The following is a 54,093-nucleotide window of genomic DNA, read 5'->3' as shown; positions in this document are numbered from 1 at the left end:
TGGAATGATGTAAAAACGAGCGTTCTTGCTCATTTTGCTTCCGAGAAACATGCAAAACGGGAAGGAAAACATGAAATTTTGCAATAATCTTGCGCTACCCTTGCAGAAAACGACGATCATTTTTCTAATGTCATAGACAACAGAAGACTGTATTTTTTCTACATCTGATTCTGGATCCGCCCCTGCACAAGATACAGGTAAACAAGGGCTGCAAGACCCATTGGCTCGATAGGCTTTTGCATTAAAAATGAAGATTGTTGATATATCTTACTAAATTTAGGGACGTTGATATCTACGCATTAGCGACATTTTTAATTCCGATTTTTAATTTTTAAGTTAATAAGAGTAATTGCGCAAATATAAATTTATAGAACAAAAACAAAAACGGCCTCTTTTTTTAAGTGTAACTGGAAATCCGAGAATTCGCTGATCAACTGAGATTAAACATTCGTAAAGCTTCTTCTTGGATATTGCAAAACCTTAATTGCCCCTGGAATTGAACAGAATTGGTTCGAATTAACCAACAAACGCAATATGTGTATACTAGAATACTAGAAATCTCCTTAGGGCATGTTATATCTTCACTACTAATTAAACGGGCTATTTGCAATTGACAGGGCATCTTGATGCCAAAGCATTTTCAATTTCCCATTATTAATTCCGCAAAGATTTCTACACCAGCTGATACAAACAAATGCCGCTTGCAAATCCATGCACGGCTCTACACTAAATAACGCAAACAGACCGAATGCCGTGTCCAAAGGGCTTCCACAAAGGGTCTTTAAAATCCCAACATGATTCGCCTGATTGCATTTCGTGGCTCCGCCTAGTAGGGCACGCCCTTTTCACCCCCGCCTGCCATATTGAAAGGGCATGTATAGGGCTGCATTGGTCGATTTTTTTTAAATGCATGAACTGTATTTGTTTTAACTTATCGAAAGGTTTTGCCATTGTGAGATTCTTCGGATTGTGAAAATATTTGTTGCCAGTTGCATCTATATTCATATAATAAATGTAGTGTTTTAGCCACATGAGTCCTTTTTTTTTAATGCACAATTGTCGATTTTTTACTAGAGTTTTCGCAGTTGTACATGTTTCTGAGCGAATTTTGGATTTTTTTTCAGATCTTAATACTAACCAGCTGATTAATTCTGATTTCCTAATTATCAATGAGAATTGCTCTGCTCCCTGTACCCAGTGTAAGTGAGCTACTTATTGAAATTAGTTTCAGCTCTACCGGGTGGGCCAAGGAAAAGTTACGTATCAAAATTTCCTGGTTTTAATGGGTTTTAATGGGTGAATTAGGTCGCATAGTTTTTACTTTATATTTAAAAAAAGTGACGGGAAATATGGATAGCAGCTACTCAAAGAGAAAATAATAGAGTCAATTATTTCGAGATATGAAAGACAAACATTTAGTTTAGTTTGATTGTTGTTATGCGGTAATTGTTAGATATTGTGATCTAATTTTACTCGACCTACCTAGTTGATTTCTAAAATCAAAGTATAAACTAGATAAACAAATCTAAACGTACCTCAAATCAGTTCTTTGAACACGCACTATACAGGGTGTTCCACCGGAAACCACCGCGATCTATACACTGTGTCCAAGATAAGAAGGGCCAGTATGGGGATAACGAAAACCGTAAATGATACGAAGTTGGTTAAATGGGAAAAATGTTGGCCAATTAAAAGAGTAATAAAATGGCACTTCCAGATCTTTGATAGGAATTTTCCTTTCTCACTTATTTGGAAAATACTGTCATTTTCGAATTTCAATATTATTTTTTTCTGGCTTTAAAATCAAAGCTGGAACAAAACAAACTATACCTACTTTCTCATGGCAACATTAAGTCTCGACTTTTCGTTCTCAAGAAACCGTCATCAACTTCATTTTTTTTAAATTGGCTCCTGTATTTTTATTAGCAAATTCTGAAAGCTTTTTTATTTTGATTTCAACGATGTACATATTGCCATTCGTTGTTTTGATCGACAATAAATTTTCGAAAAATTGTAATCACGGACCTGATTTTCAACGCTGGTAGTCACAGTATAGGATTTGTATTGAAATTCACTTGAAAATGTATTTAGAAACAAATTCAACATTTAATTTAATTTTAAATTAATTATTAAATCAAAGGTCAAAAATATTGCCCTCGTTTTCTAATCACAAATTGAAGCTTCTGTCGACAGACACAATCTTATGGTCACAGAGCAGGGGCGTATAGAGCACCTCAGAAAACTAACTCAAATGACTAATAAGATACAGGGTGTTAAAGTTTCAAAAAAAGTTTGGTATTTTATCTTTAACTCCTACAGTTTAGGAGATATTTTGCTCAAATTTTTAACGTTGGCTAATATTTAGACCCGTTACCCTTAGGTAAGGCGACTAGTTGTGAAAATCTACAGGGTGTTCTTTTTTCTAGAGGCATACCCTCTTACCCCTCCGAACTTTATGTGGTGCGCCACTGACTTCGACTGAACACATTTTTGCATTTTCTGTTCAATTTAAGAATTTTCTGATCTCTTGCAGTTTTTTCCTATCTGTCTTCGTTTTCGAGTTATTTACACAAATATAAGTCCATGTAAGGTTTCTGGGTGATTTTCTATGAATTTGTTTATATATTTTTTTGCGTTTTTTTGTTCACATTTTTGTGTGAAAGCTTCAAGTGCCAGTTGAAGTTTAAATAGAGATGGCTGATGAGTTAACTTTAACATTATTTTTTTTACTTTAATTTAATTTACAATAATTGAGGTTTATCGGCTGTAAGCTAATCCAAACAAAAGTGGAGAAAAATGGAACGATTATTTCAATTTCACAAAAAAATGTGAACAAAAGGACGCAAAAAAATGATAAGAAAATTCATGGAAAATCACTCAGAAACCCTACATGGACTTATATTTGTGCAAATAACTCGAAAACGAAGACAGATACGAAAAAACTGCAAGAGATCAGAAAATTCTTAAATCGAACAACAAATCCAAAAGAGTGTTCGGTCGAAGTCAGTGGCGGCGCACCACAAAAATGTTCGGGGGGTTGTATGCCTCTAGAAAAAAGAACACCCTGTAGACTTTCACAACCAGTTGCCTGACCTGCGGGTAAATTGTCTAAACATTAACCTACGTTCAAAATTTTGAGCAAAATATCTCACTGTAGGAGTTGAAGAGAAAATACCAACAATTTTTTTGAAAATTTAACACCCTGTATCTCGTTAACCATGGGCCTGAGAAAAAAACTTAAATGGAAACTCGACTTGTTTTGAGGTCCTCTACGCGCCCCTGCTCTGTGTCCATAAGGTTGTGAATCACCCTGTATATACAAAAATAAATCAAGTGGAGTGAAATCGGGTGACCGTGCTGGTCAGGGCGACTAATAAGTGCTTAATGTCTATATTGGAATCGAGCCCATAGATTATCTCTAATAACCTTTCTTGGATTGTCGTTAATAATAACCATCCTGGTGAATCCAACAATCGCCTACTTTCTGTTCTCAAATTCTGATTGTAAGAGCAGATGCTCATTATCCTTGTTCCCTAAATTCCAGCCCAGATATTAAATCTAAATATAAATAGTCTTGACTCATTGTTTAAATGAGAATTTTGATTTTGACCAAAAATGTAACTACATTCCGCCTGTTGACTGCACCATTATTGGAAATAAAGCTTTCATCAGACCGTATTATTTGCTAAGGAAAATGTTCGTCCCCTATATACCATTCGCAAAATGTTAGACGTCTGTTTAGATCACCTTCTTGTACCCAAGCCCTTGACAAATTCTGTATTTAAACCAATGAATTATTTGTTGTTTTTTTTAATGAAATGCGTTGTTCAGTTTTTCGAGTTAAAACACCAGGGTTTTCGGTAATTGTCAATAAAACTTTGTTTAATTTTTTTGCACCGCTGTTTTTTTTTTCGAGAAAACACTAGCTGTTTAAAAACATTGGACTATCTGCGATTAGTTACTGACTTGCCGAATGTTCGTTTGTTTAATTGTCTCCTTTCCGGATACTTGTCAAGTACAGTCGCTCCTCCACACAGGGGTTTCTCTGACTCAAAATAAAACATGATAACAGCAAACTTTTCTGTATTTGAAAATCTTCCCTCCATTCTTTACAGACAAAGTTTTTTTCGCATAAGAAATCTTGTAGGTTTTTAATGTTTTCTACTAATTTCGTCTGCTAGATGGTTGTCTCTAATCTCAAAAATGTTCACAGTTTTCACAATAATAATTTAAAAAATAACCAAATTATAATTAAATCTTAACATAGCTGAATTCAGAATAGAAGAGGTTTTAGAACATGTTGTTAAACAGACAGATCCGTATGTGAAAAAACGAAGTTGATGATGCCTTCTGAAGGCCACACGTCGGAGCATAACACTGATAATGTGTTTTTCTCGTGGATTTAAAGTTGCTGTGAGAACATTTAGTGGGTTTTGCTCCAGCCTTCATTTAACACTAGAGAAGAATAATATTGAAATTCAGAAATTTTGGGGTTTTCCAATCAAACCAGAATCCGAAATTTTAATTAAAAATTTTAAAGCGTCATGTTCTAATTGCCAAACTTTTTCCCATTTAACCAACTCTGTATAAATTACTGTTCTTGGACACAGTATATAGAATATTGCAAATGTTGTCTACTGATGCTTCGATATTTTGCCCCATTTTTATGCCCTGATTTTTTTCGAGCCTTGTTTTGTAGAAAGTAAAGTGAACCAAATTACGAGTAAAGCATTGACGATCCACTTTCACCGCTTGTCCGATATTTCAATGCAGAAGGTTGCAACCAAAGCGAAGAGTCGAGCACTATAAGGATAAAACACAAAATGCAAAGTAATTTTCAATAGATTAGTATGAAACCAGGCCATTGGTCGACCTTTACTTGGATAAAACTGAATAATAAAAACTTGGCTAAAAACCTATTATAAGTACATGAACATGGTTGAGATCCCGATGATTACTTTTATTTTGTTATTCATTACGTTCATTTATTAAGGATTTTTATTTCACGGGAATTTGTAGAATCAAGTGACTAGATAACCACCAGAATTAACTGTTTCTTCCAGCATAGTCGGTAGCAATCAAGATTATCACTTTTAAATTCGGTTCCCACTAAAATCGTGTCAGGAAATACACGCTTATTCGCGATTAGAGGTTTGTTCTCGCAGTCTAATTCACAGTTCGGTACTGTATAATTCCTTTAAGACAGTTAAATCACAATCTTTTGGTTACATTTTATCCACACGGTGAAGTTGTTTGCAGGTCTCCATAAATCTTACAGTTAAAAAGTAGTCATTGTTCTGACCGTTACAACTTATAACAAAAACTGTAAAAGCACAATTTATTCATCCAGAAATGTTGACTTAACATGCTTCACACCTAATTTGGTAATAAAAATGGTACAGAAATCGCCGATGTATTTACATGTTTAAAAGATTAGCAAAATAAAGAATATAATGAAATGATCCACTTAGAGTAGAAAGACAATTAAAACGTATATAATTTAATCCGCATTTTTCGTCCAATCCGAAATCATCAGACTGAATTTCAATCATCTAGTGCTCCACTAAAAACCAGCTCGATAGCAGCTTGAAGATCGCCACCCGCTGCCATCAGAGCTCTTAAATTGAGCACTTCATTGTTTAATCCCAGTTCCCTCATCTGGCTTAAATATGCTCCATACCTAACAAGATAAAAATTGTGTGTGACCAAATAAATAACAAAGATTATAAAGTTATGGCTGCTCATTCACCGAGTGTGCACAAGTTTTTAGTTGACTGTTTTAGACTAGAAAGTATTTATCTTTCATTTTCTTTGAAAGTTTACTATGTAAGACAAACATTTCTCAACTGTGGTAGATAATAACTTTTCAAACTGGGGCGATATTCATAAATTCTGCAAATATTTTCTTATCGATTTAAATGTATTTTGCTTACCCGATTGTTGGTGTGAAAGCTTGTTGCAACATTTCATTAGTAATGCGTGCCGCACTGGATGACTCTGCTGCTGCTCCAGATGGTGCAGCTGTGACAGGAGCCGATGAGCCTGCAGATCTGGCAGCCGCAGCTGATGCAGCTTGAGCTAAAGCCGCAGCTAAATGAGCGGTAGTCGTGGGAGCCGATCGTGTAGCTGTAGTAGAAGCTGCAGCTTCAGCCGTTGCTTCAGCTAGAGCAGCCGCTAGATGAGCAGCCGTAATAGTTGCACCATCTGATGAAGGTCCGTCACCTTCCATTTCTTCATCATCATCGGATAGGGCGTCTAATGAATAAGAATGTCCAGTAGATGGTGGCGGTTGAAGAGTTGAAGTGGATGTCAGGGTAGTGCTTTTATGAAACTCGGTGACTATGTAACGTGCTGCCGCCAAAATGCATGGATGCCTTTCCCCTATCTAAGAACCATAGTCACATGTAGTAAGAACAAGTGTTTGATCTTAGGCTCCTTTACCTGTCGACATGTCTTTGGATCATCCATTTGCGTAAATAAATCGGGCTTTGAGATGAAGGCAATTGCAATTTCGTCTGATTCCAAACCAGGCACTGCAGCTATAACTTTATCCAATTCCGATGGATTTTCCAATCTCTAGATATAAACATTTCAGATATAAATACAGCTCATAAACACTACTAAATACGCACGTACATGAAGTGTACTCCTGTAGGAAGGCAGTGATTTAAAGTTCCGATAGCTGCTGACAAGTTCTTGAATATCGGACTCGGTAATTTTTGTCGGTTCTGAAATGTTGGCTTGCTTTACGTGTAGTTTTTCTGTGACATGAATAGTCACACCCGGGGTAATTCCATATGTTGATATTGGCTTGCCATCTTCCAAGTGCAAGCCGCAAAAGGTCAGTTCTATTAAGTTGAATAAAACAGGAAATGTATAAAGTTTGTTACATATAATTGCACTGGATATATACGCAGGTAGAAGAAAATTTTTGTACATGTGTGATTATTTTCTACATTGGCTTATTATACAGAATGTAATCTTAGTCTTAAATAGTTCTTCTGGGCTCTAAAAACGTATTTGCTGTGTATTTGAAAGGGACACTTTATACAGCGGGAATTTAAGATTCATTAAAATACAAGGCACGATATTTTTTAAAGCAAACTCCAAATGTTTCAGCTTAAAGTTAAATTTTGTAAAAATCCACCATTAGTGTTACATGCAAAGTATATCAACTTCTTATAAAAATTACGCTTTTATGGCATGTTCTTTACGTGTTTTGTGAGTAATCCCAACGAATCAGGACAAAAATGTATATCTACAAGCACACGTGAATAAAGAATAGGAAGTTCTATATTTGCGCAAATCTCAACCACTTTCTTTGTGTGCTAACTTAGGTAACCTTGAAACGACTAAAAGGAAAACTTGTTCCTTTCAGTAAAGCTAGGAACAAAAATCACAGAAAGAACCGAATTGTAATAAATCGCATACCACATGGACTATTCCCAAGTTCTTTGACTAAATGGAGCTTCAAGACTTCAACATTTGAATCTACATCCAAGTCATCCACTCTAATTCGGCGTAATTTGTCTTCGCTCCAAATGCCCAAGTACACATTTAAAGCCATGTTGTTGATTTCAGTATCACTTAAACAGTAGTATTTCGTTTTTAATACAAATATAGAGCTTTGCAGCTAGTATGACTGATTAATATATTGTTTACTTTGGAAATATTTGAGGTTAACTTAAATACCAACGTTGAAAGATGTTGACATTACAATATTATGAATACCGAGAAATAGAACCGAAGTTATTGCCTAATTTCTGTGACGTCATTGAATTTAAAAACCCATATAATGAAATCTAACGAAAAATTAACGAGGCTAAAAAAATGTTAATGACTACTGCTAAAGAAACAAAAAGGCCCGATTAAATAAACTATCCCTTGTGGGCAAAGAATTAAATTGTTAATTCAAATGAATACCACTAAATGGGAACATGCATGTAGGACATCGATAAATAAGAAAAACTCGAACTTGAGAAAATGATCAATTTAATAATTATACTTTATCGGAAATTTCATGTTAAAAACTGCCGTACAAAACACTTATGGAAATATTACAGCTGTATGTTAATTTTGCGCTGATGTTCACACAAAATTCCACAATAATTCTAAAAAAATAAAATACTTTTATTCATTGTTTACGCTTAAGCCTTAGATCAAATTTAATGCTTCTTGATAAAATACGACCTGCCATTAGGATTCATTATAGCGGTTCTATACGGAGATTCGAGACACCATTCATACCATACTTTCTCTACGGTTTCTTCGCGCCAGAACGACACTCTCACTATATCGCCGGCTTTTAAGTGCACTGGTGCTGACAGAGGAAAAAATATTGGAAACCACGATATCTGGAAAAAAAGTACATTTTCGCAAATCTCTTTGAATTAACTACACACTAGAAAAACGTCCCAATGATGAACTTTAAGTAATAAAACATATTAGCAACGTTAAACTTACCATATCTTGCGTATGTGTTTCTGGATTAGTGGACAACGTTACATCCCCATGAAGTACTGTCTCAAAGAAACCCGAAAATCCGGTCAAAACTGCCGCTTTCTTCACAGGAGGAAACTTAATTGATTTATATCTCTTATTGTCGGGATTTTCACCGCTTGTCGGAAAATTTGGATGGTCGAAAACAAACAGGGGTTCCGTTGGTGCAAGCTGATAAAAGTTAGCTAAATGCACCTAAAAATAATTAGAAATAAATAACGCTAGATTAATTGAATGGGGAAATAAATACATACCACATAGGGACATTCGTAGGACTGCTTTAAAGTTTTGTCTGGCATTCTATTATTTTTAATTTCATTGAAAATCTTTAAAGACTGCACGGGTGCAATAAACGATGTATATTGACATGGTATGGATATTCCCGTGTCTTTTTTCAAAAACCGTTGGGCACCGTCGAGGCATTCGGGCGATAGTTCATTATCTCCAAAAGATCCTAAAATTTAATAAAGTTTTACATAGGTAGTTTAATCAATTATTTGAGTCATCATACAATGCAAAGCTTTAATAAATATAACGTTTTCCTTTAAATTAATGAAACAGTCTATATTATTTACTTGCTTTTGAAAATTGTAAAAATAAACTCAAAGTTCAGTCTATAGAATACAATTCTTTATGAGCGTAAACAATTATAATAAGAAATTATGATCAATAAATGTTTAAATAGGAATTGAAAAAAGCTAAAACCCGGTAACAATTTTTGTACAGGGTGTCTCACTAAGACCGCTGTCAGTATTTGCGCTGTTCATATAGCAAAATGTATTAAAATACTTTGAAAAAAAGATTAATATGCCTTAAATAGCTTGCCATTGTTCAGGCTGTACCTTTTTTCAACATTTGAATAGAACATTCTCCATTTAATTAATTTCGCAAATTACTTTTATAATTTAAATGCACAATAGTCAGATTTTTGTGCAGTTTCAGTTTTGCTTGATACTTCTGACAACATCTTTTATACGTTCACTAGTCAATATTACTATCTACAAACTCAACAGATTGTACAAAAATTGCTATTAAGCAATAAGTCTTACCGAGTAGCTCAGATATTAAAACATCGGCAAGTTCTGGAGCCTGCCAGTTTCGCATATCTTGATTCACCAAAGTTACTTGCGAATTCCATTCAAATTTATTTCGATGTGCCAATGTATTCATTGCATACGGATTTTTTTCCACCGCGTATACTTTCACCTGAGAACATCCAATTATTGGTTCAATAAACTTTGGAGTTGTTATCGTAAAAACAAATTTTAGTCAAAGATATACTGTGAACTAAAACTTTGATTCTAAGAGATTTAAGTACCTTTTTCGACAAAATATTTGATACATTCAGGACCGCTTGCACCAAAGGACCTCTTCCAGCCCCAACCACCATTACCACTGGAATTCTGTTTTCCGACCATTGTTCTAAGACATTATGAAAAGCCTTTTGATACGTATCATACTTAGTTTGATCCTTTTCAAATACCTGGATAATTAAAGTAAATGTGATCAGTTGGTTTTGCAAGTCTTGATTAAATTGTTTACAACGACTCACCTCATATACCGGCGCCTCCAAATGCTCCGCAAGTGGCTGCAAGGGATTTTGCAAATAGTCTTCACATCTAAAATGTTATTTAAATATTAAGGCAATATGAATTTGAGCTTCGACTGAGTGTTTTAGAATGGTGACAAAAGTTTTCCGTCCATTTTTTTTATGAAATATCATATAAGCATTCCGTATTAATAATAATATAATTTCTAACCCTTGCACAAACTGGCTCATGGTATCGCACATATACAATTTCTTTCCTAAAAAGTTCATATACTTTACATAGAGACTGTGATCTCCAGCTTCCACATCTAAGTGAATGATGTATTGAACGTCTATCGACATGAATCTCTGCACAATATCTTGATGAACTTTCGGTAGAACCGGTTTTCCATATTGATTTATTAAGAAGAAAGATGCTTTCAATACTAAAGCTTTAATTGGTTCGCCAATCTAAACAACAAAATAAATTACTAATGAAGTTAAGTTTGAAGTGCAATGCATTACCCATCTATCCAATTCTTCAGAACTTGGAGCATTTTTAACATCAGGAATTTCAAGTACAAGTCCTATGCGTTTGTCATAATCGCAAAACGAACGAAAATCGTTCCACCAGTCCCAAGTATCATGCTCGATTTCACCTATTGGATCGGCTCGAGACGCATGTACCATCGGAATCTATAAATATAATATGAAAAGCATTCAAAACTGCGCCGATAAGGGCAGAAAAACAACGTACCTGAATCCACACTGAGTAGGTATAACCAGATACTAATTTATCATTAACGATTCTTGCTAACTGAGTATTTTTTGGTTTAGTGAGATACAATAGAATTGCGGGGACACCTAAATGCGAAGCAAAACCCAATTCTTTTTCTAAAATCGCTTTGTTGCTTCGCCTTACATCATCCACATCACTGTCGACATCAATATTGCGCGATAATTCAGCTGCAACAAAATATATCCGTGCTATCAGTACAGAGGATTGAAAGAAATGCTCTGTTGGTTCAATTAAAAAATACATGCTTAAAAGCACCATTTCGTTGTTTGCAATACCATTGCATTCGAATGTTACAATTGACTGCACACGAAATAATAATTAAATAGGGGAGAAGCTTGTATCTTGATTCATTCACATAATTTCAAATTTACCGTATAAACTGTAAGCAAACTGAGGTTGTTAGTTGATACGCCCTGTGGCCATATGTGAGTCGTCATACTTTTACGCACCCCCAAAAGTAAATATGTTAATGTGATTTAATTAATTTCTATTTTTTATGCAGTTTCTCTTTACAATGTTCGCATGTCTTGTGTAAAAATTGAGGATATAAACAGTAAAGTAATTAGTTTTTGCTTTAATAGTTTTGTACCATGAACCGAATAGGAAGTTTTGCCTTTCCTATTCGTATGTTTCAATTTTATAAATACGGATAATGCTGTTGAAAACACGTTTTCGGAAGCTGAAGAAAAAGTCTACTCTTCTCCTCAGTCAGATCTTTGCATTCGATTTTGGAGTAGGCCAAGGCAAAGGCAAATAATAAAAGTATTCCTGCCTCTTCAGAAAATAAATGTCTGCGTGGAAACCGGTGATAATTGGATTTTGTAAAACGCAGACACCAGCCTCAATAAGCGGAATGTTTCCAGATTTTCCGAGAAGGTTAAGCAGTTGTTAGAAAAATAGTGTTCACTGCTGATGAAATCTACAACTTAGATGTGATAGAAGAAAATATTGTGGTCTCTGATGGCGATTTTGGATTAGCGCCTGAATATAATTAGTAATAATTAATTACATTGAACACCATAGAAGGATACCAGTCCATACCCATAAAAGTAAAAGTATCCGATTCAACAATCAAAACAGGCAGGAAAAATTAATTCATTTCCATTCAGCCGAAAAACTCGTCCAAAATCCTTGTATGGTGTATCCAATACCCGAAGAGCTCTCAAAAGCAATAGTTTTGCCACTAGCAACAACATTGATATTGAACACTTAATGTTCAAGCTAGCACCCACAGACCGGCTGGGTTCTAGGAATGGCAAAAATGATACAAATCTTAGAGATTAATTTAGATCTCAAAAAGCACAATGTGGAAAAGCAGTTTTGATTTACAAATTATGCCTCAAATTACACTATTACTTGGTCCATAGGTGTATACTACGAGTTTGCACCTTGGACAAAATGCAAGTAATATAAAAAATTTGAACGAAAAATGAGCTACAAGTCAGCCAAGCGATCTTATCTTGAAACTTGAAAATGTGCAAAAACTAAGGTCTTAAAAACATCCGGATCAAAGTACAAGCTGCGCCCCTATTTGGTCATATGTGGAAAGTTTGTCCGCACTTTTTATTAAAACTGTATACTGCGAAAGAATAACCTAAAGTAAATGCTTATAATCACTTACCCACAATTAGCCTGCCCCATTCATTGGAAGTTAGCATTCTATCGGTCCATCCAATAACGTGTTGAGCGTCAGGACCACCAAACAGCTTAACAAAAGTTGGACATGTTAACTGTGTAACAATAAAATGAAACCCATACTCAAACGATTCTTGAATGGCGCCCTTAAGTGACTCTGGCCAGTTAGTGTACAGTCCACAGGACATACGCTTCCGTTTTTCTTCAGTTTGTTCTTGACCCTCCATTTCTGTATTAAGATTAGCATTATTTATGATGAGTTTACACTCATTTTGGCTTCTAAATATTGGCTTGCTTTAGTAATATTAAGTTTCTGAACTGAATGAGACAAAAACCTCAATAATGACAGATAGATTTTAGGTTCGTTATGCTGAGAATCGTTAATGTTTTCTTGTAATTTGTTAACTTTGCAATTGGCCTTTGTTTTCTCGAAATATACTTTGTAATCATCAGTCACAATGCACAAGTAACATCCACAACATTCTTCGAATTCAGAAGTGTGTTTTGAGAGAGTTTGAGTGTCTTTATTTTATTCATTTCTTACGCCCAAAGGGCATGTAGCTGCCAACGTTAGCACTAAGGTAACTTGGATTAAACGATCATATTTGCACATCAGAAATCCAACAAAACAGTTTGTTTTGCACCTTGTATCTGAAGGATGTACTTGAGTCACTTAGTTATATTACCATAAGTAAATATAACGATTAAATGAATATCGCAAATCCAATGAATTGAACTTCTATTACTATCATGTGAACAGCACCAATGTGTTTCACATGCAAAGCATAAATCTTCGTAAAGTATGCCTAGAAACAACTACTGACTATGATTTTATAGTAAAAAATTGGTACTTACTTGCCTAAGGGGATTCAAATCTCAGACTCAAGTGGTTGTGAATGAAAACTGCAATACTAGTTAATACCAAGAAACGGTTTTAGGCCTTAAATAAGTGAGTATCTCTGAACATTCACAGAACTATAAAACGATTAAAATCGAGCTCTAAATGAACTATTTTGCGAATAATCGTATAAATAAATATTCAAACCACAACATGCAGTTCCGGTTTAATTTAAGGTTAACACCACAAAATATCGAATGGAATAATAGGTCTATTAAGTTAGCCGCAGTTTGCTTAAGAGGAGGAGGAGGCTTGAGGAGTCTTGAAACTAATTTAATAAAAATAATAAACATTATATAAGGACTTTATCCCATAATGCCCATAACAATGTTATGATGTAATTTATTGAAGACTTATTCACAGACACTACAATTTAAAAATCTGCGGGCTAGAAGCAACCTAGCTTTGAGAAAATGTATATTCTATAAAAAGCACAACGGCAACCACGCATCCATGCAGACATTTCAACGTTACAACGTAGTTGTGGTTAATTTTTAAGTTGTGCTCCTCAAAACTTTAAATGTATAGCGGCGAATGCATCAAGTTTATCTTCCTTGGAGAGACTCTAAATTGGTCGTATCTTTAAACGTAATAGACGATTTGGAAAGTGATTGCTGCACTTATGTCTGGAATAGCAGTTACCAGTATCACAGAATCAGAAGGTATTGCTTTTAGATAAAATGTTCTATATCTTACTGAATGAGTAAGACTAATTAAATGCAGGTATTTATTTATTTCGGAATGAAACTGAAAACAATATCACATAAAACTCACATGTCGTCGAACCTAACCGATTAAAAATTGACAAAAAAAAATTTCCTTAATGAAAAGATAAAGAAAGCCAGAACAATCAAGTGTTGCGTCACATAATAAATCAAACAACTCAGGTTTCAAAAACCGTAATTTTATTTTGAACCTTTGTTAATTAATTTGCAAATTTTTTTTGCACAAACACTTGCATCAGAAACACAATTGTTCAGCAATTTATTACTACTGAACAGTAAAAAACGTAAATAATATACACTAAAAATAATCAATACCATTGTAGTTTATATATTTTGTACATGTAAAAATTCACAAGTAGCTTTTGCCTAAAAAGTATCAGAATATTTAATATAGGTGGTACTTCATTGCAACTCTAATTATACCAATAAAACACAAAAACTGCCTTCTAATTATATGTTATGTACATAAATAATATGAAAGTTAAACCATAAAAGAGTTGTTAAAAGATTGAAACGAAAGGTAATAGGTGCTCGAAACAAATCATACTGAGTTCCTTCCATTAAAACCAACTAATGTCCTACATTACTGCATATGTTGAAGTGCATGTCGCTCTGGGCCCAACTTTGATGGCTGTAGTTTGTTGTATTTGTACTTCGTAAAAAATAAATATATAGTACTTTATAAATTTTGCAAATGTTGAGGAATGCTCGATAAGTCCAATCCAGTTACACATATTTACAAGTACAAATCACCAGAATCAACATTTACTAAACAATTTTCATTTATCGTAAGTGTCCTCAGAAGTAGGAATAGTTCCAGTGTAAATGAAGGGCGCCTGCTGGTGACTGTATTTATTTTCTCTTCTGGAAGAAAAATAAATTCTATAAAAATACAGGTTCAAGTGGTACAATCACTAACAACTAATTGAACTGTATTTAAAAAATAACCGATTCTGATCATTTTAATTCTCGTTCACAAAATACACTTTAATAAATTATAGCGACCCAAACGACGCCCCACAGGTTATTACAGCTAGTGGATATTTAAGGGGTCCAAAGGGATTTGAAACTTTCATTTTGAATAAAAATTTCAAAATAAGCGTATTACAGATTAACCGAATAAAATAATTAAAAAATGAAACTGTAGTTAAAATTAGTTCCATTGTGAGTAGGCAACCCATTTGATAATACTTTGAAATAATCACATTCACTTTTTTCATGTAGCTACAAATTATCTTCTTCAAGCCTTTGCCTGTTTTCTAATATTGCCTTCGTCAAGCCTTATTTACGTTACAAAACTAGCGAGTCACAGCTTTTCCAAAAAACAAACTTTTTCCGAACTTATACGACAGTTTAGTACGATTTCCTGTGCATGTTTGACCTACATTTAATTACAAGGTGTTTTCAAATCAAATGTGAAATAGTTCAGGAGGAAGTTCTTGCGAGAAGGGAGTTTGGTATAAAGGGTTAGGTCGCAAGTGAATTTTAAAGGTGATCTGAGGTCAGATGATTTTTTTTAAACGAAAAAGTATAATTTTGGGGAAATGTTACTGTTTCTGATTGAACCTTTGAAAGCATGTTGATTCACTTTAGTGCTGCACTTCACTGCACACCAGATGAATCCAGATTTGCTTTGAATGTTGATATAAACTTAAACCAACATATTTTTTAATCTTTACCTGACTGCCCCAACCCTGCTGTTGACCGTACGGACCATAATTCCAGTTTTGTTGTCCATATCCCTGCTGACCTCCATAATTTCCTTGAGAGCCGTATCCGCCTTGGTTTGATCCATAACCAATTTGCGCGCCATATCCTTGATGGCTTCCTTGGTAGCCTGCAGATTTATTTATGCAAACATTAGCTAGGTTTATAATCAGAAAATTGTTTTTATACCTTGGTAATTTCCGTAGTTCGCTTGATTGCCGTATCGGCCACTATTATTATACCCGGATTGATTGCCCCCATATTTCCAAGCGGATTGTTGATTCGCAGTATTTGCATCGTTCCAAGCAGAATTGAAGCCCTGATACATCGAAGAATTCCAACCTATTGCAAGAAATATTTATTATTTACTTATGCACATAAGATGCAGTTTATAAATTTAAAGTTACCTCCTTGATGGCCGGAGCCCCAGTTATTGGAACCTCCAGCACTGTTTTGCCAGACACCCGCGTTGCGTGCGCCTTGATTACGAAGAGCCGATTGATTACGAACACCACCAAAACCAGAGTTGCGATTTTCCCGGTTTCGAGTTGCGTCTGGCAGCCTTGGGCCTGCAATATATACACAGTCGCATCAACGCCAAGGAAGTATTAATAGGAAAATTAATCATAAAAGAAATTGATTTAACGTAATTGATAAAATAGAGCTACCGTAGATACTAAACTCAATTCGGTTTTTTATCATTAAACACAAGAATTTCATCGGTATTATCCGAGTAAGAAATCCCTGTCCTTATTTAATTTTTTAATAATACAAGTCATAAATTGCATTACCTCTTGGATGGTGTCTCCATGGATTAATATGCGTTGGACGACTTGGTCTCAAATCCCTCCTGCCAGGATATGGGGCAGGCCTGTTAAAGCCGCCTCTTCCAGGTGGGTATCTTTCAAATCGACTTCCAGGAAAACCGCCTCTCCTATCACCAAGTCTAAAGCTTCTTTGTTGCGGCCCTTAAAAAATAACATTCATGTAATAAGAAGAGTATTTAATCGTTGGTATTGGATTACTTCTATTGTTTTGCCATCTTCGGAAATATCCCTTTTTACTGGCTTCCTCATTATAAGCCTTCACTTTTTTCCTTGCTTCTTCCTCGTCCAAATCCGTGAATATCATTTCATCAATCCACTCACATGTTTGGGGAATTTCCATTTGAGCTAAAAATTTTGAAAAATAAAATACGGCAACAGTCTCCATTTCAACGAAAGTATTGGGAAATAAGTTCAGTAATTACGTGGGTATTTTTGCATCAAAAACAAACGGCAATGCAAGTTTTTATGGATGGAGTTTTGCTTCAAAGCAAAACGTCGGGATGAAAAGGAAATTTGATTAGCCACGAAAAATAATCAAAAGACGACTCATTAATCACATAGAAACAGTTTAATAATTCAGTTAAATGATAAAAGTCAAAGTAAGTAAGAACGATGAATCTTTGATTAAAAGTTCCAAAGAAAAAAGTGATTTTGACCAGAAGACAACTACACAATCCCATTAGTTCCAAGGAAATTCTATAATGAAATCCACATTAGAAAAGAAATTAAATTCATCAATAATAAATTATATGAGAGTTTACGAGAATCTTAATTAGTACCAATAGACAATTTCTATATTGCATATTGCAAATGGTGTAATGAAAAATTGAACCAAACCAGAAATCCAGAGCTTTTCCAATAGAACGACATTATCAAGTCGCTAAACAATCTACTTGTCAATATTATAATTTTAGAACACGTAATATACAGAGTGATTCTTTATCAATGGGAAATTATAATTCTAACCGACAACAGTATCCGTCCAGTACGAAATAAAGGCAAATTTTCCGTAGATTGGCGTATACGGGTACGGGTAATATGTTTTGTTCGAAATTCGACAATATACTGGGAGATTCAACAATATAATTCAACGATAAAGGCGATTATTAAAGCGATATATTTTTTTTCATTTTTGTTATTTGTTACAAGAGAGAAGAAACTGCTCTCACCGAAGAGAAAAATCTAAAGGATCAAAGACCCTGTTTCTGAATGGCCAAGTATTCAATGATTAATTCACCAATTCTGACAAAACTTCCTCCACACGTAGGGCGATTACAATATAGTGGAACTCCACTGTGGATAAAAAAACATCTTCATTTTTAAATAAAGTGGGACTTCTTCCTGCAATTCGAGTAATTTGGGTTGTAAAAACGTAAGTGCAGTACGAACGTATAATGTACGATGTAAAAACGATCGAAAACAATTGGCTTTTATGCATCATCAAAGAATCGTGTTGAAAGTATCTTAGTTTCATTCCTTGTGGAGTCTCAAACTACCACAAATTATTATTTCACCAGCTGAACACTTTACGACGAATAAAAAATCGCCACGAATCGATAACTTTTAGTTTGCTATTTTACAGAAAATGGGCCAAATGTATACGCACCGAAAGACCTGAAGCAACAAATGTTGCACACGATTAAATTAAAAGATCCCGTTTCTCCTTGCCTCAAAATATTCTTATCGTAGAAAAAAATACGTGTATTGCAGGTCTTGAAAGATATCCAAGTTTTCGGTCACCCTAGGCTAAGTTTCTGCTGAAGCTAAATATTTTTTGAGATCGCTCTTTCACATTTTGAAGGAAGTGTTTCAAATTGAAAATCATGTTTCGTCTGAACGCTTCTTCAACTTTATAGTTTCTTATTAGTTTTCGGTCCGGGTATGTCTTTGCAAGGCCGCATATTATTTTTTTCGTAAATAAGTATCACATGTAGAACTTTACGAAATCGGTATTTTTTTTAACCGTAGTCATCATCATTAATTGGTTTAAGAGGCATAGTCGAGGTGCAGATTATTGCTTTTTTATTTCCTCGTAATATCAATAAATTGTTCTTTAAGGTGATGTTTTTCGACCACAAATCGAAATGCCGAAAAAGAACAAAAATTCTTAACTAATGAGAACATTATCGCATATTCTGATTCAGAATGAAATTATTTCGCGTTATTTACAGTAAAGTTATTAATCTCCCAGCCAGAATAAAAGGTATTTCTTCCCAACAATTGTACAAAACGGAAATTAAAAATTTGGTAATAGGTTTGGAACTCTATAGTTTAAGAGAGTTTTGTCCCGATGTGTGAAACTGTGAGCCCTTTTTGATGTCATTTCATTTTGTGTTTGCCCATGATTTGAAAAAAAGCAATATTATTATTATTTTTATTATTAATTGTAAATAGTGTTAAAGTCGGTCGTAACTGCCGCGTGTAAATAAAGTTAAGTAAGATTCGCAACGCAAGTATGCCGATTGACCATCGCATTTTCAAGAGCTAATATCTTCGAGAAATAAACTGATTTTTTAGTTCCGTACTCTCCAGATTTGAATCACTCTATATATAACAAGAGATGCGTACTTTAAGTGCGATTCTGTTCATTCAAAGTCAACATGCGAAATTTTTTTAAAGTTAGCAACATTATTTTCCCATGAATTGGTTTGAATAGTCGGGGCAATTTGAATAAATTGATGATCCAAGTTCTCCAACTCAAAACGCCTAATAATGCAAAACTATGACTTTTTAACCACAAATAGGAATCGTTGCAAACCCTGAGAATTCTTTCACTGATAAGACTGGAATTTGCTTTTAAGAAAAAGTTAACTTTTAAATGAGACAATACACATCCATTCAAAATTCAGTTTAGGATCGGACAATAAAAAATGGTTATGATCAACATAAAAACAAAATAAAATACGAACAGAGCTAAACACAGATAATAGAAAATATAGTCACTCAATTAGTTCAGAATTATTGCCATGGATTTACTTATATTAGTTGAATCGAGCCGTCAGCCACCAATCAATCGTAAGCAATCTCTAAAAAAGAAAAAAAAAACTTGGCATAATGTAAAATAGGCTATGAAAGTAAGCACTCATTTAAATTGACAAAATATAGTCAAAAATTTGACATGGCAATAATTTTGAAGATTAAACTTTATCGGTTAGATACCTTTAAGATCATACATGGTGCTTTCGGGTACTATTTTACCAAAGTCGTTCTGCTGGTCCTTTTGTCTACGGGCGTGCTCATCGTCCTCGCAAACTACTATAACAGCCTTTCTCTTGAAACCCTCGAAGGAGCGCAGTTTGCGCCGCTGTGCGTTCGGGAACAAGTTCGTCTGCCACAAGACGCTCAGAATTTAATTATCGCCGACACAACGCGTCTTTTATTAAAGTACTTTGAGTGCATCAGATGAAAGTAATGTTGAGAGCGGGCGCATTGCAGTTTTAAAGCGAGTTCGACACGGTTATGGGAATAATTAGTTTCTATACATAAAATCTGCCACATCCGTTTAAAATATTAAGTTATATATATATTGAAAGGTCTCTACCCTCCATATTAAAAACCACAATTTTGCGGAGAAAGTCAATGTGTACAACCTACAGCTAAAATTATGTCATACTTACGACTTCATATGCATTTTTACTTGACGAACATCGTCAGTAGATATCTTTTAAAGCAACTAATGGTTAATACCTACAATGACTGCTCTTTTTTTGTATGGTAAGACTGATCCCGAATTATATACAGTTGTGGTCAACCCCTGCAGGGCTATATGAGGACTCCTACAAAAATACTAACAAAAAAGTCAATATATTTATTTGTAATGGAAAACACGACCTATTTAATGACTAGAAAATATCCGTAGACTTCAGCTTCATATAAGATGTTCACGACTGTTTTAGATATAACGCGAAAATAATCGTGCAACGTTCTAGTTCGTAAACATTGCGTTGTTTTATTTTATATTATGCGATTTTATATATTAGTGGACTGTATTTTCATTTATCTGATCCTCTCAATGCTGACGCTATAATTCAGTCTGTTTTTCTATGATCAATTTGGATTTTATAATAAAAAAGAATGACAGAAATATTATTGGGAGCGTTACGCACAATGTTCTTTATCGCACTAGCTGCCGAATGGTTCCTTCCCGCCATCCAAGCATACTGTCACACGTTCAAGTATATTTACCAAAACCGAATAGTATTATTTATTTTATCGTTAAAGTATTGTGCATTGATTCACAGTGTCTGCGAATTTCGTATCATTTTTCAATATTTCCAGTGACTTCTTGAATTTCAGATGCTCTACTGTTTTTATGAGCAAGAGCAAAACATTAATAATTCATTCACTTCGTTTTGTCACTAATACGCGAAGTCAAATGACTTCTGTTGTTTTACTGAATATTTTACTGTTCACATTAGATATGAATTTTTGGTCAACTTCATCATAAATGAATTAATCGACAATATCAAGTAAATCATATGTGATTTATTTTCAATTGGATCGCTCATCAAGAAATCGTAAAACTATAGCTGTGAGCCAACAGAATATCTAGTAAATTAAATAGTCATGTAATCCAAAAAACCTTTCGCCACGTGATGAAGCTATAAAAGCTCAGGATTAAACTTTCCACTGGAAACAGCTAATAAAGGAGATTCTTCTAACTCCAAATTTCATTTGTCATGACTACGTAACATTCATTTTTTTATTTAAAAAAATATCGAACATTTAAAATGTATGTTTCGAATAGCCAAATACTAATGCACGACTCGTGCGGAGTCATTACCTAAATTAAATAGATGATCATCTTTCTTAATGCATCACCGGGACTATCTCCAAGACTACTGCGTAGCCATAATTACCTAAATAAACAAAATCAAGTCATGATCAAAATATACATGTTAGTAACCGGTCTTATCTCATCAACTCAACTGCAATGCTACCGCCAAAACATTTTCCATCCGACACGAATGTGGCAGATCTACCCTTACAGACTAACGCACACTTCTATGTGCTTAAATAGAATTCAAAGTGTAACTTGGCAGTATGAATAACATGGTCTTATAAATTAGCTGCAAATCCTTGCAAATGTCTTCATTAAAACTAGTAGTTTTTTGTATGGTACAACCTTTGCTCGTTGGCTTGTATGTGCGACTTCATTTTTGTACCGTACAATAGTTTGAAGGTGATCAGCTCCACTGGCTTGATCAGGTGGGACGTAAAATATGGTTACTTAAATTTTAGTACCCATGTTAACTGCCACAACAAAATTTTGAAAACCTACCTGTTTTCACTTAAAGTTTACGAATTCCTAGCAAGCATCAAGTTCACTATTAGACTGATGACGAACTATAGTGAAAGTCATGAAGTAAGGACGAAGTTCTTGTACTCGCTTATCATAGAAAGCAATATGCAATTGCCGGTTTTGGCGTCAATTTAAGACCAATGTCGCCTAACTAATACTATAATACTATATAATACGTAATACTATCAGCGGACACCCAATCAATGAAAATCTGGAGGATTGTGGTCGGACCCGACAGACTATAAATATGGTCTGTCCGACGTAATTTCTTCCAAACGAACCTGATATTGCTAAATTCATATTCAAATTGACCAGTCCGCTTTTTTACCGCGATTAAAATACATGGTTGAATAATTTTCTTATGAAACATCAACGAACACTCACCCGTTTGCGATTATGTTCACAATATTTATAGCCCGACTGAAATCTGGATAATTGTGATCCCGTGAGAATCTGGTCCAATTGTGGGCCAAGTTTCAACTTTATCTTGAAAATTGCCGTCAGAATCTTGTTCACACTGGCACAGAATTTCTTAAATCCTAAATCGATTGGTTTCGATAGAACATTTTGTTATCGAGATCCGGTACTGCTTCTTGCATTGATGCCTTTCGTAATATAACAAAAGGGTACTTGGAACGACTTAATCCTGATATTTCCCATAAGAACAAAGTTACATGTGCACATTTTTTTCGATATTTAGCCTTCTCAAGTAGGTTCTAGGATTTTAAATCGTCTCGTATAAGTAAAAATTCACGTTTTAAATATGTTGAACTATCTCTTGTAAAACGTGCAGTTTCTTCTTATAACACTCGTAAATTGTTTTATTGAATGCTTAATTTTAAATTCTATTAATTTGTTCAAACTACGCGCTAGCCGGTTAATAGGATAAGCGCCTTTTTAGTTTTCTAGGACAGTATAAATGTGCCATTTATAATATGATGCACATTACATTCAGATTTGCTTGTATAGTTGTTTGCCAGTGCGTATTTTCCTAAAAAATATTTTTTTTAATGTCCCCGAACAATTGAACGAGCGCATTGCAGTAAGCCGTGGGAAAATCAACACATTCTCAATTTTTTCACCTACAAATTGCCATGTTGTACGTTGAAAATTATTTGCAATGTCAATGTTTTCTAATAATTATTTGATGTCTTTCATATCATTTTTTAACATAAAATTTGATACGCTTTCGAACGCCATAAGATGTAAATGAAACAAGTAATGAACATTCAAGTCTTAAAATTGTAAAAAATGATGCTTACTAGGAATTGAATCCCTCGACGTTCTCGCAACGACTAAAATTAAAACTATACCTTAAAATAAGCACCGCTTTCTCGTCCTGTACAGCTGAAAATGTTGATACTCACCAGAACTATTGGTTTGAAATACTTAGCATTAAACCTAAAGACTAGACTTACCATTACCCAAGTTGTAATGCTATAAAAGGTTACCTGATCTATAATATAGTTCCGTCGTCGCAGAGATCCTTTGTCAGTTAGCAGATTTAGACATTTTTGCGCCCGATCTACCAGTATCTTCCAGGAACCGTTAAAACGCGATTTTAGCGTCTGACCATCCACCTTCGAAAAGGAAACGATAATTTAATTACGTTGGATTACCTAATTGGCACTTGTATATTTACCGTCATTCTATCAAACAATGCATTATTTCCAATTATTGTGTATTTTTTATCCGGATTTGACTCAAGATAATTTTTCACCCAATGCGTTTTTCCAGATCCAGGCAATCCAATCATAAGAATAACCTAATAAACACAATGAATATTTTAGACAGCGAAATATTACAGAAAATAAATAGTTTGCTTTTTTCAATGTACACATTATGAGCGTACTTCTAATATCTTTATTTTACGAATTGCTGCGCGGATCAGATGGTAAGAACACTAAAAGTGGGAAAAAAATATAAATACCTCACACTCTTCCCGTTTGTCAGGCCTTTTTGGTCCAGACACTTTATCCTGCACATCTTGTAGAAATTCATAATCCTTTAATTCCTCCGGATGTGGAAACCATGGTGTCTCATTAGCTCCGAAATTAAGCTCATATGCGTAATTTCTACATAGAACATGCGGAAATAAAGCCAAGTCTTCCGGAAATTCTGACCTAGGGACCGTGATAGCGGTGGGTTGTGCGATACCATTGACAGTAAATGTGATAATTGCGTTCTCGTTATCAATACTCTGAAATAAAACTCAATCAGAATCGATTAAAATATTGATAGAAATTGGCATACCAAGTAAGCGCCGACCACGTCGCCAATTCCAAAGGTGCTTCCGTATTCTTGATAATCATTGTTAGTGACAAATCTTCCAGTGGATTCATATGCGAATGAATGTGGCGCTTCGCCCAATTGCAAAGATGTGCCGGCCAAAGAAAATCCGACACGAAAGTAATGGGACGGTATGGGTTCGAATTTAGTGACTTCGGAGGCTGCCTGCTCTACCTGTGCTACTTCGTCTTTACTTTCTTCTGTCTAAATTGCCATTGCAGATATTAGAAATTACATAAATGGAAAAATATCATTATGCTTGAACTGAATTATTTTATTATCAAAAAGTTACCTTTTCAGCATCTTTTGAAACTTCGTCAGATGGTTCCGCAGTTTCCGACTTCAGATCGTTATTGGACGTTTCTTCTTTAGTCTCGTTGCAGTCCCCGTTTTGCTCCTTTTCATCCTTGCTCTAGAAATAATCAAGATACACAATTACTAAATATATATTGAAAGAGTGAATGAAATTAATGTTAAATATCCAAAAATATCTAAAATTCTTACCAGTTCCTCTGTTTGTGTATCATCGGGAACATCTTCTTTTGGCTTGTCTTCTTCTTGTTTTTCTGTGTCATTTTTAGTATCCGTTAATTTTGGTTGGTCCTTGTCCTTGCGGCGATCGATCTTATATTTATCCTTAACTACTGACTTATCAAGCATTTTCTCGGTCATGTCATCCCACTTAAGTTCTTCGGTAATTTTAACCTCGAAGCAAATCTGTAAAGTAAGTTTAGTTATAAATGTTTATATGCTACAAATAACATGCAAAATTAACTGCCTCTAATGCGTTAAAACTCGTAAAATTAGGAGGCAATCAAAGAAATTTAGTTAAGTAACTAGTTATTATTATTTCCTAACCTTTCCTGAAGAAATCCCGTGAGTGGCTCGGGCCCCAGCCCAAATGTATCCAAAGCAACCGTCATTCAACGGTTTGGCTGACAAGAATGTCTCTTTGTCAATGTTAAGATGCAAGTCAGAGTCAACTGAAATTAAAGGCCCATTAAGGAAATATTTTTTTTACATGAAATTAGTACTTTTCACTTACACCAACTTAACTGAGGCTTTTCATAATCAATTTCCGGTTCATCTTCTTTGATGGGTATCTTCAAAGCTTCCACAATTGGAGGTGATTTTACTTCTGGTTTTGACGAAGATTGATCAAGGGGTTTCTCCGGAGATTTGACTGGGGAATCCTCCCTACGCTTCTTCTCAATGGACTCAACATCTTCATCATCGTCTTCGCGTTTTCTCTTTTCACCTCTTGTCTCAGTTTCCATCGCCACGCTCTCTTCCACAACCTCCTGATCATCAACCTTATCAAAATTAATCTGATTATTAAGAATAGATGCAGGTGAAAATAACTTCTAATATTAGAGAGATGTGAACAAATGCAAAGTGGAATTAACAAGCTTACATTTTCCGGTTGCTGATCTGTCGAAGTTTCAACCTGTATAGCCGTTGCAAGTGGTGCAGGTGTTTGGGGTTCCAACTATTAAGCAATGTGATGTATCAATATGTTATTCAAATTCGGAGTTTTTTATTTGTTCCAACAACAGTTTCGTACCGACCAATGATGTTTAATCGGGTTGAATTCCGGTTGAAACCACGCTTCAACCGGATTATAGTTTTCTCATCGAATTGAAAGCGTACGTTGAGTACAAATTTTATATTAGTGATACAGATTGCCCTGTAACCTACCTTGACAACTTTTTCTGGAGTTTTGCTAACTTCTTTGACATTTTGTGTAATTGGCAAGGGAGTCTGCAGTTCCACCTAATAAGTAAGTTATTCGTCACAATCGGCATACGATCTAATTCAAAGAAGTTTTGAGGTATTGTGTTTGTTGTTAATATTACTGCCAGTAACTGTTTAAATATTTCAGAAGTAGTTTCAAATTCTTCATACAATGTGTTAATTAATGTTCTTATACAGAATTCGATGCAAATAAAATCTACCAACCTACCTTTATATCCTTCTCTGGAGTTATAAGTTCTTCACTTTTAATGACTGGTTCAATTACAGATTTTTCCGGAGTTGCTACTGGTGTTTTCACAGTTGTCGTGGGAGTATCTTTAAGGGGTGTCTTTTTTGGAGTTTTGGGATCTTTTAACGGTTCTACTTTAACCGTCAGCTCATGTTGAATACTATCAGTAATTTCTGACGGATCCGTTTTTATGGGTTTACCTGGAAATTTACATTCGACAATTTACGCACAAACCTATGTGGTTTCTAAGATTTCTAATTAGCTCAGTTAATATAATCCGAAACATAGGAATTCAAACAGAGCCACAGTTCAAACCGAGAAGGCCACTTTGGTTTGCATTATAGATTTGATGCAAAAACTGCATTTCCCGGATGGTTAATAATTGGATAAATGTTCGCCTGTGGTGGACAGTTATCGAGTCCTATATCGGTTTTTAAATTTATCAAACCACGTAGCACTCGCTTTAAAATTTATGTGATCGTAAGTTTGATCTTAAATTGATGATTGATGAAAAATTGATTTGCACGTTAAAATCTGCAGGATTTGCGTTGTGGTAACCCACTTCAAACTTGTAATTTTCGCGCGTGATTTAAGGCAAGAAAATAAACACAATACGAATTATAAATAAATAATTATAAATGAAGATGTATTGTATTAAATACAGTGAAAATATACCTACTTCGTATTAATCTTGAAACTTTTACTTTTTGTAGGTTGTTGTTTTTAACTTATGCTGTAAACATTTTGGTGTCTTTATTTCACATTTTATCTCTACTATTTGAGTAATTTATTTTGCTAATAATTGGGTTTGAGATACCTGGAATTATAAGGTTTCCATTTATTCAAGTTGAGTGACGATAATCTTTCCTATTTTAGAATAATTGAACAAAATGATTTGTGAGACAAAATCCAACAAAATTTTGAATGTTTCACAGTCCATAAGAAGATAATTTTTAATTTAGTGCATGCGCATAATTATTTGTACTTGCACTTTGCGAGAAGGGAAATTCCCTTTAAGTATTGGATTAGTTTAGTTAGAATTCAACGCATCTTAAAATTTAAGCGTCCAAATCGCGAGTTCAACTACCGTTGGTTGCGCTGCGAAACGTCAAATTACTCGTTGTCGAGTGACAGTTGAGACTTGTTTATTTATTGGAGTTCGTGACATTTATAATGATGTTATCAACTCCAATAAATAAACAAGTCTCAACTGTCACGCGACGATTAATTTGACGTTGCGCAGCGCCACCATAGGTAGTTGAACTCGCGAATACTATTCCATTTACATGTAACGTTCTATGTAGTCTGGCAATGCTGCACAAAGTTTAGCATAAATATGGATCTTATTAGTTTATAAATATTTTCTAGCATGATTCTATGGTCGGTCCGCATTTTTTTCACACTGAAACTACTTTACTTTAAGTGTACTTTAAGGGAAAATGAAAAGGAACGCGAAACATGGCTGCATGTGAAATAATAAAAGCAGGGAACTAAAATAGAGAGCAATTACTATTTACGGTATACCATATTTACTTATTGTAAATATTGCGTAATTGCTACAAATAAATAGGAAAAGTTTGTGGGTGATTGTTGACAATGCTGTTTGTATTAATGTATCACAATGCCAATTTTAATTGTGTCGATGATTCTCCAAACCGGCATGAGGTAACAACAGATAATCAACATTTAACCGTCAATAAAACACTGTATCTAGTAAATTACGGGAGCTTAATAACATAGAAAGTGTATACGGCGCTAGAACCAACCTTTCCCAGCTTCAGCATCCAAAGCCTCTTTCAAGCGTTTTACAAGCACCGCCTTATTTCCTTTCGTATCCAAACATCTTTGCTGCAATTCTTTGCGTAAATCAACAACCTTGAGTTTCTCCGGATCCATGATTTCGACAATTCACACAAAAACACAAACTTTTCTGATAAATTCACTTACAAAACAAAAATAGCTGTCAAGCCACGCGCAATTAGCAACTTTTACAAATGGCGTCTCCAGAAAATATCCCCCGTTAGAATGGTAAATAAATTGGGCTAAGTTGATGTGCTCCTTGGACGCGGGGCACCGCTAGATGGGGCATCTGTTGTATCTGACCGAGTGAAGGTGAACACTGCGTGTCGAGATTTTTTCCTGTCTGCTAAATGTGATTAAATATAGCTTATTTAGTCTTTGTCACATTTAATTATTTTTTTATAAAACTTCGTTATAATTATTACAAAATGTTTTTCAGCAGGTTTTAAACTTGAAAATGAGAAGTAACAAAAAATTATTTACTTTGTAGAATAGCATAGTTGCCGGATGTGCAATAAAGTATGGCGTTTGATTTTGGCAAGTACCACAAAAGTTCGAATCGCAAATTCCTCTCATAATCATCATTTTTGAAATGCTGAGAGCATATGCTGGCGGAGGCAACATTAATGGTGTCCGCACGACAACAAGCATTCTCCCATAGCTTGCTTAAAATACAGTCTTTTGAAAATCTATGAAACTTTATTTCCAGAAATTTAGCTCTCGTATTACTATTGCAACCGTAAACTGCACACCGCATTTTTTATTTTTCTGAACCTACACTTAAAAGTAGCAAGCATTCTACATTACACTTTCCAACTACCAAACGCAAAATGATCAGTTGTTGGTCTACAAAATTCCCAAACACTCCCAAAACTCATTCACCCTTAGCTGGGATTGCTTTGGCTCTACCCGATTTTACGAATGACACTCTGGCAACACAGCAAGCTAAAACGCTGATAATCAGATATTTTGTAACGACTTTTTTATGGTATTTTTCTTCGCAATAAGCCCAAATCAGGTCTCAAACCCGATTTTGAAAGCATCGAGCTATACAAAACTGCAAACCATATCCTCATATAACTTTCCACTTTTGAACTATTGCGTTTTAAATTCAATGAAAATCTGTTTAGGTTAAATGCATTTTAAATGGGATTAGCTGTTCACTTTACCAAAGTGCTAACCAGTGACGTCATGTGCGCACGAAATTCCAGTTTTCGACGGATGAATATCCTTTCCTGTATTCGTATATATTGTATCATGAGTGAAAATTGCAAAAAATGTGGTTGTAACTGATTTCGTGATAATGTATTTGATCAGAGACAAGTACTTGTCTCTTTGTCGAGTTTTACGCGCGTCACCGTCAGGGGCGCTAAACGTATATTCAAAATTTAACATTTTAGTTTCAATTCTAAGGGGAGATGTTCTGTGGGCGTCTCGCGTTAAATGTGACAGAAAACCGAAGTTAAAGAGTGAAAATGGGATTAAAAATCTGTCAAAAGCTATTCGGCGCTTATTTCAGTGGCTGCATCGCAAATTAAGTTCGAATTCGCGCCCCCCACACTGCAGAAAACTTCTTTACCGGTTATATAAGACAAATTTTGTGAAAAAATGTAATTCACTCTAGAATCTCCGCTATTTGAACCTAAGTTTCACTTATATTTCAAACACTTGAGGTTGCCGTTTAATTGTGCTGTTAATTAACTGTGAAACACGAACTAAAGCCCAGAAGAACTAGCTAAATAGCATAATTAAAATGACTATGAATGTGAACATCATGAGTTCAGGTGATCTGTGATGAAAATGACTTTCTTGAAACTTTATTCCCGGGTTCATATCCCATATTTTTTGCTTTGTTTTTGAGTCTATAATTTAAAATAATACTTACACTTTTCAATATGTTTCTATCTGTTTAAAGGCTTGCAAAAGTTGAGTAGAACTAAACAAAATAAGTCACAATGGCATCTAATTAAAATAAGTGCCTAGTTTTACTGGTTAAAGTGTAGTTAAAATTTAGCCGCCAGTGGGCGTTGGACTTTAAACTCGCTTAATCACTAACTGACGTCACAATGGAAACAACCGCGATTAAACAACCGCATTTTACTTGTTCGTTATCGTATGCTTTCAAGTGGCAGTTTTCATCAATTCATATTTTCATATTCTCACGGTCATATTTTCACGTGTTTCAACATTCTATTAGTTAAAAATTTTGTTCAAATTGATCCTATGTTGTGATTAATAGCTTTCCGATGCTTTAAGTATTCTTTTAAATGCTGTTTCTAATGATCAGTTACGTGTGTGCTTTCAAATAGCTTCCTTTAGCTGACACCTTTTATTTTTGGCTATTTTTATTTATTATAACTTATGATTCGTGTTATGTCCTTTATTCGAATTATAAATATTTTTCGATGCAACGGCGAAAATCCGTTTTTCGAAATCTAGACTGATTGACACCCTCGACTTCGTCTCGGGTGTCAAACGCCACCGTCGGTGGGAAAACGACACTTTTCGCCCCGTATCGAAAACTACTATGACGGTTGGTTGCCAACGCTGGGCAATCACAACAGAGATTGCAATCTCTGTGATCTGTAGTGTCAATGTCACTGTCACCATGGCAAAAGAATTCCTGCCGAAAAGATAACCTTTGAATAACAGCATTATCATTAAAATTATCAGTAAATTAATCATCCCGGCGGGAAGAGTCGATAAATTAATCAAGTGCATTGATATGCAAGTTTATTAAAGCAAATCCGTTCTGTATATTTCCTCATTGTTTTGATCGTCTAATTTGCTAGGGTAAGTGAACTGTTCAGTGTCTTTGTTAGCTACAACAACTGCAGACCTTTCAGGATGTTTTCGAATGGGATTTCCTGTAACCTGCCCTTTAGTTGTATGAGTGTTACTAGAGATTCTGCATCTGATGAACTACTTCCCGCGAGAATGGCTCGCGAGCCTGTGTTGCTGAATGTTTATGATATGTATAAAATTAATGAATACACCTCTAATATCGGCCTAGGAGTGTTCCACTCAGGTAAAATACTCATATAAAGTGTAAAATAATAAAAGACAAACGTAACATGCATTTTGTAACTTTCTTGTTATACGTACGTTAAACTGGCATTGGCTAAATAAACTGGGTAGCACTAAATAAGTTTTCCTAGAAAAATCATCATAGTTTTCGTTAGCACGTACTTTTTCATTAGCAAAGATTGGTTTCAGGGGTAGAAATCTATAACAGCGAATATGCGTATGGTGGTCACCAATATCCTTTCACCGGTATATTTGAAATTAACCCTAGAGACGAAAAAGAATTAGGAGATCAATTTAGATTTAGGTAAGTGATGCAGACCGTCGGTTGAACCCCACAGAGCAAATCTTGCGGTTTTCTTCAATTTATTGTTAAGCGATTATAACGCTTAATAGTATTATAATAGCTAATATACGGGGTTGTAACAACTTATTCCTTTATCAGACAGACAGTGCAAATTGGTTACACGGATTTCACTGAAGAGGAAGTTAGAAGAATTGTTAGTGAATTAGGAAAGGAATTTCGAGGAGATAGATATCACTTAATGAATAACAACTGCAATCATTTTTCAGGATCATTTACAAAGGTAAATACCCCTATAGATAATCACTAACCATTGAGTCGAATAGAGTTAATATACAGAAAAACCTGCAGGTATTCCGAAGGTTGAAGTTGTATTTTCAATGTAGGTGCTTTGTTGTAATTGTAATTATTATGCGTGAAGTGTTCAGGTACTTAGATGCCTATACTTTTATTTTAATTGAGAATTTGGCTACTAACGACCTTTTTACTTTTACTTACAAAGCATGCATACTTTGCAGAAGTTTATAGACATCGGGCCTAATAATGACCTAATCTGTCGAATGCTCTTGACCCAAAAGTAAAACAGTTTAGTAGGTGTACCAAAATTCCGGTTTGCTTCAAAACTTCGTAGATTGTGCGACATGTGTTTTCACAATGTTGAAGTCCCTATTACATATTCTCTAGATTGTAAGCGGACAAGATATTCCTCCGTGGGTCAACCGCCTAGCATACTTTAGCAGTTGGGTGCCATTTCTTGAGCGCTGCCTACCCAAAGAATGGCTAACTCCAATGGCACTGCAACATTCATTAAGTTGTAGACAGGATTCGACTTGTTCAGAGGCCTCAACACCTTATTAACATGCCAAACTTTAAAGTTGCAAGGATATCGTTTGATCTGTGAATACGGCCTTAGAAAAATTTGATTTGTGGTTTGACAATAACGCATTGATTCAGTCATCTGTTCTTACTTTTACAATCAATTGTATATGCAGAAACAGTGCTAATAAATTTGAATGTTCCTAGACTTTAACATTTTGTTTCGATGCAATTTATTAGTCGAATATCAATTGCGTAAAAACTGTCAAACCATATCAAATAATTTTCAAATCGCAAGCAAAATATGTCCGAACACATTGTATTTGTGATACTTACCCGCATGTATAATTCCAGTGTTCTCTAAACAAACTCTCTTCCTCTATAGTTCCGTATGCATTTACTTGCCATGTGTGGCATATAATGTGAAGTGCGGACAAATTTTACTTTCTTTATCTATTTATTAATGGGTTACAATTATCTACTCACTTTTAAAGTACAATGACATGTAATATAGAGAGATTCTATGAAGTATAAGATGTTAAAGATTTATTTAGCTGGTCGGAAAATGAGATGACTATTGCCAATTTGCGAGCCTTTACCTGTAAAGGGATAAATATATCTACAAGTTATGAGATGGTTCAATGGTTCAATCAAACCCTTCGATCAGCACGTTTTTTCATAAATCTCATTTTCTGACTAACACCATAATGTTCAAATGATGAAAGTAAGGGTAATAGTGGTCTCCAATAATTGAGCACAACGATAAATAAATACGGAATGTGGAAGAAGTAATTGATATTATGATTCTATCTCTACGGGAATGAATTACTGTTTGCATAAGTGGCCTATTTTGTGTATTTTCCTATTATCTTCTGTTACAATTCGTTTTGCGTAACTGTGTGTGTGCTTTTTTATACTTACGAACATATATTTATCGTTCATAGTGCTTCAGTCTTTTGCGTTTATATTTGTGAGTATTTCTTATGTGTTGTGCAATATAGTGCAACTAATTTATTTAAAATGACACTAGACAATGTTTTTTCCCTATCAGACTGGCCAGGAAGCATAATAAGTGGGTCTATGCAATTATCAGTTATTAAATCGCCTAAAACCAACAATTTTAGAGCAGCATAATCCAAGACTGCCCAATTCAGTGATCGATTGATTTTTGAGAAGCTATGTGAAGCTGGAATTAATGGAGTTGAAACATGGATTATTTGTAATTATTGTTGTCAACTGAATAGTATATTATCAAATAGTTTATACCCAGTGAATGTTTTGAAAAAATGCCCCAACAGCACATAGTACAAATCAAATAACTTTGAGCAACCTGTAATGGAAGCTGATGGTGATTAGAAGATTGACAAACATAAGGAGTTTGAAAATGTCTGTTAAATTCTTCACTTGTTATAAAACCATGATTTATCTACAGGTTGAAGCAGGTCTGAATAATGTACGCATTGTGCCAATCCAATCAGACACAGTAAAACCAATTTAAAAATTCAAAGAACATTGCAGTTTATATATTAATTTTCGCCCAGAAAGCTCACCCAGTGATAACAGTATTCGTAAATTTTTAGGTCATTAACATGATATTCTCAGTGTTAAGTTTAGGCATATGTGGCACCCATTGCACAACATTACCATGACTGATGTAAAGTAATTTTGCGGTTTGGAACAGGATCATTAAATTTTATATATTTTTTAAGTGAGGTACATTATATTAATTAATAATTGCGCTGTTTTGATATTTTGTATGATTAATTTATTAATAAAATGATATATCACATCAGACACAGGTTTTACTTAACAAAATAGTAGTATTAAGGGGATTAAATCTAAAGAGTAAGTAAAAGGTATCGAAGATAATTCCCTACATGTTTAAAATCAGAATTATTATTTCTGAATCTCAAATATCAAGACACTGTTGCAGATTTTTAAATAATGATTCAATATTTCAGACAAATTTGCAGGTGACTAATGTCCAGTTCGTATATCTATGGGATTTACAAATTCTAAAAATTGATCAGTTTAATGTGTAACAGAAGAAGACAATCTGATCTAGCATTTATTAAGAAAAAATGTCTGACTGCCCCTGAAATGAATTTTTCAGGGGCAATCAAGCATATTTTGATGATGCAACTGAGTTCATCGTCTTTGGGCAAGTGGTGAATTCTTGAGTATCTTTGTATACAAATTACCAAAAGTTTTAATTTGGTCGCTGGAATATCGCTTTGTAAAATCTTGTGACGTTCATAAAAATTTTGGGGAAAAATTGTCTCCTTGCGATCTATGAGCCCTAACAACTATATGTTCGGACGATGCTCAATGAGTAGAAAATAAACCATTTATATTTACTTTAAATATATTTTTTGTTTCTTCTTCTGAAAATTGAATTGATTGGCCATTTACGCAGCATAGAGGCTTTTTCTCTGTAGCGAATATGTAACAAACTTACTGACTAATAAATATACGGACGCATTAACATCACCTTCCGGCTTTTATACGTTTTGTCTTTGAGTCAACTAGAGTCTGGCAATATTCGGGGGTGAGCGAATTCCAAATTTCAGTGTTTTTTTCCCTTAATCCCGGAACTGTTCGCTGAGGATCGTTACGCAATGATTTCTTCATTTGATGCCGTAAAGTTTCAATAACAGTCAAGTCCGGACTGCTTGAGAGCCACTATAAAACTTTGAAATTATGATCTTCAAACCACTTTTGGTCGTTTTAGCTGTGTGTAACAGCTCACCATCCAGTTCAAATATGCAATTTTTAATTCCAAGATATTGTTCCACAGTTGGAATTGAACTTGGATAAAATTTGTTGGTACTTTTTTGCATTTACAGTTCGACCAAAAAGCTCATATTTGCCACCTCTTATCTCTATCGTTCTGATTTATATGCTAAATCGACAAGTAATGCCATGAATAAATGAATTTGAAATTTCAAAGCCACTAAAAGCTGTTAGCGACTATCGTACGGGTTAAAAGTAGTGAACTTAGTAATGCTCTCAAAGGTATGAAAGTGGCACAAGGCATTATTAAAAAGAACTTATTTAAACTTTATTAAAAAGTTGGATCAGATCCAATATATTACAAGTTTTGTGGAGTAATTATAAATATACTCTAGGGGGTGGAAGGATACTACCCATATAAAAGTAAATGCTAAGTTGGTAAGGTAATTAAAAACACCCTGCATATTCGTGTTTGGTTGTTTTATTTGAGGAAAGTACAACGAGTTGTGCTGTTGAAATGTCCACAAACTGTATTATGCACTTTATTTGCTATTAATGCTCGAACGGCTGTCCCTGGTGCTGGCCGAACGGCGCCTTTTGGCCTCCTCTTTCTTCGCTTTGGATTCCTTCTTCCGCTGTGCCAATAACTTGGCATAGTTATCAGCTTCCTCCTTGCGTTTGAGGCACCTCTTCTTCTTCAGGGCCAAACGATGACGCTTCCTCTGCACAACCACCGGAGTCACCAAACGCTGAATCTTGGGAGCCTTGTAGCGCTGCTTCTTGCCCTCCTTCAATGGAAGTGGGCGCTTGACAACGTATTGTCTTACATCGTCGTCCTTGTTCAAGTTGAACAGCTTACGAATATGGGAGGCTCGTTTCGGCCCAAGTCGACGGGGCACCGTGGTGTCGGTGAGTCCAGGGATTTCCTGCTCCCCTTTACGTACCACAACCAGGGCGATCACGGCCAAATTGCCGTCCACAATGCATCCACGGACTGATTTCCTTTTGCGCTCACCTTGTCGTCTGGGTCTGTAGCATGAGTGCCCTGTCGACAACAACAATCGGACACGACTGTTCGTGAGGACCCCCTGTTTCATGGGGAAACCTTGCTTGTCGTTTCCCCCAGAGATCTTTAGGACATAGCCTTTCCATTCATCGCCTAATGGGTCAGCTTCCACCTCTTGTCCCATACGCTTTTCGTAGAAGATACGAATTTTATGTTCATCTACTACTTCGAAAAGCTTCTGACATCCTGTAGCAGGATACGATACGTTCAGTTTCATCTTTAACTACAGAAAAACTCACAATCAAATGGTAGTTAAAAACCACATGGACAGCCCAACTCCATGATTTAACCAAAAAAACCAAAGCGGTCTATGAACCAAACTAACCTGCCAAACCAGCGTTACCAACCCAAAAGTTGATAGAGCAGAAGAATAGATCAACGCAAGACAGTTCAGGTACACGAATTTAGAGTCACAACACCGGGCGGTCGATTTGATTGAATTTATTTTCACCTTTTAAACCTGCTGGCACATTTGACTAAAAAATCCACATATAAATGGGTCCGCAAAGGTTTCGTTTTCGAAATATAGAGCGTCAAACTGCACTTAAATGCAAAACTATAAATTTATTATTAAAAAGCTGTTAAGGAGGCGAGTGCTGCAACAAAATGTAATTTATAATTTTTCACAGGAAATGCGTGAAGATTGTCAGTATTTTAAAGTAAAACTTTAGATAATAATGCGCTTTTTGCGTCGAAAGAATTGCGTGAGAAGAACTTTGTTAAAACTGGAAGGACCTGACTTTTAATGAAACTTTAAAAATCTCCAGAACGATGAGGATCCAAAATTTCAAAATCAATTTCCTCAAATCTTCTTACTAATATAATTTTCAAGTACCTTTATGAAAATATTAACCAAGACTCATGAAATAACCGGCTTGATAGCACATAATATCTGCAAACAGCAATCGTCTACGCAAGAAGGGTTGGGAAAATTCGCCCGATTTTGTGACGTCACATGGTATTCATAACTCAAAAAATTCGGCTTGATAATGCACTCTGATGCAGTAACCTCAAAGTCCAGTTTGTTTATCTAAACAAAACAGCAAAATAATTAAGAACCTTTTCAACTTTCTCAAAGTCCTTTAGTTAATTTCTTTAAGTATTAACAAGAGAAGCTAATGATGTCGGGATCTTCGGACGTAAATCTAAAGCAAAGTTTGAGGAAATTGGAATATCCATTATGCGCACACGAAGCGTTGAAAAAAATAGGTATTGTACCTATAAGTTAATTTTTATCACATAAATTCTCATTGATAATAAAGTTAGGACTAAATGTAACTAATTGGGTGGTTTTTTAGTTGAGTTATTGACTGCTCGGGTTACGAACATTAAAAACATGGATCTTTCACTTGATTTAATGGCAGAATTTGTATTCTTCGAAGTCGATAGACGTGGAAATAAGAGACCAACTGGTCTATCACCTTTAGTGGAACTTCAGTTGTTGGAAATCCTTTTTGAGTTCCTAAATAACACTCAAAGCGAAGTCACTCGGAACACTTTGTTTTTTAATTTATTCAGTGCCATCACGATAAATATGCGTGTGGGAATTTTGGGTAAACTAGTTTCATTAGCTATAGGAATACCAAGTTCGATAATTTTAATTTCCGCTAGTACCTGGATGCAACAAATAGGTGCGTATTACATATTTATAGTTTGCGTATTGGTGCCGGCAGTTCCTAACTCGAAACCCTTTACTATCGTCCATTAAACACGGACTTGTGCCGGTTGTACTTACCTTCCAACGTTTCGTCGTCAACTAGTCATGCAAATGTGTAATAAATCTATCGATAAAAGTTTAATAACTGCAATTAAATGACCAACATCAATCGAAATCGTTGAAATAACCTCAAAATGTCAACGTCGCAAGCTTATTCAATGGAGTTTCCATTCGAATGGGAGGCGTCGGACCAATAGGAACAGGGAATCACAGGGATGTCCCGAGGAATGCGCTACTACGTCAAATTCCATCAATGCCGTAGTAAAAATTCTTGAAATATTTGTCAATGTTGCTCAAGAATGCGCTGATCCGATTCTTGAAATTTTTGGCATTCTTTTCTGCATTCCGAATCGGATTCCTGTTGAGAAGGGAGATGAACTATTGAAATATGATTGCTGTTTGAATGTCATATTAAGGTGGTTGTTTAGTTCTCCAGTTGGGTCTTAAGCCTCGCATTAAATCTGCCCTCGTAGCCCTTAAATATGATTCATTAAATATAAAATCGCACAACATTCGAACGATTCACTTTAAGTAAGAGAACATAAAATTAGAGCCAATAATTTTAAAAAGTGCACATAAATAAAACCGGGCTTTACACATTTCAGATGTAATTGTTCCAGATGTTTTTCCTGCAAGTTGCAAAACCAAAACTAAGAGCGAGATCATGAAAGTCTTGGTCTTGTTTTGCTTTGCTAATCACTATAAATAATTGATATATTAATTTCAAATTGTTTTTTTATTTTGAAAACGCTAGATCTAGACAATTCGAAATTTGTGCAATACTACAAAGTGAAAAATGTGCAGGTTTGAATCCAAAACATTATTGTCCAATGTGTAACTTAGGTTTTTGTAAATATCTAGTTACTTCGTTCACCTTCAGAAGAATGACGTTAATTTTGAAACACCCTATATTTCTAATTGCACTTTAAAAGAACGTGATGCGAAAAAATGCATCTACTATTAAAAAAAGCCAAGAAAGTGTAAATAAAAACCTGCGACTCCATTTCGAGCGTTTAGAATGCATACGATTAAAAGCATTTTCCAGGTAATACCTCACCGTCAAGTTGTAAGCTAGTTGAAGCTCTAGTGTTTGATTACGCTCATCTAGCGCCCAATCTGCAAGATAAGATGAAGGATTTGCCAAAAATTGCTCCTGAATTTACTGCAAACTTTTTAACGGGAGTGGCTGAAAATTATTATGTTCCTAAGAAGAATCCGATGTTTCCTCCTGAAGTTCTATTAAAGTATGCAGCTGACTGGGTACATATATTTTTTAAATTACAAACAAACACAAAAAACAAAAACAATATTTGATTATCTCCATATTCTTATGCATTTAAATTAGTTTTTTTAGCTCTAGGTAAAAATTTTTGGTATATTGAAGCAAATTTTTTGCGGAAACCGCGTTTTGTCATTGAAATCTTACCTAATCTTGAAACCTATCTTTGCGGTATAGGTAAAAACAATATATAAAAATATATGTCTTCTTTATTCGAAAATACCCGATTTCAGCATTTTATGATGCCTAACATAATGTAAATATCTTTTTATACAGGGTGGTGCAACCAAGGAAGGCTGGAAGACTACCGCTAACTGGTGTTTAATTTTGAAATTATTTTTTATGCGTTATCGGCGTCAATAGTAGCTATCCATTAAAATTATTATCGTTGTGCAGGGTGTTCCCAAAATCCGTGCCATATCAAAGTTTTTTTTAATGAAGCTCGCTGTATCGATGTATCGCAATTGGTTCTCTTATAAATGAGGATAATTTTGCTATGAGGTTTATTGGGTCAGCGGATAATGGTTTACCAGATTTGGAACGACTCAGTCTGTAAGAGAAATTGAAAAATAGGACCAGCTTCCAGTTCTCTACTACCTAATCGAGGGTGCAAATGCATTGCGTAACTCCTTTAAAATTAAAATAATGCATCAATATACGGGAAGTTCGCGTTTTTCGTAAAGGTAACTAACTTCATTTTTTTAATGGAACACCCCATATTTTAGTACTCTGTCTTGAAGGACTTTTAAGCTTTCAGAAAGTGGTCATTTGTCAATACATTCGATCACATGTTTCGGAGTAAGTCGGTTACAAAGTCAAATTTTTGCCATTTGAATTAGCGCCATTAAACTTTGTTGCGAAATTCAACAATTAAGCCAACAAATTAATGTACTTAACAGGTAAATCAAGTATGTAATGATGGTATAATTAAGAATGATATCCAAATGGTGAAAGAAAACCGAAAGTTTATTGGATAGATTTGAAGAAGCAAGAAATGTTGCATTTAAGAAACGAACAATAATTAATAAAACAGTAACAAATGAAAACGAGCCCCAGATCTTATTAATTATTTAAACTTAAAAATGAATTTAATTTTATTACAACAAATAACTACAACGTACTGAAACTAACAAATAAGGCCAATGAACATTACATGTGTATTACAGCCTAAAAATATTTTACTGTTATTTGTAGGTGTTCGATGCTTTAAAATTTTTTTAAATTTGTCTCAAGTTTGTACTGAAATAGTTCGAAAACTACATTGATTAGTAAAGAAAAGTACATTGATTTACCAATTTACTAAGAAACGTGGGATTCAATATATTGACAAATCAGCATTTTCTGAAAGCGTGTTCAAAGAACATTAAAATAGCAGACTAATGTATGGGGTGTTCACTTAAAATAATAAGTTATATTTATGTAAAAACTCGATCTCCCGGTTTATTGGTGCATTATTTGGAAAAAGTCGCACTGTGGTTTATACCCCCCAGATAAATGATATTGGACAGAAGCTTCTTGTACAAGTACAGTGCTGTTCCAAATGTGACCCTGTTTTCAATTTAAAATATCTATCTGGTAAACTGTTAACTGCAAACTCAATAAAGCTTATATTAAAATTATCCTTATTTGTAAGAAAACCAATTGCGACATATTGATAAAGGGCGTTCCATTAAAAAGACAAGTTGGCCACCGATTTTTGGAAACATCATCGTGTAACTCAAATTATTTTAATAGATTGATGCTAATATCACAACAAAAACATTAATTACACACCAGTTAGCCATAATCTTCCACTCCGTCTTGGCTGCACACAGTATATAGAATAAATGAAATAACATATGATTTTAGTTAACAGAAAATTGCACATTGTGCTTGGCACCTCAAGCGAAAGCTCCCCTTTTACCTCCAGGCGCTATTGCAATGGAAGCAACTACTCCAATAGCAGGTGGGTCTCACTGTAGATTGAAGTCAAATATGAATGAATTTTAACTTAATTAAAACATAATTTTTGCCGCGTTTTCAAAAGCTCCTCAACCACTTCTCAAGCCAACAAGTTCTCAAAAGTATGCATGTGCACACACATTATTAAAGCGATTTTGCCATGCGTTCTTAGCCAGGTTTTAGATCTCAAGCTGCTAAATGATCGATCAACAGTACAAGTCGTGCACGGTAAAGCGACAAAAGTTATTCAAGCTTTTCTCGTTTGGGAGAATAAAATGCCTCATTTATATCACTCATCACTGTGTCCTGTTGGCTTCGAAAAGTTTGATGTAAATTTTAAAATTTAGTTTTTGAGTTTGTACGAGGTATTCTTGAGCTTGAGGCTTGAGAAACTTCGAACTTGAAAGCTGCGTCATATTTGCGTCGATTTTGCAACTCAAAAAAAAAACGCAAATCTAAAACGTCTTGTAATCAAGACATTTTTGAGAAAACTGCCATCACTTTCTTATCGATGGTTCACTTACTAAAAAGACCATTTAGTTTTCTCTGGAATGGTGTAAAAATGAGCGTTCTTGCTCATTTTGCTTCCGAGAAATGAGCAAAAGCGGGACGGAAAACATGACATTTTGGCATAATCTTGTACCGAAGTATCTGATATTTGATTTCCGCTTTCTGGGTCAAAACTGCCCGAATTTCCAATCCAATATACCAGCACCTGCATCTGCTATTTTTTGTCCCTTCTGTATAAGATACGGAATTTTCTATAATCGCCACAAAGGCGGAACATTTGTATGTACTTCTGTCACATTATTAGTTAGTAGCGCGACCACAGAGAAATCGTTTTCCGCTCTTAAAAAGCTCAAAAGTTGTTGGTTATCGAGCAGACAAAAAAGTAGGATTGGATTAAAACTCGACGCATAATAAGATACAATTTATTTTTAAAAGACTTACTATTTTAACTGAATTGAAACCTGTCCTCACTAGACCTCGAGTACCTGACTCTCAGCTCTTTGGTTCCCCTACTCAAATATAGGGATTTTTTTCCAATTTTTCCCTATTGGTTTATTGTCGTTGTTTGTCTGTTTTTTGTTAATTGTTGTCGTTTTAGGATTACTGCGGTGGTGTATTTTAGCTCCGATCTATGAGCAGGATCAAGACGTTTACACAAAACTCTACTTGGCACTTTTAAATAGTATTGCCGAAATACCGACCGCAAACGCTCCGAGAGTTATAAATGTGCAACATTTGACGGCAACTGTTAATCTATTGCATAATTACGTTAAAACTAGAGAGTCTAATGTGAGTGTTCTGGTTGATCCAGCTCTACAATTAGCCCTCGATAGATTTGGGCAGGCAATACAAGTTGCATTGAGTGTTAATGCGATTTACGGTCATTTAAACGAACTGTTTAATAGTTTGCAGAAGCTACCGTTTAATAAGTTGATCAGCATTGTTTTGAATAAGTATAAATTGAGTAAAAGTACGCCTATTATTATTGTTTAGTAGGTAGTTAAAATGAATTAGGAGATTTGTTATCTCTGTTTTTTGTATTTTACGCTATCGACCTTAATTCGGTTTGATAAACTGACCGTAACGATGTATTATTTATATTGCCTTCCATTTTGCTGCTCATCTTTAAATTGTAATGAATAAAAATTGATTTTCAYAGTTATTAAAGTGTTTAATACTCACTTATTTCCCTACCATTGGTTCACTTTGACGTGGTTTATTTTTTCAGAAGGAATATGAGACAAAAAAATTAAGCCTGGGTTCCTTCGCCTCTGGAATAAATTTCTTGATATATAACAGCTGGACGCTCTAATGAAATGAAATTTCGAAATGATCGTATAGGCTTGTGCCTGGAAACTTGAATTTGCCTTTACCTTGTACCAAGACTTTCTTATTCGCACGCAAATTGTAAAGAATTTTACGGGATTTGTGGTTGCGCTCGATTTAACGATTTAAATTTATCTCGRTTTTAGATGCAAAAATKGGTTTATATAAATAGAATCGCGTTTTTTTCTGAATAGAATGTAGGTTTTCTTCCGGCTCCAAGACTAATTTKAAGTATTCTTAATATGAATTGCCAATTAGTTTGAGTACCTTATTAAGCTTGTTGATATATRATTGATTATCGAGTCAAAAGTTGCGCATGGAAGGAAAAACRAAATAGCKYTTTTGAATTWAATATTTATTTTGTAATACCCATCTCTTACATTTATGAACAACACATTTATATTATTTCAATACGATAACAAAAATAATTCGGTTTAACATACTTGTACATGCATGATGCAATTAAATTTTAACGTCTGGTTCAAAGCTATAAATTTGAAAAGGTATACAGATAAAGGCGTTGGCGCTACCAGGAAATACTTATTAGTGTAAATGCTAATACAAATTTCACATGTAAAGATAGAATATTTACTTATGTCCAATTAGAAGCGTCAACGTCTTTAGCTACCCCGAAGAAGACTAGAAAAAATATAAGCTAATATATGTATATTTATTCCATTTGTCCAATATAATAATATTTTTGTTATTTCTAACATTATGGCACTACTCACATGCTATATACTTTTTGCTGATTGTTTTCTCTATTATACGTTTCACATTGAATCTGTTATGCTTGTTACCATTTACTACTTATTTTAGAGGAACGCATTGCGTCGAAGGAAACTATAAGAAGATTTTCGGATATAAGCTAGTGTTGATACCTAATTATTATTAAAAATCGCTCTAACTTTTTATGGGGCTTTTTGTGAAGGCACAAGCCAAATTCTTATGCCGCGTTCAGATCTAAAGTTGAAATCGCGTAAATCCGATTTCCGATAATCCGGCGGCTAACTTTTATCGGTCTCGTGAAAGTTTTAAACTCACTTTCACTGTTTATCTTTTGCGATCAAATTATTGCAAGCGCTTTATTAGCGTTTTTTTTAGAAACCGGTTTTTGTAAATCCGACAAAAATCAAGTTTATGGGCGATTGTTATGTAATATTTGCGTCTTAAGCGTCCACTGTATACCACTGCTGATAAAAATTTAAAATTAATAACTTTTTCAGTTGGGAGATCAGAACTTTGAAAGGAGATTGTTGACTAAAAACATTGTTTTTGAGACGGGTACTTCACCAAGTTGCTAAAAATTTGGATTCTGGGCCATTTGCCAAACTTTCAGAAATTTCCTAATAAAGTGGGTTTATATTATGGGCCGGATTGAGAAATTTTTAGTTTTTCCATAGCTAATTTTTGACAAATCCGTGTTGTCCAAAGACCAATGGCTTCGATTTGGTAACTGAAAAAATACTGAAAACTCCCAGCGATATCATCATATCTCAAAGTGAGGTTTTCTTCATTTAAAGCCGCAGATTTTCTCTTTCGAGTTTTATTCTCGGCAGGCTTGAGATATTTTTGTTTTTTTCTTGACTATTCTTTTTTTACATCCGTCTGTCTATACCAACGGCCAATCGCTTCCTCTTAGTAATGGAAAACATCCAGGAAACTCTCGGAAATTTCATATTCAAGTGACTTTTTCCTCACTTCAAGTAGCCGATTTTCTCTTTCCGGGTCTTATCGGCCGCATTCAGGAATTTTTTGTTTTTCTTTAATGAATTTTTGAAAAACTCGTGCTTACAACGGTCAATCGACTCGCCTTTGTAACTGAAAAATTCCTGGAAACTTCCGGAAATTTTCTATAAAAGCGACTTGAAAGTGAAAAACCATCCATTTTTAGACCGATGCTTTTTAAGTTGATAGAACTTAGGATTATGGTCGCATTTATGAAAAATTCAGTGCCTTCAACATCCAATAATAATAATTCAATGTTAACCCAGAAATTTCGCTCGCTTTTTGTTGGTGTTTTACACTCCAAGTCGGACTATCGCATGTCGTCGCATCCTCTTCAACAAATGCCGACTAGTTTTGTAAATGTACAATAAACTCTTTAAACTTTTACTGTGTAAGATTATTAGCATTTTTTAAATGTTACTTCAGGATTGAAACAACAAGAGACAAATATATTTTTGTCAAATTGCTGCAGCATCCAGATGCAGCAACGGTTCTGTATTTAATGCTGCGTTTAAACTCAAAGTGTCTGATTGAAATACCAAAAACATATTGCTGAATCAGTTCTAACGGCTAATAAATAAAGGTATGAAGGATATTAAGCCCCGTCGGCTAATGCGAATTTTTTGTTTAATTAATATATGTTTGTAAAAGAATTATATCCCTTAATAACGCCACTTAGCTTTAGTCGGCTGAGTACAATTGAGAAATATACGAGTTTTATGTGTTAGGTTTCGATTATCAACATTAACATCATCCGAAAATCCTCCTGTTTTTGGAGAGTTTTATCAAGACGATAAGTAAGTCTTATGAAGTATTTGTATTACATTTTTTCTATAGATCAAACTAGAAACAAAACAGTAAAAATTATACTCATTATTTTTTCTAATATTTCATTAATTTCAGTTGGTTTGCTTTATTCTAGAATCTGTTGGGCTGCTGATATTCAAAACCTTTCCAAAGTTCTACTACCTGAAATTGAATTTCTATTGATTACTTGAATTGAAAATCAATTGTGATATTGTTTTGTTATAATTGATTACTGACTATTTTGCAAGTATATTTTGAAATTAAAAAAAAATTATAGTTTTCTTGAGTTTGAATATTACCGCTAACTTGCTGTTAAATGCAAAAATTGTCTACATCAGTTTCTAGCAAGTAGTTGCAAAGTATTCTTTAGAGCCTTTGTGTTGGTCTTAATGTAGATGGTTTAATAAAGGGTGAAGTTCACTGAAAATCTGTTGTAAAATTGGGTAATACCTTTGCAATTCACGGCAGTATAAAAATCTTAGTTTTACAGTTTACATCCTGGATGATTAGGGTGAATTATTTACAAACTATTTCGAATATGATGTTAAGAAAATAAAATACATCACATGACAAGATTCATCACATCACTAGCTAACATACTTATGGGGATATGTTCACATTGATTAGGTACACATAAATTTTATTTAATAGCTATTCTTTGACTATATTGATTTTACCGATATTTTAGACAGTCAAATCTTAAATTCTTCTCATATCACACTCAAATAGTTTGCTTTATATATGTTTGTTTTTTCATATAGTTTAATATACCTACTCTTAAAAATAATACCAATCGTTTGAACTAGTAAAGATGACTAGAGTAAAAGATTGTCATTCAGTTAACATATTAGGCCAATCGAATTCACATCGTTTAGAAATGACGCTAGTTAGTTTAGTGTAAAGGTAATTAAAATACCCTATAATTTCTTCTAAGGTAGAATTACAAGTAGGAATGCTAACAACTAACCATGAACTATCTGGCACATTAATCTTAATTGGTATATAAATAAGATATACTTACTAATAATCACAACAGTTAACAGTTAACATATTTTGTCTACATCTATTCAAAAGTTCTTCGAAACATGATTTTTTTCAGATACTGCGTTTGGCAATATATTCAAACTTGTGATAAAATGATTCAAATTTTCACAAAACACTACTATTAAATCAGGGCGAATTGTATGAAGATATTAAATGGCTGGATAGTTGATTTTTTTTAATAAAGAAAATGTTCTTTCTGTGTTGAAAAAGTACTAAATTCATGGCGAGTGACTTTATTTGTGTATCCGTCTCTTAAAAGTTCAAAAGATTAAATAATTTTTAAAATTTTGCTCACGTATTTTTGCTTTAAAATGGTTAAACAATATTGTTTTTGTTTGTTGACTCTCCTGTTAGATTTTACTTTTCTGGACGTTTCTTCAGCTCTCATTTTATATGGAAATATTGGGAAACTCGCCACTATTTCATGTGGCGTGCAAATGTCTACTTAAATTTCATGGGAAATATACGTGATTACATGTTTAAACGCAAATGAATTTGAGTTGAAAAATGTATAACTGCTTACTTTTTTTTTGGTTAATTTCGCAATCAATTTTAAACCGTTAGTCCTAAGGAGCTGTTAGAATGATGATTATTTTAAGTAAATGCTGAAAAAATATTTAAATGTTGATAAGTTGGTAAGATTAAGATCGGATTTTTTCCCGTAGGTTTCGTTCTCGGCTTAATTTTCGATAGCTTGCTTCAGCAGTTTAATTTGCACAATTAGTGAAAGTTCCACATGCTCTCATTTTTCACAGGCATTAAGTAGACCGTATATCTCGAAAAAGGATGATTTTTTGCATCTGGTTTATTTGCATGAGTGTTGAGCGTTATAAAAGATCAAATTGTTCGCCTTACAGTGATAATTTTTTTCTTTTGAACTGATTAGCACAATCTAGGGTTCATATTGAAGCTAAAGTGATACAGTCGACATGAGAAGAAAATATTTAGATTAGTATACAGGGTTGTATGAATGAAAGAAATATTTGAAAATTTACTTCTCTTTAGTTGAAAGCCTTCAACATAAGCTGATCGTTGACCAAAAAGTTGATTTTTTTGTAACCATTCTATAAATAGAAAAGAAGGCCTAAAAATTCAAAATCCCTTTCGCGCTATTTGGTTTAACTTTAAACTTTTGGTGTTGGCATCCGAAAAAAGTTTTTTGTCAAACAACAATTTTGCATTTTTTATTTGCCACCCTATAGAAAATTTATCTGATGCTGCGATGTGAGCAAGTTTTATCACAATATAGACACACAACAGAACACAATTGGTTCTGGACAATCAGAAATTAACCAGTTCAAAAGTTAGGGCAAATTTGGCTGTGAAACGTTCATTTTTTTGATAAACAAATCAATTAATGATGAGTGTGCGAAAAATATTAGTTTTTAATAATAATAAAAGATAGGATTTCAGCACGAAAGTATAGCTAGAAGCATGCTGTCTGAAGTCCATTGAACTTTTGAATTTATGTGTTTTGAATACTAGGAAAATGCATACAAAAGTGTAACATTCTTCACATACAAATAGTCAGTTTAATCTTAGGTCCGCCAATATAAGTATATGCATTTACACTTTTTGTATTTTACACGGTTCTTAAATATACTTTCCAACTTAGAAGGTACGCATTGTATAGCAACAAAATCGATAATATACATTTCGGGATTTGTGATCATCGGTTTACGGTTGATTTGTGAAATTATTGTTTTTTTTATCATGCTATCATGGCATGGTATATCTGGCATTTTCAACTAGATTCATATCTAGCAATTAGGTGGAAGTTGAAAATGTAAATCTTCAATTAAACTATGCCATTGAGTCCATTACAATAAAATATAAGTTTAAGATTACGACAGCAATTTTTTCTTTCTAGACCTATGCTTTGGTGTTTGTTCCTTACAGCAAAAGGTGTTTTTGAAAATAGTACAACTCAATTATTTCTTATTGCATAAAGTTTCCGAAAATTAATTTCATGTTTTGTTTGAAAGTTTTGCTAATTCTGAAAGTTTCTTTTGATAATAACAGCTCTGTAAATGATTCAAATAGTTATAAAAATTTGAGCTGAAACGCCGTATTAAAAACAAGTCCGCATAAAGGCAATAGGTACGCATTAGATAAATCTATAAGCTTTTAAAACATTATTTAGAAAAAATTAGATAAATTTATATAACATATTTTATATCCTGTTATATTAAGAACTAACGAAGTTATATTTCAATTCTAGCTGTTCCAATTTTGTTATGTACAGCACATTCAGTAAATTTGAATGTCTGCACAAACATTGCATGATTTATATGCATGCGAATGAGAATGACACGATTATAAAAAAAGACTAAATTGTAAAAGAAGTTGCATTTAAAGTGTGTTTCCTCATAAACTAAAAGTTTTGCCTTTAGCGCATCAATCAGGGACTCTAAAGGAAATCTTTTAAATTTGGAGATACAAAAACACAAAAGACTTAGCTAATACCCTGTATTTTGTTAATTGATTAATTACGTTAGTTTTTTGGGAGTGATTGAAAATTAGACTGACTGCACATTATTGACTGCATATGATTTTATTAATGTAATTTGAAGATTGAGGCGAGACATAAAAAAAAATCACATAATAAACGGAAATAGTAATCGACCAAAATTAATTTTATAGAAGATGTAAACTGAATGCTTTTTAGGCACGTTTTTAAATAGACACCTTTTTAAATCGGTTGAGACCAGCTCTGTTGTAGAGAAGTTTTGTTCAACCGTTTGCCTAACAGTGATGAAAAGTACCAATTTCTTCGTCTTAAGAAGACTTATACTACTGATAAAAATAGGTGCAAAATGTATTATGACAATGTGAAAATAATATACCATATTTAGTTGATTCAGTTAGGAAACGACGCTTGAATAATCTAATCCTGCGGATTAGTAATCTGGAGAATATCGTATCGCGTAATAAAATCGCACAAAAAATAAGTAATGAAATTCTACTCATTAAAATCTGCCAGAGTTTTTTTAAATAACCATTTTGAAAATATGTACAGTCAATTTGTAGAAACACTATCAAATTTTACACAGAGAAATTGCGCAGTCTTAGAAAAAGGCGACAGTTAAAGTACTTTTACTGAAGAGGAAAAGCTGTGCTTTCCACCGAGCTAAATTTGAACCGATAAGCGGACCTAAATAGAGCAGTTTGCCGGCATATTCATAAAAAAGAGAATACGCATTCATGAAAAAGAGTATTCAGTGGTATAACTGCTGGTGAGTAAACTGTGAAGACCCAAAACAGGACTTTGATCACTTAAGTTGGACACGTCGAGAAAGTTCTTTGGTACACGCAACTTTTACATGAATCATCTATATAGTTTCAATGTCTATTGATCACTTCTACAATATTACCAATTCCCTCATAATAGTAAATGTTGGTGTATAAATTTTTCATTTTGCTTTCTAATTCAGTTTTGACACCCATATTATCCTTTCAACTGCTTTCAATGAACAAGAGGAAACAGTGATAAATCAGAGCTCACTTCTATTCCTTTGTAATTTATCAGTTCTTGCTTTAAAACGCTGCAAATTCCTCGTCTGATTGAAAGCCCACAGATCAAGGTGAATCATTAGAATCACTTCCTAGCGAGTGAATGGGAAAAAGGGGATACCACCCCACGTTAATGTGGGTAAGGGTTAGAGAATCCAATGCTATTTCGGCTCCTCCCAGACCTTGGTTGTGTTCGAAGCCACTTTGTTTCTCCCAAAGCATTACAACCTACAATGTCAACGTTAGTTTCAATAAATACAATATATGAAAGAAAAACTTTATAATCTATACATAGCGCATTATATTCTCGCCCCTTTTTAGATCGCGCCCAGACCTAACGTGAATATGTTAAAGACAGTCGTCTTATAAGTAACTTCTATATCGGTGGGTTCACGCCTCCAAATCTTTTTTTTTTATGAATTGAACTTTTCATCCAAGCTTGATTGTTGAGGCTGAAAAGTTTACCGCATGTTTTGTATCTATTCAGACAAGAAAACGAGAGCCTTGCAGATCAAGCGGTTCTCTAAATATGTTCCAGAAACTAAGAGCGATTTCTAAAAGAATGTCTGCTAAAAAGTGCACATTTTAAAGCTCAACAGATTCTCTAAACAAGAGCCAATGACTAAAAACTCTTTTCAAGAACCGTATTAGTTTTGAGTTTTTGCATTTTGCGTGAAAAATATCCCGATTTTTAAGCCTAGTTAAATATCAGTAAATATATCAAAATTATATAATTTTTCCGTTATTTTTTTCTTGAATTAAAATCTATTTTAAAACTTTTGGTATTCGAAAAACATATTTATTCATAAGTGTTTTTCACTTACCAGACTGCGACCCAAGACATCACAGGCCTGGTATTTTAACGTTTGCCTAAATTGCGGTTCACACGAATGCCTACAGACTCTGGTTTTCTTCTTTTGCAACCATCTTTCGCCATCACGGAGGTAACATTTCACGTATGTGTCTGGTGGAGATTCTTTGGAAGCAATATGTCGGGCACAAATAATCTAAAACAACAAAAAATCTTTAATAAGCACTCATTTAAGTCAGGACGGTATAATTAATTCTAACTACTTCCAAATATATTTGAAAAAACCCAATTTTGGAGAAAATACTTTATTTTTTCTGAGCCTATTTTTTGGTGAAGCTCAAACTCTTGTAACTTTTATATAAATAACCGATTTTAATAATTTGTTTTGTAGATGAGGGAGAGTAGTTGATTCTTCATTTTCTATGACAAGTAACGGAGAAAGCATATAACCACGTTTTAAAGCATTTTTTTTGACTCAATGGAAAAATCAAACTTTGAATCTTCTCTTTTTTTCAATAAAAAATTTACAAAATAACATAATTTATCACTATAAAGCGTTTAGCTGAGAAATCACGCGTACATTTCTATGATTACATACTAAGATGGCTCGCTATTTTCCTCATTATTTGCGGCTGAAAATAATCAATAAAATTTCATCAAACTAATCATAACTAATAAAAATCAACTGAAAAAATAATCATTAACTTTGATCAGTTGGTATGAAAGCTGGAATACTTTACTTTGAACTTCAGCAAAAATCTGATGAGTCAATTTCTTTGAAACTCAGTGGATGTGAAATTTCCAACTTACTTCCACTTCCAACTGGCCTTTGGTCATCAACAGCCCTAATTTTGTCTCCACCGGTTTGGTGCTTGAGAACTTAAATCCTCTGGGCTTGATTTGACCAGGCCCCAGTCTTGGAGGCGAAGTTCGTTCAGGACTACTCGGTGGGCTCATTTCCTTTTCCTTTGTTTCCACTATCTCCATTACGCTAGTCTTCCTGTTGTCCTGGCGAGTTGCCATAGCAGTGGATCCTTTATGAGAGATAATTAATATTGTTAAGTTTAACAAAGGACTTAACAAGTAAATAGTGAAAAATTACATATTTAATCAAATAGCTGATTAGTCCCATTTCTGAATATTTTATTTCCTTAACAGTTTGCAAACATTACTATTCAAACTTTTATATATATAGATATATACTAGTTTAATTTCCTTGCAGTCTGGCCTCTAGAGGATTTCAATCTATCTATAAAATTACACTTTTCACAATAGTAAATCAAAAATAATCACTTTTGCCTACAGTACGATTGAGGAACAAAACAAATAGAAGTTCAGTAATAATGTTTATCAATTTTTTCGCCAATAGTTACAGTGATTATTTTTAATTCATAAATTTACAAGCGAATGTTCGACTAAAAATGCGGCTAATATCACAGAGCAACAAAAACGGCTATAGGACAATGCAGTATGAACCTATGATAATAGTTGATAAGCAATCTGATCAACTGAAATGAAAATAGTATGGACAACTTTGTAAAACAAAGAGGCGAAGTTAAGCATAAAAACTAAGTAGCTTCAGCTACTTGATACTTAGTAAGGTCTTACCAATAATGTGCGGCTATAGTTCCGCTAAACGATTTAAAAAGTGTGAAGGTAATTAGTAGAAATAATATAAGTTTAGGAGGAAGAAAATAATAGCTAATACTATAGAAAACGTCAGAAAGAGAAATTGAGAAAGCACACAGTCAATACAACCAATCTTAAAAAATCTTAGTGTATTGTAAATAGTTATCTAGCAATTCATTTAACCAGTTTTTCGCGACTTTATAGGAGGATTAGAGTGCGACTGATATCTGCACAAATCAATAATTTACTTACGTCTTCTTTTGTCGGCCGTCAAGCTCATAGTTCTCCCCAATTCACCTTTAACAGCTTTCAGCGATTTTAGGATTTCCTCAGGGTCCCTAAGCATTCGTGTGCAACTGCTGCGCCTCCTATCTCTACTATATGATGGTGGAGGTGGTGTCGCAATCTGTTCCTTACAGCAGAACAAACCAAAATCACTATCAAATTGACCTTATTTAGTGTTAAATTGAATGTTCACAATTTTGTTTACATCTGAAAATTTATTTTTCTTTAGCACGCATCTGAAGAGTTTAGAATGATATCGCTAGAGCATGGTGAACTATAGTTCTACAATTTTGTTTTACAATTCCACGCAATAGAATATATCTGACAAAGTAATATAAAATATTCGGATTGCTTTAGATATCCGACGTTTCTCCCGCTTTTGATAAGGCGTTTCATCAGAGACGCCATCTCCAAAATAAGCACACTGGAAAAAAACGTGAATACTCAAAATGTGGCAGAAGCCGGAGTTTCTCAGGAAAGCGTATTGGGATCAACAACATAAAAAATGAGACTTCTCCGAATTTCAAATCACAAAAATGGGAAAGTTGCGAAAATTTTTACCCAAAATTTTGCATGATTTTAGGAAATCGTCAATTGCTCGCTTATTATGAATCGTCGCGAAAAAGTGAATATCAACTTTTTTATGGCGCTTGAGACGGCCGACCGACTAGATTGATTAGGTTCCGTTCAGCTCTTTTGGTTACAGAGATATTTGCAGTTTTTTGAAAATCATATTTTCGCGATTTTCTTCAAAACTATGAAAGCTGGAAAGTTGAAAAAATACCGTTGGACAGCCCTAGAGGGGCCCGAGATTTTATAGAGAATAACTTTTTCCGACAGGAAGCTTCATTTTCGAGAAAAAAAATTAAATGTCAAATTTCGACAAAATCGCCACTCACCAAAATTTTTAGCGAAAAAATTTTGTTTTTTATTTCAACAATTTTTTGTCGGGGCGTTAGATATGGAAAAGTTACATGACAAATCAACTTTGGTCGGGTCAAAAAAAAATTCCTGTGTGAGCTACAGGGGGAAGACTACAAAATTTATACAGGACTTTATGGAAGAGAAATTTTCAAAATTGAATAAAGATCAAATTACATTAGAATTGGTTGAAATTGACACCAATTAGTATTGAGACAAATACGAATCAACTCCATGTCAAATCGATTCGGCAAAGTGGAAGGAAAAAACTCCATTTAACTCCATACAATCGGTAAATTCTGGTATCGATCCAACTGAAATGCTTTCCAAAAATCAGAAAATGATGATGAATGGATTCTAGTTGTACCGAAACATAGCTCATAGATGTGGTTAAAGATTTTTTAGTGCCATAATAACAAACTATAAATTTCCGATTTTAACCAGCCCAACGAATCGAAAAATGTTCGAGAATTTTCTACTTGTCCGTGTTTTTATGTAAACAAAAATTCCGAAAATTTTGATTAATTATTCCAATCAGCTGGCGATAACATAGAAATATCGAAGCTTTAAAATTCAATGAAATCGATTGCAACAGGATAAAAGCTTGACCTTGAAAAATCGAGTTAAAGTTGGAAATCGATTTTAA

At 34.3% G+C, this 54,093-nt stretch overlaps 7 protein-coding genes across 9 annotated transcripts in view; 2 read left to right on the top strand and 5 right to left on the bottom strand.

Moving 5' to 3' along the window:
* Positions 1–5,321: 5,321 nt before the first annotated feature.
* On the bottom strand, positions 5,322–7,711 carry LOC109533206 (ubiquitin-like protein 7). The gene is made up of 5 exons (XM_019898465.2): positions 7,432–7,711; positions 6,637–6,848; positions 6,442–6,576; positions 5,934–6,385; positions 5,322–5,680 (listed from the first exon to the last, which is right to left on the bottom strand). The coding sequence occupies exons 1-5, from the start codon at positions 7,565–7,567 to the stop codon at positions 5,545–5,547; spliced, it is 1,071 nt and encodes a 356-aa protein (XP_019754024.1). The 5' UTR covers positions 7,568–7,711; the 3' UTR covers positions 5,322–5,544.
* A 264-nt stretch (positions 7,712–7,975) lies between these two features.
* On the bottom strand, positions 7,976–13,559 carry LOC109533205 (protein arginine N-methyltransferase 5). 2 transcript variants are annotated; one of them, XM_019898464.2, is made up of 11 exons: positions 13,317–13,559; positions 12,448–12,690; positions 10,785–10,993; positions 10,553–10,723; positions 10,260–10,498; positions 10,052–10,118; positions 9,818–9,982; positions 9,549–9,705; positions 8,754–8,953; positions 8,464–8,694; positions 7,976–8,354 (listed from the first exon to the last, which is right to left on the bottom strand). In XM_019898464.2, exons 2-11 carry the CDS (start codon positions 12,686–12,688, stop codon positions 8,166–8,168), a joined length of 1,869 nt encoding a protein of 622 aa, XP_019754023.1. In that variant the 5' UTR covers positions 12,689–12,690; positions 13,317–13,559; the 3' UTR covers positions 7,976–8,165. The 2 variants fall into 2 exon arrangements, with proteins under 2 accessions (XP_019754023.1, XP_048524986.1); XM_048669029.1 differs by lacking the exon at positions 13,317–13,559 and having other exon boundaries at positions 12,448–13,051.
* An 830-nt stretch (positions 13,560–14,389) lies between these two features.
* LOC109533204 (heterogeneous nuclear ribonucleoprotein U-like protein 2) lies at positions 14,390–28,216 on the bottom strand. Its single transcript, XM_019898463.2, has 19 exons — positions 27,960–28,216; positions 26,173–26,393; positions 25,908–25,982; positions 25,624–25,698; positions 25,255–25,522; positions 25,068–25,192; positions 24,714–24,926; positions 24,502–24,621; positions 24,174–24,413; positions 23,851–24,120; positions 23,563–23,685; positions 23,372–23,500; positions 19,778–19,946; positions 16,817–16,963; positions 16,583–16,759; positions 16,199–16,360; positions 15,981–16,133; positions 15,764–15,921; positions 14,390–14,948 (listed from the first exon to the last, which is right to left on the bottom strand). Exons 1-19 carry the CDS (start codon positions 28,087–28,089, stop codon positions 14,937–14,939), a joined length of 2,967 nt encoding a protein of 988 aa, XP_019754022.1. The 5' UTR covers positions 28,090–28,216; the 3' UTR covers positions 14,390–14,936.
* Positions 28,217–30,561: 2,345 nt separating this feature from the next.
* On the top strand, positions 30,562–32,929 carry LOC109533202 (deubiquitinase DESI2). Of its 2 annotated transcripts, none has more exons than XM_019898461.2 (5): positions 30,562–30,786; positions 30,831–31,021; positions 31,210–31,324; positions 31,463–31,604; positions 32,006–32,929. In XM_019898461.2, the coding sequence occupies exons 2-5, from the start codon at positions 30,841–30,843 to the stop codon at positions 32,177–32,179; spliced, it is 612 nt and encodes a 203-aa protein (XP_019754020.1). In that variant the 5' UTR covers positions 30,562–30,786; positions 30,831–30,840; the 3' UTR covers positions 32,180–32,929. The 2 variants fall into 2 exon arrangements, with proteins under 2 accessions (XP_019754020.1, XP_019754021.1); XM_019898462.2 differs by having other exon boundaries at positions 30,564–30,786; positions 30,840–31,021.
* Positions 32,930–35,335: 2,406 nt separating this feature from the next.
* Positions 35,336–36,290, bottom strand: LOC109533201 (40S ribosomal protein S6). Its single transcript, XM_019898460.2, has one exon. The coding sequence runs from the start codon at positions 36,151–36,153 to the stop codon at positions 35,413–35,415; it is 741 nt and encodes a 246-aa protein (XP_019754019.1). The 5' UTR covers positions 36,154–36,290; the 3' UTR covers positions 35,336–35,412.
* A 639-nt stretch (positions 36,291–36,929) lies between these two features.
* Positions 36,930–42,545, top strand: LOC109533199 (integrator complex subunit 15). The gene is made up of 5 exons (XM_019898459.2): positions 36,930–37,145; positions 37,235–37,567; positions 38,699–38,913; positions 40,781–40,877; positions 41,982–42,545. The coding sequence occupies exons 1-5, from the start codon at positions 37,055–37,057 to the stop codon at positions 42,374–42,376; spliced, it is 1,131 nt and encodes a 376-aa protein (XP_019754018.1). The 5' UTR covers positions 36,930–37,054; the 3' UTR covers positions 42,377–42,545.
* Positions 42,546–49,745: 7,200 nt separating this feature from the next.
* The window catches only part of LOC109533198 (regulating synaptic membrane exocytosis protein 1), a 52,187-nt gene continuing 47,839 nt past the window's right edge, over positions 49,746–54,093 (bottom strand). Inside the window, exons 16-19 of the mRNA XM_048669074.1 lie at positions 52,494–52,647; positions 51,423–51,646; positions 50,626–50,808; positions 49,746–50,029 (exon numbers count right to left, since the gene is read on the bottom strand). Of these exons, the coding sequence (XP_048525031.1) occupies positions 49,868–50,029; positions 50,626–50,808; positions 51,423–51,646; positions 52,494–52,647 (723 nt within the window). The 3' untranslated portion in view covers positions 49,746–49,867. The remainder of the gene's footprint in view (positions 50,030–50,625; positions 50,809–51,422; positions 51,647–52,493; positions 52,648–54,093) is intronic.

Source organism: Dendroctonus ponderosae, unplaced genomic scaffold (assembly GCF_020466585.1).
Source record: "Dendroctonus ponderosae isolate FM_Combo_2020 unplaced genomic scaffold, Dpon_F_20191213v2 Dpon_F_20191213_8, whole genome shotgun sequence".
Taxonomy (NCBI): domain Eukaryota; kingdom Metazoa; phylum Arthropoda; class Insecta; order Coleoptera; family Curculionidae; genus Dendroctonus; species Dendroctonus ponderosae.
Note: the sequence above shows the minus strand (reverse complement) of the source record. Positions and strands in the feature narration are given on the sequence as shown.

Excerpts from the sequence above, each read along its gene's own strand:
- LOC109533205 (XM_019898464.2), bottom strand. The coding sequence starts at position 12,688 with ATGGAGGGTCAAGAACAAACTGAAGAAAAACGGAAGCGTATGTCCTGT. Across the intron at positions 10,119-10,259 it reads ATGAGCCAGTTTGTGCAAGG|ATGTGAAGACTATTTGCAAA; the intron begins GTTAGAAATTAT and ends ATAACATTTTAG. Across the intron at positions 8,355-8,463 it reads AAACACATACGCAAGATATG|ATATCGTGGTTTCCAATATT; the intron begins GTAAGTTTAACG and ends CTTTTTTTCCAG.
- LOC109533201 (XM_019898460.2), bottom strand. The coding sequence starts at position 36,153 with ATGAAACTGAACGTATCGTATCCTGCTACAGGATGTCAGAAGCTTTTC.
- LOC109533206 (XM_019898465.2), bottom strand. The coding sequence starts at position 7,567 with ATGGCTTTAAATGTGTACTTGGGCATTTGGAGCGAAGACAAATTACGC. Across the intron at positions 6,577-6,636 it reads CCTACAGGAGTACACTTCAT|AGATTGGAAAATCCATCGGA; the intron begins GTACGTGCGTAT and ends GTTTATATCTAG. Across the intron at positions 5,681-5,933 it reads GCTTTCACACCAACAATCGG|GTATGGAGCATATTTAAGCC; the intron begins GTAAGCAAAATA and ends TTATCTTGTTAG.
- LOC109533199 (XM_019898459.2), top strand. The coding sequence starts at position 37,055 with ATGATGTCGGGATCTTCGGACGTAAATCTAAAGCAAAGTTTGAGGAAA. Across the intron at positions 37,568-38,698 it reads TACCTGGATGCAACAAATAG|GTAATACCTCACCGTCAAGT; the intron begins GTGCGTATTACA and ends AGCATTTTCCAG. Across the intron at positions 38,914-40,780 it reads TAAAGTATGCAGCTGACTGG|TTAACAGAAAATTGCACATT; the intron begins GTACATATATTT and ends ATATGATTTTAG.
- LOC109533202 (XM_019898461.2), top strand. The coding sequence starts at position 30,841 with ATGTTTTCGAATGGGATTTCCTGTAACCTGCCCTTTAGTTGTATGAGT. Across the intron at positions 31,022-31,209 it reads CCTAGGAGTGTTCCACTCAG|GGGTAGAAATCTATAACAGC; the intron begins GTAAAATACTCA and ends GATTGGTTTCAG. Across the intron at positions 31,325-31,462 it reads GGAGATCAATTTAGATTTAG|ACAGACAGTGCAAATTGGTT; the intron begins GTAAGTGATGCA and ends TTCCTTTATCAG.
- LOC109533204 (XM_019898463.2), bottom strand. The coding sequence starts at position 28,089 with ATGGATCCGGAGAAACTCAAGGTTGTTGATTTACGCAAAGAATTGCAG. Across the intron at positions 25,699-25,907 it reads CTCCAGAAAAAGTTGTCAAG|TTGGAACCCCAAACACCTGC; the intron begins GTAGGTTACAGG and ends ATTGCTTAATAG. Across the intron at positions 24,414-24,501 it reads TTTCAAAAGATGCTGAAAAG|ACAGAAGAAAGTAAAGACGA; the intron begins GTAACTTTTTGA and ends ATGGCAATTTAG.